Raw genomic sequence first — 72,089 nt, forward strand, 5'->3', positions numbered from 1 at the left:
TCAGTTGTTAAATAAACTCTCCCTTTTAAAATATGCAATGCATATGCACTACTCCCCAACTGCTATGAATGCTCAGTTGACAGGAACCACTTGACCTGGAAGTTGCCCCAGTGCCTACAGCCAATGTACAGTGTGTGGACAGATATGAGTGTTTAGAAAGCTGGTCTCCTCTGTGATCCACTTGTGTACCAGAGACTTACTGCGTGTGTCAGGCCAAGGGAGGACTTTAGCTAAGATTACATCCCTTCTGAGCTCTTTTCCCTTCTTTATCCTGCTTCCCTCTCCCTTAGAGGTTGCATCTGGGAGTATATCTTCACCATATCTCTTTTACAAGAATCCTCATCTCTGGCTTTGCTTTTAAAGAACCAAATTAAGTCAGTCAATGTAAAGACTTTGACTTTTAGTCTGTGAGTGAAATGGGGGCTATGACAGGATTTGGGAAATGACATTGTCTGGCTTATATTTAGAATCACTCTTTTCACACTTGTGTGGAGAAGAGACTCAGAGAGAAAGGGATGGGAACAGAGAATTGAAGACAAGAGGATGATCACAGTAATCCAGGTAAGAGAGGATGGTGGCTTGGTAGCAGTAAAGGTGGTAAGAAGCAATTAGTTTCTGGAGTTATTCTGAAGTAATATCATACGAGACATGTGATGAATCATATATGATATTGACATTAACTGTAAAGCATAATAGTGCACTCAGAAAGCTGGTTGATTAAGTGGTCTATTTCCTGAAAAGCAGTCTTTGTTCTTCATTCTCCATAGAAACAGGATTTAATTAGCCATATGTTTGATTTTGATTCATTGTTTCTTCACTATGAAGCTATGACAGTTTTAAAAGGAGTCCTATTGAGATCAGTTTACTTCTGTTGAGATCAGCTACAAAATATTTGTAATTATTAAAAACCTATGCTAAAACATCTAAAGACCTAAGTACAGTTCACTGAGAGGAAACATTAGGCCAAAACTTGCCAAAGAATCTATCTAAACCACTGATATTTTCTACACTTGTCTTGGAAATGGATCTGCACCTTATGCCTTCAGGGTTTTTCTACCTTTGTCTATATCCCATGCCTTCTAATATAAATTGAGGTTTACCTTGAGTCTGATAACCTCCAAACTATAAACAATTAGGAGAGCTGTGTAGGTTTAGATCTATCGGAGAGAACATTAATAATCTGAGTGTTTATCTTCTTCACCATATGAAGAAGGAAGTTATACACAAATCCTAACTTCATCTACAGGCATCCAACTCTATTCTTTCAAGGCCCAAAGTAGGCAACAAATCACTTGTTGAACAGTAAGTAGTAATTTTCTCATTCTGAGCTTGACTTCTTCCCCTACTCCTCATTCAACTCTCCACCACCCCCACTTAATGTGAATGTTAGAGTCAATGTGGTGTTAGAGTGAATTTTTATGTCCTAAAAGTACAACTTAATATCAGATCCCCATCTGCTAAATGGAGAAAATTACAGGGAATTAACTCAAAGAATATCACATAAAGAAAGGGCATGTATATTTTTCTTGCTCATATGTTTCCAGGTAAGTTGAGAGGGTGAAACCTTTGTAATTGAACCTTCAAAGTTTTTATTTCCTTAGGACTATGTTCCTCCTATTTTACAACTTGTCTCTCTCTCTCTCTCTCTCTCTCACACACACACACAAAATCAAGCTAAGTTCTAAGAAAGAATCTCATATCATTACATTTAACTTTTGCTATTTTCACATGATTAATGCAATTTAATTTCAGGAATTGAATTGCCATAGCTAAGTCAACAAAGTACATTTACTATTGAAATAATAAATCATATTGTACACCTTCAGAATTCTACTGAGATCTCTGAAGGAATTGTTAATCAACTATAAAAATTCACCGAATAGTGTGGTTCCAAATTAAATCTGTATCTCATTTATTAAGTGCCTACAGGAGAGTCACCACTTCATGACTCACAAGTAGATACTTAATAAAATTTGTTATTGGCGATACACATTTTGAGACAACTTTAGATCACCCTAATAACAGTTCTCTATTTTACCTCCTAGCTTGACCATTTCTTGAGAAAAATCTTATTACTATATCTTATTTGTAAGCTTAGTCTCTTCCCTTATTAATGTCATACTCAGCATGTGATGTGGTCCTATTTTGGGGATAGACAATAACAGATCTGTCTCTCCGCAGATACAAGCAGAGTTTATGGCTAATGTCCTTCTCTATACAATGCAGGGAATTAAGCACTGAAGTTAGCAATATTACATTAGAATCTAAACCTATACAGTTCCTCTGGAAATTTATAATCTTGATGCTATGAGATGCCTCTCTCCCTTATGATGTCTCCTTATTTATTTATTTTTTTTGATGTGCCTTTAAGAGTGCTAGAGTCTTATTAAGTTGTCTCTCTCCCTATACTTCTGTGATTCTTGGCTTAACAAGTTTGCCTGAGCATTATATTCCTCTTAGCCAGTGCTAATAGAAAAGCCACTGCTTTTCCAATGAAAGGTGAAAATATCACAAAACCTTCTTTGAACTCAGTATAGTAGAGAAGAAAGGTGGCTAATAGAATTATAGGAGTCAGACTACAATAAGTTCTATATATGAATATAAACAAAGAGCTCATGATGTTCCAATGGTGAGAACAATTAATTTTGATCAAGGGAATTAGGAAGACAATTCAGAAAACATGTTAATTGTCCAAAAAAAGAGAAGTAAGATTTCGACATGCAGATAAATGAAGAAAGACATTGTTAGGCAGAGAAGAACATGAGCAAAAATCAGAAAGAGCCATTCAGAACATGAAACAAGGAAGCTGTGGGGTCCAGACTGTGAAAGGCCTTAAGGTGGGGCTGTCTGAAATGTAGTCTGGAAAATTCTTAGCTATTATCTCTTGCTATTGCTTCTACTCTGTTCTCTGTCTCCTCCCTTTTTGGTGCTCCCCTTATATATACATCATACTTTTCACCTAATTTCCAATCTTTACTGTTCTTTGTTTTTGTATTCTGTATTTTGTATATCTCCACTTTTATCTCTATTCTTTTCGTTCTGCTAGATTTGGATTTAGTTTGTGCTTCTATTTTCCTTAAAGTTAGGTTTTGATAAAAAAATTATTTCCCAATTTGGTAACATTTTAAATTTATAATGGTAAGCCTTGAACGGCAGTAAATACATGTGCATACATACATCCACACACGTGTGCACATGCACACAGAGTTAGTTTATAAAAATCGAGTGTTAAAAGAGAATTTCACATAAGATCATTAAAATGTGTATGTATTTTTTAATTTATTAAATGTAAACTTTTCTAAAAAATATTATATTTTAATTTTCACTGATGTCTCTCTTCCTTTATGTCCCTTAAAGGATGCTTTCTCTTTTTAGAGACCTAATAATTTGCTAAACTCTAGATAATATTAATTAGAGGAATAAAAGCAAAAGAACAAAAGCAAAACAATGTTCAATTTGCTATATAATCTCCATATGAGCTCCATTTTGTATCCTTATCTGTATACTGATCCTAAAGCCAAAACTTAAATAAGATATGTAATAGAGTAAGGCTAAATCATTTTAAGACTAAGATTTGGAAATAGTGATATTTAAACCATGTTATGTCAATGTATCATATAGTAAAGTTAGTGAGAAAATAAATATGATATAGAGAAAAATGCTAATAACTCAGAAAAGGTAAAGAAGAAAAGGTAAATTAAAACCTATGCCCACAAGACAAGATTTTTAATGAAGTTAAATTTGAATTAGACATTAAAACCTGAGTGCTTTAATCAAATATACCATTATACTGTCTTTGTACTCTAACATTTTCCTAATTGCAATCATACTTCAAAATTTAAAATTGCTGAAGGAGGGCAAGATGGCAGAATAGCATGGAAGTATTTTTGTGTCTTGTGTCCATGAAATGTAGCCAGATCAACACTAAACCATCCTGCACACCTAGAAATCTGATCTGAGGATTAAGACAACAATCTGCACAATCTGAACCACAGACTCGGGAGGTACATGGAGAAGAGAGGTGAACTGGGGGAGAGAGAAGCTGTGGAGGGCAGGGAGCTGTTTTTGCTTGTGGAGAGAGAATGGAGACAGGGGGACAGTATGGGAAAAGCACCCCCCCCCAAAGCAGCTGGAGAGAAAGTGGAAAAGTGGAAAAGTGGAAAAAGCTGCAGGGAATGAACAAAAAAGGGAGAAAGGAAGAAGGAGAGGGTTTAAATTCCATTAAGACTCTATAAACAGGGGCAGCACAGAGTCTGAAACTCTGCAGCTCAATACCTGGAAGTGCTCTGGTGGGAAGGGCGAATCCCCAGGAGCAGAGTGAAATCCAAGGGATCCAAGGGCCATGCAGGGAAAAGTGTTTCCCCTGCTGGGAGGACATTTGGTAGATGCTCTGTGGCATCCCCACAGCCAAAGGTGCCAGCAGATCCCAGAGAACAACCACGTACACTGGTGCTGGAAAAAGGATGTTAAGGGTGAAGCCTGGTGCCAGATGTGTGTTGTGATATGGAATATCCCTGAAACACTACTACACTATCCATATCCCTGAAACACTACTACACGATCACATGAACTTTTTCTGGGGCGGGCTGGCACCCAGCCACAGTCTCAGGGCATCGGCAGCAGCACAGTCCTGCAAAGGTTCCTGGGTGCAGCAGGCACCCAGCCATTGCTTGGTGAGACCCTCCCCTGGAAGGTCTGAGTGGGTCAAAACCGCAGTCCCTCAGAAGTGAGGGGTTGGGAAACACAGCTACATCTGAGATAAAACTCAGGAGGGAGGTGCTGCCTGGCAACCTGATGCTTGTTCACGAACAGTGTAAAAGCAGGGAGTGGATAGAAGCTGGAGACAAAGGAGGAGTGCACGATTGCTGATGGGGAGAACAGAGTTCCAATACTAGAGATTGGGTAGCTGGGTGATGCCATTTTCACTCCTTGTGTGCATGCACATACACACCTACAAGTGCCACAACAATCCACCCCAGTAAGTTAAGAAGCGCCATCTAGTGGAGAATGGAGCCATTACACTAAACCCCGCCCTACTGGCCCAACCTCACTCTTCAGCAACATCACAAGTCTCTCTATTTGCTTAGTTTATGGACAATGAAGTCCTTCATAATTTGACTTCTAGGGGAAAAAGATACAATTTCAATCATATTTCAGTCTGTTTGCTGGTACATCTATTCAATTTCTTTCTTTTTCTTTCCTTTTCTTGAATACCAAAAGGGAAAAAATGTATTTTTATTTTCAATTTTTATTAAAAATAGGTTTTAAAATTTTTATACCATATTTTTTACTTTTTTGTAAAATTTTCAAATTCTGTTTTACTTCCATCATCTAATCTTATTCTATTTCATTGTCTTCATTTTTCAAATTTCCAAAAATTTTCCTTTTTCTCTTTTTCCTTTTTGTCCTTCCCTTTTTACTCTAATCCATAAAGCTCCTTTCAACAACCAGACCAAAATACACCTAAGATATACCATCATTTATTTCATTTTTTGTGTGTGTGTTATTTTTAATTTTTTAATTCTATTTTTTTACCTTATTTCTTTTCTTCCTTCAAAATGATGAAATGAAGGAATTCACCCCAAAAGAAAGAGTAGGAAGAAATGACAAGCAAGGACTTAATCAACACAATTACAAGCAAGATGTCTGAACCAGAATTTAGAATCATGATAATAACAATACTAGTTGGGGTCCAAAATAGATTAGAATCCTTTTCTGCAGAGATAAAATAAGTAAAAGGTAGTCAGGATGAAATAAAAAATGCTATAACTGGGCTGCAATCTCGAATGGATGCCACGGTGGGAAGGATGAATGAGGCAGGACACAAAATCAGTGATATAGAGGACAAACTTCTGGAGAATAATGAAGCAGAAAAAAAGAGGGAGACTAAGACAAAAGAGCATGATTTAAGAATTAGAGAAATCAGTAACTCATTAAAAAGGAACAACATCAGAACCATAGGGTCCCAGAAGATGAAGAGAGAGAAAAAGGCATAGAAGAGTTTTGTGGGCAAATCACAGCAGAAAACTTTCCTAACCTGGGGAAGGACAGAGACATCAAGATCCAAAAAGCATAGAGGACTCCCATTTTTTAACAAAAACCAACCATCAACAAGATATATCATAGTCAAATTCACAATACTCAGGCAAGGAAAGAATCATGAAAGCAGCAAGGGAAAAAAAGTTCTTAACCTACAAGGGAACACAGATCAGGTTTGCAGCAAACCTACCCAAAGAAACTTTGTAGGCCAGAAAGGAGTGGCAGGATATATTCAATGTGCTGAATTGTAAAAAAATATGCAGCCAAGAATCCTTTATCCAGCAAGGCTGTCATTCAAAATAGAAGGAGAGATGAAAAGTTTTCCAGACAAACAAAATTAAAAGAGTTCATGACTACAAAACCAGCCCTGCAAGAAATTTTAAGGGGGACTCTCTGAGGGGATAAAAGACCAAAGAAGAAAAGAAAAAAGAAAAAAGAAAAAAGAAAAAAGAAAGAAAGAAAGAAAGAAAGAAAAAGAAAAAGAAAAAAGACCAAAAGCAACAAAGACTAGAAAGGACCAGAGAACACTACCAGAAACTCCAACTCTACAAGGAACATAATGGCAATAAATTCTTTCAGTACTTGCTCTAATCGCCAATGGACTAAATGCTCCAATCAAAAGACATAGGGTGACAGAATGGATAAGAAAACAAGATCTATCTATATGCTGTTGACAAGAGACCCACTTTAGACCTAAAGACACCTTCAGACTGAAAGTAAGGGGATAGAGAATGATCTATCATGCTAATGCTTGACAAAAGAAAGCCATAGCAGTCATACTTATATCAGACAATCTAGATTTTAAAATAAAGACTGTAACAAGAGATGAAGATGGGCATTATATCATAATGAAAGGGTCTATCCACCAAGAAGACCTAACAATTGTAAACATTTATGCTCCAAATGTGGACGAAACCAAATAAATATATCAATTAATCACAAAGATAAAGAAACTCATTGATAATAATACCATAATAGCAGGGGACTTCAACACCCCACTTACAGCAATGTACATACCATCTAAACAGAAAATCAACAAGGAAACAATGGCTTTGAATAACAAACTGGAACAAATGGACTTAACAGATCTATTCCATGAATATACGGATGAACATTTCATCCTAAAGCAGCAGTGCACATGGAACGTTCTCCAGAATAGATCACATACTGGGACACAAACCAGCCCCCAACAAGTTCGAAAAGACTGAGATCATACCATGTATATTTTCAGACTACAACCCTATGAAACTCGAAATCAACCACAAGAAAAAATTTGGAAAGATAACAAATACTTGGAGACTAAAGAACATCCTACTAAAGAATGAATGGGCTAACCAAGACGTTAAAGAGGAAATTAAAAGGTACATGGAAGCCAATGAAAATGATAACACCATAGCCCAGAACCTCTGGGACACAGCAAAGGTGGTTATTAGAGGAAAGTATATAGCAATCTAGACCTTCCTAAAGAAGGAAGAAATGTCTCAGATACACAACCTAACCTTACACCTTAAAGAGCTAGAAAAATAACAGCAAATAAAACACCAAGCCAGCGCAAGACAGGAAATAATAAAGATTAAAGCAGAAATCAATGCTCCAAAATTAACAGTAGAACAGATCAATGAAACCAGAAGCTGGTTCTTTGAAACAATTAACAAAAGTGATAAACCACTGGCCAGTTTGATCAAAAAGAAAAAGGAAAGGACCCAAATGAATAAAGTCAAGAATGAAAGAGGAGAGATCACAACCAACACAGCAGAAACACAAACAATAATAAGAGAATATTACCAGCAATCATACGCCAAAGGAAAAAAAAGGGGTCTATCTGGAAGAAATCGACAAATTCCTAGAAACATAAACTACCAAAACTGAAACAGGAAGAAATAGAAAATTTGAACACACCCATAACCAGCAAAGAAATTGAGTTAATAACCAAAAATCTACCAAAAAACAAAGAGTCCAGGGCCAGATGGCTTTTCCAGGGGAATTATACCAAACATTTAATGAAGAGTTAACACCTATTCTCTTGAAGCTGTTCCAAAAAATAGAAATGGAAGGAAAACTTCCAAACTCTTTCTAGGAAGCTTGTATTACCTTGACTCCCAAGCCTGACAAAGACCCCACTAAAAAGGGAAACTATAGACCCATTTCCCTGATGAACATAGATGAAAAAATCCTCAACAAGATATTAGCCAACTGGATCCAACAATTACACTAAAAGAATTATTCATCACGCCCAAGTGGGATTTATTCCTGGGATGCAGGTTCAATATCTGCAAAACAATCAATGCGATTCATCACATCAATAAAAGAAAGGACAAAAACCACATGATCTTCTCAATAGGTGCAGAGAAAGCATTTGACAAAATTCAGCAACCTTTCTTGATAAAAACCGTAAAGAAAGTAGGGATAGAAGTATCATACCTCGAGATAAAAGAAACCATATATGAAAGACCCAATGGTAATATCATTCTCAATGGGGAAAAACTGAGTTTTCCCCCTAAGGTCAGGACTAAGACAGGGATGTCCATCCTCACCACTGTTATTCAACATAGTATTGGAAGTCTTAGCCTCAGCAATCAGACAACACAAAGAAATGAAAGGCGTCCAAATTTACCAGGAGGAGGTCAAAATTTCACTCTTCCCAGATGACATGATACTCTATATGGAAAACCCAAGAGATTCCACCAAAAAACTGCTAGAACTGATCCATGAATTGAGGAAAGTGGCAGGATATAAAACCAATGCACAGAAACCAGTCGCATTCCTATACACCAATAATGAAGCAACGGAAAGGGAAATCAAGGAATTGATTCCATTTACAATTGCACTAAAACACATAAAATACCTAGGAATAAATGTAACCAAAGAGGTGAAAAATCTATACACTGAAAACTACAGAAAGCTTATGAAAGACATTGAAGAAGACAAAACAAATGGAAAAATATTCCATGTTCCTGGATAGGAAGAAAAAATATTGTTAACATGTGAATACTACCCAAAGCAATCTACATATTCAATGCAATCCCTCTATCAAATATCCCCTATCAAAATAACACCAGCATTCTTCACAGAGCTAGAACAAACAGTCCTAAAATTTGTATGGAACCAGAAAAGACCCCAAATAGCCAAAGCAATCTTGAAAAAGAAAACCAAAGCAGGAGGCATCACAATCCCAGACTTCAAGCTGTATTATGTTGTAATCATCAAGAGAGATCAATGGAACAGAACAGAGAACCCAGAAATGGACCCACAAACGTATGACCAACTAATCTTTGACAAAGTGGGAAAGAATATCCAATGGAATAAAGACAGTCTCTTCAGCAAGTGGTGCTGGGAAAACAGGTCAGTGACATGTAAAAAAATGAACCTGGACCGCTTTCTTACACCATACACAAAAATAAACTCAAAATGGATGAAAGAACTAAATGTAAGACAGGAAGCCCTCAAAAACCTTGAGGAGAAAGCAGGAAAAACCTCTTTGACCTTGGCCGCAGCAACTTCTTACTCCACACGTCTCCAGAGGCAAGGGAAACAAAAGCAAAAATGCACTATTGTGACCTCATCAAGATTAAAACTTTCTGCACAGCTAAGGAAACAATCAGCAAAACTAAAAGGCAACCGACAGAATGAGAAAAGATATTTGAAAATGACATATCAGATAAGGGTTAGTATCCAAAATCTATAAAGAACTTATCAAACTCAATATCCAAACAACAAATAATCCAGTGAAGAAATGGGCAAAAGACATGAATAGACACGTCTCCAAAGAAGACATCCTGATGGCCAACAGACACATGAAAAAATGCTCAATATCACTCATCATCAGGGAATACAATTGAAAACCACAAAGAGATACCACCTCAGACCTGTCAGAATGGCTAACATTAACAACTTGGGCTACAACAGATGTTGGCGAGGATGCAGAGAAAGATGATATCTTTTGCACTGCTGCTGTGAATGGAAACTAGTGCACCACTCTGGAAAACAGAATGGAGTTTCCTCAAAAAATAAAAAATAGAACCACCCTATGACTCAGCAATTGCACTACGAGGTATTTATCCAAGGGATACAGGTAACCTGTTTTGAAGGGGAACATGCACACCAATGTTTGTAGCAGCACTATCGACAATAGCCAAAGTATGGAAAGAGCCCAAATGTCCATCGATGGATGAATGGACAAAGAAGATGTACTACATATATACAATAGAGTATTACTCGGCAATCAAAAAGAATGAAATCTTGCCATTCCCGACTACAAGGATGGAACTGGATGATGACTTGAAACAAAGCAAATGCTTGTAAGAGAAAACCTATATTTTAATTTTGTCTAAGTTGACTCTGTCAACAGTCCGGTAATATTTTCCTCCTAATACAATATTCCCTCTATATATGGCTGTTACTGGGAGCCACACAGTTTAGGTAATGAGGATGTAAGTTAGAGAGAACCTGATGCAGTTTAAATAGACAATAACTTTTGACTTCTCTCTCACTATGCTAATAGTTATATCTAAAAAATAGCAATTTTTAAAAAGATACCATTTCCAATTTCTTTATTACCTTTAACTTTTGGAAATGAATTCCATAAAACTACAAAATTAGCAAATGTCTTGAAATCTATCCATAAAACAAATTACCTCTCATTTGAACGTCTCATTTATTAGTGTACAACTCAATCTTAAAAAACAAAACAAACAAATAAAAAATCTGGCTCTCTTTCCAAAGATAATATTCTACTGGTCTTTAAAAAAGGAAACTTTATTTTAACTTTATACCCATCTCATACCCCAATTTCAAAACTCATCATTTATTTTACTGGTCATGGACATTTCCAAAATGAAATTTTATATTTTGTTCCCAAAGTTTCCATTTATCTGAAAACTGATGTGTTCCTTTATTGAAGAAGTTTGTCCTGCTAGTGTTGGTGTATTGGTCCAATATTCTTTATGCTCATCTTTACATCTGGAAGTATTTCTTGTGGTTCACTATCTTTATCTCCATTAAAAGCTGCTGCTACTAAAAGGACTTTTGGGGCAAGAGTTGGAACTATTTCTTTGGCTTACTTAATCTAGGTTTGATGGAATCTTTGTTGTCTGATTATGGTAAATTCAGACTTGCAGATTTTCATAAGCTTTGTTTGTTTGTCTGCAGCTTCTGGAGCTCACAGCTTCTCAGCATGGCAACTGGAACTTTCTCCTCCATTACTCTGGTGGCTCCAGACTTCTCTCCTGGCTGTCCATCCACCATTTTCCCTGCAGCCATACAATGACATAACCTCTTTATTTTATTTCAGTTTTTTTTCCATTCTATGAATACACCGATCCCCTTTTTGGTAAGAAACTTGGGTGTTTTCAATTTTTTTATTACAAACAATATGTCATTTTATACTGATGCAAATATATCTACATGATAATTCCCCAAAGTGGGATTGCTGGCCCCAAACTATAAATTACTGTATTTGTGATTTTGATGGTATCAGTTCTCCTCCATGGTCAATCCAATTGGCAATACATGAGAGTGCCCCTGAATACGTGATTCTGAAATACAGTTTTTCTAGCTTTTTTATTAACATATCCCAAAAACTGTTTTACTATAATAAGTACACATTAGTCTGCTTTGCATCCCTGATAATTGGACTTTGGTCCCTAATATTATTTTCCAGTTAAAAGAACTAGGATTCTACAGAAAGTAGGTAATACGCCATTTGGGGACATAAAAAAATCAAGATGGTCTGGAATATCTGGTTGCCAGGAAAACAAAGATGTTGTCTAAGTTTCTGGGACTCTATTAGATAGTAGAATTAGCTTAAATGGATTCCTACTTGCCAAGTTGTGATAACTGGATTACCAGAAGAAGAATAATATTATAGTTACTTAATGCAAGGCAAGTCTGTGGAAGATATGAATCAATCAATCATGATACTCAAAAAATTAGAATTTTTATTTTCTTCAAATAGTGAATATTGTCTTTAACTTGAGTCTATTCAGATGAAAACAATATATTTATTTGTGTGTTTATTTTCCTGATGGATAAAATCCACAATGCTAACATAGTAAGTCACTATTAATGAAGATTTTAAAGAAGTGCTTCCCCAAATTTGAAATATCCTTGCCCAAATGATAGGGGTAGACATGCCCTCTGTGAAACTTTACAAATGCTATAAAATTTGACTTTGCACATCACTGATAATTAGCAGAGGGTAGTAGGACATCAATACAGGTTTTTTAAAAATGTTAAACACCTTAATATTTCTGACAAATGAAAAACAAAAAACAAAGTAGACTCAATGACTGGATATTTTGCCATGATTTTCCTAAGTAGGAAAAAAAAAAAAACACCTAAAGAAATATGGGACTCTTATTCCAAAAATATCTATGAGACTTTCTGCTAAAATTCAGTGTTTTTCACCTACAAATCAAAGATGTATTATAAGTTACCTTGATAAATTATGATAAAACATTAAGGAAGTAGGTAAAGGCATTCTATGCACACATGAGAGGTTCCCAACAGCCTAACCAAGAAAGCTATGACATGATCTACAGCCAGAATATTGAGTCCTCAACAAGACTGACTGGAGAAAGATGTCTCTTTGATTTCAAGGAAGGGACAACAGAAGGGATGACAGCTACTCCCCACTATCACTGCCGTGTCAAATTCTAAGCCTGGATTCATATATCTCATTGTAAGAAGACATTTACCCAGACAGTGTAACAATACAATAGCAAGCAGTTTGAGTGTTTTGTTTCTTTAGATTTTTAGCTTCCATGTAATTTACATATAGATAAGTGTGCAAATCACGAATGTACACAAAATATTCATAAAGTGAACACACTACTTTAACCACATCCCAGGTCAAAAAGTAGATTATCATCAGCTGTCCCAAAAGCCCACCTGTGGCCCATCTTAACCAAAATCCCTTCTGTCCTATACAAAGATTACCACCACCCTCATTCCTCATGCCATAGATGATCAGCTTTATTAGAGAATATTCAAATATTGCATATATACAAAATAGCATACAAATCACATGTACAACTTTGAATTTTCACAAAGTGGAAACGCCCATATAATCAGCATCCAGTTAAGATACTAGAAAAAACAAGTCCAAAAAAAATTTTCCAACATCTTAAAAGTCTCCACCACTATAACTTGTAACATCCCTTTCTGGACTTCGTGTACATGGAATCACAATCGCAAGCATTTCTTTATGTCCACCTTCTCTGCTTCAACATTATGTTTGTAAGATTCATCCATATTTTTGTATGTAGCTGTAGTTTATTTTCATTGCTGTTTAGTACATGTTTTACTGATAATCTGCAATTTATTTATCCTTTTTGTCATTGATGGGCATTATGGTTATCTGTCATTTGAACTATGATGAATAGTGCTCCTCTGGGCATTCTTGCTTGTGAGTGTTTTTGACAGTCTTACAATGAGCCCACTAGAGTGCTCTTTGATGCTTACTCTGTTAGGGGACTGCAATTTCAGAAGTCAGACTGAATGCGGTAGTAACCTCTCCTCTAGCAAAACAAACCAAACAAACAACTTAAGAGAAGAAGAACTGCTTTTTGGTTCAAAGAAAAGTTTCCTAATGCAGTCACTGAAACCATGTTGTTAGCCAACAATCACCTTGGTTGTCCCATCATTGCTTCATTATTGCTTTTGGAATATTTGGGACAATCATCAGCTTTAACTGATTTTTTAAATGTTTGTTTGTTTGTTGATATATATTTAGACCATGGAAGGGGGTGGGAAGCAGAGAGAATCCCAAGTAGGCTCTGCACTTTAAGCTTTCAGTGCAGAGCCTGACACAGAGCTTGAGCCCATGAACCTTGAGATCATAACCTGAGCTGAAATAAAGAGTCAGACACTTAACACATTGAGCCACCCAGACACCCCTCATTGGCTATAACTTCTGAGATAAAGGACTTTAGGAATTCATAAGAAATGGATGTGGCTATGACAGATGAATACCATTGGGCATTTACAATATAAAGAGCTTTTTTTTCTTGTTACTGTTATTATCCTAATGGTTTACCATTATGGTGGAGATTTAAATGCTCCAACATGCTGGATCTGTGCTAAAATTCATTTTCAGAGAGGCAACCCCATAAGCCATTATCTTTTACATGGGATGGCATGTGTGACAATTGGAAACTCTGGATATGTACCACCTTATGATTTGTTTTCCCAAGTTATTTTTCTCTTCCTATTTCTTTACCTAGACTACTCACTGACTTTCATCTGCTTCTTTTTAGTCACAGTACAGGAAATGGTATACGAAACATGCCATCTCTACTTTAGAGACTAAAACCTCCACTCTTCCTTTGTTCCCACCCCTTTTAATTTTACTTTCAGGATGCTGACCTGAAAATTCTGTCACCCTTTGCTTTGCAGTTTCACCCTCTCATAATACTCAAGAGTTTTACTAACTCATAAACATGATCAAGTTTCTATCACTAAAAAAAAAAGAAAAAAGAAAAAAGAAAAAAGCCTCAATCCTGTGTTCCCTTTCAAAAAGAGCAGGGAGCTCTTCTTCAATCCTATGTCCCCTTTAAATACTTCCAGCCTGGGGCGCCTGGGTGGCGCAGTCGGTTGAGCGTCCGACTTCAGCCAGGTCACGATCTCACGCTCCGTGAGTTCGAGCCCCGCGTCGGGCTCTGGGCTGATGGCTCGGAGCCTGGAGCCTGTTTCCGATTCTGTGTCTCCCTCTCTCTCTGTCCCTCCCCCGTTCATGCTCTGTCTCTCTCTGTCCCAAAAATAAAATAAACGTTGAAAAAAAAAAATTAAAAAAAAAAATAAATAAATACTTCCAGCCTTCCCTACTCCACAGTCAGGCTCCTTGACTGATTGCGTTCACTATTTCCACCTTCCTTACCTCTGTGACTTGCCAATTCACAGCAATCTGGCTTTGGCTCCCACTGCTTCTATATAAATATACTTTGGCACATATCCCCAGTGGCATTCCACTTGTCAAATTCAGTGACCTTTTTTTATATTACATCTTACTTGACCTCATCAGCATTTGGCACTTCTGAGCACTTCCTTTGTGACGCTCTCATCTCTTTTCCTCTAGGACACCATTTCTCCCAGTTTTCTTCCTAAATTTTCTTCCTAGTTTATTGTTTTCTTTCCTTTATCTCTTCCCTTAAATGTATGTGTTTCTCCAAGGTTCTATCATTGGCCCTTTGCTATTCATTATCTATACATTATATGCCCACAATTATTCTCACTTCTATGGTTTCAACTATCGATCCTATCTCTAATGCAGATTCTTTTTTGGGTTCCAAATGCATCTGTGCAATGGCATGGTGGACATACTCACCAAAGGGCATCTCAAAATCAGTTTTTCAAAACTGGAGTCAATATTTCCTCAAGTATTCCATATGTGTCATTCATCCAACTGAACCAAAAACCTGTAAGTCATTCCAAACTTATCTTCTCTCTCCCCACTCCTCATTAAATTTGTGACAACAGCCAATCCTATTAATTCTATTGCTATACTTTTTTGGTAGTTTTGACATTCTCTCTATCAGTCATAAGCAGAGAGGGAAGTTCTAAATCTTCATTTTTCAGACACTTTCAATGCTGTTGTAAAAATCTCATAAAAGAGGTTTTTAATATTTAATATTACATATTTCTCATAGACTTTTCCACTGACAGAAAACATCTCCCATATCTTCTTTTGTTGGGAGTGAGTATACCCCCTCTTAGATGCTGTAGAGAAAATGCTAGGTAGAGCCAAGCAGCCACTATAGTCATTTCTTATTAACAACCACATTAATGTAAGTTCTTAAATATGGTTACCAGATAAAATACTATACACCTAGATAAATGACTTTCAGATTAACAAACAAACAAAAATTTATCATAAGTATGTATACCATTCAATATTGGGACATACTTATACTAAAAAAAATCATTGCTCATCTGAGATTCAAATTTAACTGGGCATTATTAAGTAAATCTGACAACCCTAGTTAAAGCTCTTTTTCTTCCAAACCCATACCTTCTAGGATGCAGGAAAAAAACTCTGGGGATCTAGAGCCACCAGATAGTCATCACTGTCACAACCAAAAAATTATTTAGAACATCTCCAATTTCCACTATGTTGGGGTTTAAATCACTTACCCTGGTGCCTGTGAAACACCCGGCCATTATTATGACCATATCACATTTCCTCTTTCCACTTAAGTCTCCTACCCAAACCTGACCTGGCCCTGGAATGTGTCCAGATCGAGGCAGTAAAGCCTGACTAATTTTTATGCCGAAGAATTGTCATCTTGTGGAGTTAACCCCTACCTCTCAAGATCGTAAGTTGCCTTAGGTATTCCCCTACACATTATTTTTTCCAGCCACTGGATACTGATTCCTCTTTCAGTCCTAATTGTATTTACAAACAACAAGAATTTGGGTTATTCCTTTGAACGATACAACTCCTCAAGAAATTTACTTAGATATTCTTTGTCTGCTTCTTTATACAGTTACCTGGTGGACAGCACACTGAGGTGATTCTCCTAGTCAGAAATCAAAGGGCATGCTTGGCATAATCCATCCTAAGGAGCTGTTCCATGAGTCATTATATACATTTCAGTCACTGTAAATACTTCCCTATCCGTATTCTGGGACATCAGGCAGACTTTCATGGAAACACTAGTTTAATTGGCTTTGAGTCTACATGCAGAATTCTTCCTGCAAGGCCACTTGAATTCTCTCTCATAAGTGAAGAATTTTGCTTCCTGAGGGTTCTCTACTTGTTTTGTCTCTAGGAACCATCCAAACCACCACTCAAAATTCCTTCCCCCATCTCTGGAAGAGATCTTGCTCTACATTATCCTATTTTTGGGTGCTAGTAAATACAAGTTCTATTGTCAGCCCCACAGAAAGAATGAAATACATACATGATTTGATCTTAACAAGTAGAACTAGACTAAAATTTATAACTAGTCTCAAAATATTCTCTGTCCTCCCACAATATTTTTTTCTCTTCTAGAAAGAACCCACATTTCTAAAACAAGTGGCATATTTATGAGCCAGGATTAAAAACAACTTTGGGGTCATAACTTACTAAGTTTTCATAACTTATTCATTGACCTAAGGGTGTCTAAGCCTGGTCTTCAACTGGACCATCTAGTGCAAAAATCAGTTCTTTCAAAAACTTTAATTCCAATTTAAGTATTGTTCACATTGCTCTCTGGACCAAAGGTACTCATGATTGATTGATTGACCGATTTCTAAATATACTTCAGGCAGCTTACTGAGAGATTGACAGATATTTTCTTATTTACTCATTACATCACTGTATGTATTTCTATTATGTACTAGGGCTCAGAGAAAATTAGTACCTTAAACTGGGCATCATAGCAAAAAAGTGGCAAAGCGGGGATTTGAACCTAGGTCTATCTGACTGAAAGTCCACCTCTAATGATTACACTATATCCCGCTACAATGGGGATAGTCAAAGGGAAAAAATACAAGAAAGGCCTAAATAAGGATATGGTGCCAAAACTTAACCTTGTCTATTTGGGAATATATGGTTTCATCCTTGCCCTGCCTCTGACACTTTCTTGTCTATTAGAATGGGAGGGTCAGGGGTAAAAGCCTAACTTACATATACTCTCTTATTTCCCCATCCTCGGAATGTCCAGTATGACATACATTTCCTTTTTTTCCATTGTGGGAAATATTTCTATGTCTTGGATCATGAAAAAATAAAAATGGTATAAATTTGAGGACAAAGTAAAGTTTATAAAAGACTGAGATATATATAAGTTGGAAGATACAACATAGAAGAGAAAAAAATGGGTAAAAGAATCTCTGAATAGTTGCTAATATTAATGTATTATATGGATGAAAGGGCATAAAAGATGATTCAATCAATTCATTCCTAATATTTAAAATAGTTTTGAAAACAGAAATAATGTAATGAAATGAACATCAGATATTGATCCATTCTGATTCCTTATTGAATAGGATTTAACAGACTGAAGAAAATCTCAGAAAAGTCTAGATACTAGAATCATAGAACATTCAAGTGGGCATATCTACATGATATTAACTCACTATAAAATAATATTAGATGTAATTTGGTAAGCAAGCCAGACACCAGGTGGGACACTTAACAAATATTGATTTTATCAGTTAATCAATACAGTAATTATGTTAAGGTGGGTATTATTATCCTCATTTTTCACATGAGAAAACTGAATCTCAAGTTACTTATCATATAGCTAAAAGTTGGCTGGGCTATTAAAGCTAGGGTTGCTGGACAAAGGTCCTTCTCCTTCTTCTTCACCTTATTCTTTCTGGACTATCCCTGTCATGGTGTAGAGGACATATGCTCAAGTATCTCTAGAGTGATTACTTATTATAAGTAGACTCCACAAATAGATCAATGCAAATTTTAAATTAATATGCAGCTGAGATGTATTAATCATCTTAACAATAAATTCAGAACAGTTCTAATTATCAACATATTAAGCCAAAGTTTGGGGAACTGCATTAAAATGTTGAGTAGTTAAAACATTAAAGTTGGAGAAACGTAAGTAGGCAAGTCATTAAAAACTATTTTTCGTGTTTCTTTTCCACACTGCAAGTTTCCTTTACAGGAACAGTTAGTAGCTCCTGACACCAAGTGGCCACTTTATGTACTGCTCTTAATATTCTTGAAGACTAACTGCCCTAGCAAGGGAAAAAAACAAGACAAAGAACAGTAAAATAAATGCATGTAATGAAATGCATTATTCCATTTGTTGCTATTTACCTATTTTAAGAACGGGAGAGTTTGGTTAGAGACACCAGTGTGTGATTATCAAATTCTTCATTATCTGGACTTAAACATGTATTTCCAGTTTTGTTGCTGGTACTGGCATGTGTGTCAGATTCTTGCCAGTGAACCAAGTGGTTTGATCCCTTTTGAGCAAGCTAACCAGCATTATAGCATGGTGATTAAGAAAAATTGGCCTCAGAATCAGATGAATTTGGGTCTTCCCACCTTCTTGTGACTTCCACCAACTGCACTCTTGAGACCTCTTCTAGCCACATGTTAGCATGCATCCCACAGCAGCATGTACAGGACATCATTAGTGCCATCTTGGCCACCAGCTGATGCTTCTACAGCTGTGTGTTGTCATCGCCTCCACAACCACAGCTAATGCCTTGAAACCTTAGCGCCAATGGACGCTCGGTTCTTGAACTACAGATTCAGTGAAAAGTTATGCTTTATTGTCCACAGAAGCTGAAAAGATGTCCTTCTCCTTTTTTATGCAACACTCTGTCTCATGAACACCAATGTTCTGCCTTGCACCCCCAAATGTCTAGCAGAACTCTAATGAAATGGGGTCTTGCAAGTCTGTCACCAGCCATACCTGAATTCTAATAGTAAATATCACCTAGTTGTAAGCTGATGTCTCTTTTGTATTCTTTTTTAAAATGAGGCATATGTTTGTTTATTTGTTTGTTTGTTTGTTTGTTTATTAAAGTAAGCTCTACACTCAATGTGGGGCTCGAACTCAACACTGAGATCAAGAGTCTAATGCTCTACCAACTGAACCTACCAGGCACACCCTCTCTTACATTCTTAACATGTACTCTAGGTTTCAAAAAATTAATTATATGCTATTGTGGCAATTACACAAATATTCTATGGATACAAGAAGACATGACTCTATTTTTTCCTGAGGAGCTTATCAAAATGTATGGTAAACCTCCCTACAATATTATTATGAGCCTAAAATTATAAATTACTCTTCCCAATTATTTGACCTTGTCTCTGACAGGTGTGAATCATGTTTGCAAACATCCCATTAAGCTCCAGCAGTTCAGGAGGTACACGGATAATACTCAGGTGGATATGCTTGACAGGCTTTGAGCTACACAACCATTATGGAGAAAGAATAAACATTTTAACTTTAAAAAATATGTCACAGATAATGTATTATTTCATATAAAATTTTTCACTGACAAGAGGAACTTTTAGGGTTATACATAATTTTAAATGAAAGTATACTTTTACATTAATATTTTCTTCTGAGGTAAATCAGAATTCATCATATATTTCAGATTTTTTTTGCTAGAACTTTTCAAAAACTTCACATAAATATATTATACATGCTTTTCTGTATAAAAGGGGGCTTTCTTGATTGATTCATTCCATAAAGACTATCCATATAAGTGAGCTTTTATAAGTTCTAGGAAACCTAGTCAATCAATGACAACAGTAGCTCAAATGCATTACAGCAATGAGTCATGATATTGATGTAAATGTTCTATATGAAACAGCACTAGGACGAGTTACATTTTAATATCTTAAAAATATTTGTTGAAAAGAAGACTTTGTTAGTTTCCAGGAAAAAAAAAAAACAAATAAGTTTGCTTTCTCTCTCTCTTTCTCTCTCTCTCTCTCTCTCTCTCTCTCTCTCTCTCTCTCTCTCTCTCTTTTTCCTGGAAGAAGATGCTATGTATCAGAGAATTAGAAAAAAGAAAGTAAGTAACCAAAAGTTTGTTACAAAACCTGAGTCTTTTAAAGAAAAAAATGCATTTATGATAGAGTGTGGAAAGGGGAAAATAGTATCTTTTCTGGTGGAGAATCCTGGCAGGATTAACCAAATGATGAAGGAACATCAATACCATATGGATATCATGTATCCCCTAGTAGAACATAAGAAAGTCACTTACTTCACCTGTGTGGCATTTTTCCAAAAACCAAAAGCCCCAGTGTAATCATGAGAAAAACAGCAGACAAGCCCTCAATTGAGGGACATTGTACAAATGCCTGACCAGTGATCTTCAACACTGTCAAGGTTGTGAAAGATAAGAAAAGGTTAAGAAACTGTCAGAGAATAGAAGAGACTATGGAGACATGATAACTATATGCAATATTGTACCTTGAAGTGGATCTTGGAAGAAAAAGAGGATGTTAATGGGAAAACCAGTGAAAATCAAATATTTATGCGATTTAGTTAAAGGTAAAAAAAAAAAGTATCTCTGAGCCACACAAAAAGGACAATATACTTGAAGTGAGCTTTTCCATTGTAATAGGTTATACTGGATTATTCAGTCTTTAGCAAACTATCAAAAGCCTGCAGAGAATTGTGACAGTATTGCTCAAGTCAAAGAAATTTCTTTTTTTAATATGTTTTTTCAAGTTTTATTTATTTATTTTGAGAGAGAGAGAGCACGTGCAAGTGAGCATGAGCAGGGAAGGGGCAGAAAGGGGGAGAAAGAGAGAATCCCAAGCAGGCTCTGCACTGTCAGTGCAGAGCCCAATGTGAGGCTCGAGCTCACACACCCTGAGATCATGACCTGAGCCCAAATCAGGAGACAGACACTTAACTGACTAAGCCACCCAGGTGCTCCCCAAAGAAGTTTCTTAAAATGGGTATTTAGATCTTCTCTACTGCAATCCTACTCCTCTGGACATTGGAGTACGGACATTGTCACATAATCAAGAATTTCTGGGAAGCAATAAGAGATTTTAGTTGTGCAACTATCTGAATAAATAGAGCATTAATTCAAGACATGAGGGCAGGAAGATATGATTTGTTATGGAAAATAATCAGTTTAGGTTTTTGACATGATGTATTTCAGGGACTTATGGCAGCAGTTCCATATTTGTGGCCTGGAGCTCAAGGGACAGAGCCACCAGGTGATATAGATAACAGAGACTTGGGAGTTACCAGCCTGGACTAGAGTGGGTTTCCCATGGCAAGTGACGATGGAGAGAAGAGAAGAAAACAGAGAGAATCCCTTTCAATTTTCCTGTTTCTGTCATCAGTGTCATGAGCACACAGTCATGAAACTCAACCAAATGAGGTAGCTGACATCACTTATCCAGCCTAGATGTCTATAATAATTTCAACTTCAAGGAAACTCTGTGCTATATTGTTACCTATAGTCACATGAAAAACTTAAGCAATCATTAGATTACTAACTTTTTCAGCAAGCTACAAATATTCCAGTCTATTATTTCACCCTTGTGCTGCAGTGCTCATTTTGACATCTGATGGTGCAGGTGTAGTAAAAAGGCAAAAAACTATCCACAGGTTCATGCAGGCCTTGAAGTCAATATGAGAGGGTCAAAATGAGAGAATTTTTTTCTGGTATCTACATCCAGAAGAAATCCTACTTTTTTTATTGCTTGGTAATTGTCAAATTACAAATTGTTATGATTATATGTAACATACACTCTTATGTTCCAATCCTAAAGAAGGAAGACATCCTTAAAGTCACAAGTGTTTGTCCATATAGATTTCCCAGGCTTTTAAAAAAAGATTTTCCTGTAAATCATTTTAGATTTTTATAGGGGCCTATAGACTTTGAACAAAACTTAATGGTGCATTTTTAAAAGTCGAGATACTGGTTTTGGTGTTTGCACTGAATTCCTTTCAATGATGTCATTTTGTTTACATCCACCAGCTTTCCTGTAAGAGCTCTTTGAGGTAGCTCTGCATTGTCCAGCTTGGAGTCCAGAGTGATCCATCAATTGCTAGCAAGCTGGACTTTTGCCAAAAATGTTTAGGTCGGGAATTGCTATAATTTCCCACAAGGCAGAATTTCCTGAAGGTGAATTTGACACTAGGAGATGGAAGAAGTATAGAGAATGATGTGAAAGAGGAGGTAGCATACCCCCCCCCAAAAAAAGAAAAGAAAAAAAAAGAAAAAGAAAAAAAAGACTTATCTTAAAGAATAAGAACTAAAAGAAGAATCGGCAGCAGATTAGTATTTGCCAAGTCCTTTGGGTTGAGCTCTCAAATCTAATTACGTTTTCTGAAAGGTTGAAAAGAGCATCTAGAATAATACCGCTTTGGACATTAGGTGAAGAGAGATCTAGAAAATAAAATATTTAGGAGTGATCTAATGTGATGAAACAAACCTACTTGGAAAATAATTCAGGCAGCAGTGTTTGGACTAAATGAAAGACAGAATGGACTTAAATGCCAAAGCTGGTCTCAGAAAACTTACTACTGTTCCTCGCTTTAGCCAGTCACTGTTCTACTCCTGCCTATGGCTCACAATCTACCATGGTGGGGGTCTCACTTCTCCCAAGCTCCATAGTAATGCTGCTTACTTTTTTCATTGCTTGTATTGCATGACCAGTATCTATTGTGTGGTTAGTTCCCATGTTAGACTATGAGCTCTCCTCTCATTCTGGCAACTTCCATTCCTGGAGAATTTATAAATCCTCACAATCACCCTGGGAGGTTGCTAAAACTATCTCTTTTATTTATTTGTTTACATGTTTACTTCTCTCCTCACCGAACTGTAGGCCCCAGTAGTGCCAGGATCACATCTCCCTCATTCAATGAAATATCCCTAGGGCCTAGAATAGTGTCTGAAATGCATTAGGTGCCTAGTAAACATTGATTCAATAAAGAATGATTATAGAATCATTAACCCCATTTCTTACAAGATCATATGGCACATAAGTGGCAAAGAAAGATCTGAACTCAGTTCTGTCTGACTTCAGAAATCAGCTGTGCTTAACTTCTGTATCAGTTAATGACTAAAACCTACTCACTGTCCCAGGCCATCAACCAATCAATCAAATAATCAATATCAATCTACCACACATAATACACAGGCAGAAAAGAGGTTGTAACTGGAATAGCACACTGGTGTAACTTCCGTATCTCTACCCTAACATGTCTCAAGAACTGAAATGCCGAGAGCATTTAGGGTCTTCTATTAGTAGCCAGAATTTTTGGAATACTCAATCTGAACCAGGATTATTTTAACAATTTGAGGCATTTTCTCATATAATGCTTATTGCACAATCTGAGGAAAATACTATTATTATTATAGATGATGCAACTGAACACAGAGAGTTCAAGTAATTGCACTACTTTACATACTGAGAGGGGCATAAGTAAGATCTGAACCCATGATGTCTTCTGACTATGCTCTTAACCATGATCATGCTCTTAATCTCTCTGTGAACCTGACATATTGGGCGGGGGGTGGGGGATTAGGGGGAGCAGTTAGCAAAGTAACCAGCTGTGTCTTTGTAAGGGCTAATTTTTCTTTCCAGTTCCTGAAACAATCTTAGAAATAGGAAGTACTCATTAAATATTTATAGAATTAATGTATGAGTGAATCTGATTAGCCATTGCCTTATAAAACTGTGAACCTAAGAGGATGGGGTTCAGTGGGAAAGTCGGAAGTCTTGAGCTTTGTATAATACTCCAGGATAGTGAGAATTAAAGAGAGGTATGTTAACAGAGGGGTAGCTCAGTGGGCATGGAGAGGATGAGGGAGGCTCTTAAAAAATAAATGGGCAAATAAATGAGGTCAGAGGACTACTACAACATATAGCTTTACTAATGGTGTCCCTGTCAATAAACTTTAATAAGTTCCTCTGAGACCAGCCTGGTGGCAAAAACATCACGAGTGAATGAAGCTTGCTTTCGTTCTCCACCTCTTGACAGATGTAACAAGTGAGGCATGTGGACCATGGATCTGTTCATACATCCCTTCATGACAATGTTCCATCCTTTCAAAAAGTATGGTGAACATATAATTTATTGTTTACACCTGCATATATGGTCACCCATTAATAAATATCCTTTGAGTGGCTGTGAGTCACCATTTTAGGTGTTTACCTATGAGTCACCATGTTAGGCCTATTATATAGGCCAGGCATGAGAAGATGCATACCTTCCATTTGGCTGTTAATTTGGGAAAAGAAAGGAAAGGATTGTCATAGGAGGTATCAGGACAAAAATCTCAATTGAACTTGATGACTGACAAAATATAAGGTGAGAGAAAACAGAGTCAATGAGTAAGGACTGACTCAAAATAAGCATTGGAAAAATCAAGAAAGGGATCTGGTTGAGGGAAAGGCATTGGTGAAAAAAGACAGTGATTTCAGTTTCAAACTATTGAATATTTGGAAATGGAATAACATCCAGATAGAAATATATATATAATTTAAAATATTATGGAGTTCTCTCTGTGGCAGTGATTGATGAAAACTTGAAAAAACTCATTCCTTATTTGTGGATTCCAGTGTTCCTTGCATTAGGCCAGAAACTGGGGTTACAGAGGATGATTAAATTTATACTCTCCTGAGGAAAATCCCTATGAACCCAACTAGTGGCAGAAAGACAGAAAAAAATTATGGTATAATAAAGAAATTAATATTCAGACCTCAATGGAAAAAGAAGAGGAAGCTTTAGAGAGGTAATTAATGAAATTATCATCAAGGAAATAAGTAATTATGTTAAGACAAATGTGCCAGAGTGGAGGTAAATTCAGAGAAAAGAATGAGGGCAAAAAGGAAATGGCCACCTCACCTAGGGAAAGCAGGACAGACTCTGATAATACTACACAGAAAATAAGATAATTAAAATTTTATCCACAGACCTTTTCTATTTTGTTCATTGCAGTATCCCCAGTGGTGAATATTAGGGGCAAATATAGGGGTTTAATCTTTATGTGTTGACCTGGAAATGTGACCACGGTTTTAAATGAGAAATGCAAAAGAAAGAGTATGTCATGAGCATTGCCAAATTATTTTAAAAAATGAATTAGGGGCTTTGTTGGGCATTTCCCACATTACAGTGTTTTTTTCAACTGTGAAGATATGGGCCTGTTAAACTGTTACTGAAGGAGCATGATATAGTATAGGCCATTCTACTTCCATATATATCATATAACAAAGGGAATGAAACAGAACTTGGGAGCTTCTCTAGCCTATATATCTATCTGTTTGGCGTGAAGTCATGAGACCCTCTTACATGCATGCTACTTAATACCAACCTCTCTTATAGATTAGATGGAAACCTATTGCTCAGTGTCTCCCGTGAGAAAGTTTGTGATTGGATAACATCACCAACAAATATCTGAGAATAGAGGGGAGACAATCACTTCAACAGAGAGAGGAAAAAGTTGGATCCATATGTTTAATTATAGCACACTTCTTTCTTCTTCTTTCCTAGACTTTGGGGGTTGGGAGTAAGGAATGATCCTTAAATCATTGATTATGGTTTTGAGATGCTGATCCTAAAACTTTTATGAAGGACAAGAAAAGTCCAAGAAAAGCCAAGGATTTCTTGAAGTAAAGGGCTGTTATAAAGGGGAATTTTCTCTATTAGATATTGAGTTTGTAGAAAGTTGTTATAACTAGGAGAGTGCAATATTGCTACAGAAATAAGCAAATTGACCGAATTAGAACAGGGAACTCAGAAACAGACTAACATCTGTGGAAACCTGATGTATGCAGAGGTAACAATGCAGACTCTGCGAAAAGGAGGACCTAGTCATAAAGAATACTGGAAAAACTTATTTTCAATGAAAAGAATTAATTTAAAATATTTAAAATTTACACACAATGTATGACTTAATGATTGCTCTAAAAAATAAAACAGATAAAACTAAAATTTCCTTTAATCACTATCCCCACGGCCAGCACTTATGCTCCCTTTCCTTGGGCAATAATAATAGCTAACATTTGTTTAGTTTGAAATGGAAATTTGGCCAAGGCACCATAAGACAAAAGGTACCACGTGTCAAAGAAGGTGCTGGGCCATATTTATAAATTTTTATAAATTTTACAAACAAGTTTATAAATATTTATAAACAAGTATCAAGAAACAAGCTACCAGCCTCTTATCCCTTCACTCACATCAATGAAATAAAAGTATTAAGAGTTAGAAATTAGAATGGGGAGGTTTATTTGGAGAATGATGCACACTGAGTCCTAGGGAAGAGACTGAAGAACATCGTCCCCTGAAGCCCAAGAAAAGGGATTTGAGAAACTCAGTATATGTCACATGCAATGCAAAGACCAGAGTGGATGGGGATCTGAGTCACACCTGGAAAATCCAATGGCAATGGATAACTAGCTGTTTTGACAATGTATGGAAAAGAGGTGACTGCTGTGGGACTAGACAGGACTTCCAGAATTTGCCAGGGTAAGAAATATGTGTTTCTCAAAGATCCAATGTGTAATAGAGAGCACTTTTGAAGCCATTGTCTTTGTTCCTATCAGGAGAAACACACCTTGTAGATGGAAGCAAGCGGTATCTTTGGGCTGAAAAAAGAGTAAGCAACTACCAAGAATAGGGATGTTTTTGTCCTCATCAGGGGAATTCCTTTGGGAGATTTCCAACAATGGTATTCTCCAGAGAACACACATAAGTACCAACAAGAGAAAGATTCAGCTTTGAACATCTACCAAGTCAGGCCTGCATTGATACTGGATTGCCATGACGGTACTGTCCAAGTAGGAACTTCTCTGTTCCTCATACAACTTTGTTTTTAGCAAGAAAAGATTCAGGTAGAAGGTTAAGTGAGGAAAGTAATAAAAAATTGACCAAGTTACTTCCTCGACTACACACTTCCTTCCTACTATAGAAAAGAACTAAGAGAGGGGAAGGGGGGAATATTTTGGGTTTAAAGCAAGACTGAAGTTTTGACTGTCACCTGGACTAAACATGTTGAATAGTAACCTGAGATTGTATTTTATGATTAGATAACTGTTTGTGTTACCTAGAAGTTACTGGAAAGATCATGATTTACATCCAAGGACAAGGGGATCAGACCCATCGAATAGATATAAAGGTATAGTGGGAGAAACAAACAGTAGAGCTGTATGATTACATCCCACAGGTGATGCTATTAAATGTAATGATTTGAACTCATTTAATCCTAAAAATAATCTTATAGGAGAGGTGCCATTATTATCCTCACTTAACAGCAAATGAGTCAGACTTATAGAGAGTTTAAATAACTTACCCAAGTAAACCTAAGAAGTAATAATGGAGAATTGCTTCTTTACTCTTACAACAGGACATGAAAGTAGCTTCAGGACAGACAGAGGGTAGAAAAAAAGTTTGGACAGTGTGTGATAAAGGTTTATTTCCTCTTTCCGGGGAAGGTGATGACTTGAGAGTGGAAAGTGGCAGAGTCACCTCAGCGTGGAAGAGCGGAACACTCCCACTTGTAGTTTCCTATAAAATCAAGTAAGGCACAAAGGATATTATTGTTTTCTTGGGGTCAGAATTAGCCCAAAACACAAGAAAGGTATATATGCATGGTCCTGTTTCCGGATCTTCTTATCCATCCATCAAATTAGTCACTTATTACCACATTATACTGTGCCTTTAGTTACTAAAGCTTTAGAATATATTTCCTTGGGGGGGGGGCAATTTCAGCCTCTTTGATCTCTTTTCTCTAAGTTGGTATGACTGTTGTTGTACATTTATACTTCCATATTAATTTTAGAATTAAGTTGTCATGGTCCATTAAAAATCCTGGTGGATTCTACCTACCCAGGAATAGATATTATTTCTATTAGTACTTCTTGACTGACCTTCAGTGTAGTCTTATAGTTTTTCCCATAAAGGCCTTGCAAATTTCTTGATGAGTTGATTACTAGATTTTTATAGTTTCAGTTGATATCTTCTTCTAATACACCTTCTAGTACATTATGTTGGAGATGGAAGAACTATTGATTTTAATTTTAATCTTATATAGTACTTTAGATCTTATTTAGTTATCTAAGTGACTATCTTATTAGTACTAATGGTCCATCATGACTCTCTCTATCTGTAGAGATAGGTGTTCATTGGTGTAAAGAAGAGAAATGTGAAAATAGTTTTTTATCCATGGCAAAGATGTGGAAAGTCTCCTTTTGTTTTCAATTTAGTAAATTCTAAACATTGAATCAGTATTTTAATATTATTAATATTTTTCCTATCGTATTTATTCAGATATATGTGGGAAATGTGAAATAGATATTTGCTAGGTTTCTGGCATTATCCACTTACTGGGCTGGACACATTGTATACATGAGATGAAAATCCTCATACTAATCCCATAAATTAAGTATCACTCACCACATTTTACAACTGTAGAAAGTGATTTTGAAATAATTTAATAAGACCTATTGACTTGGTATAGCTGAGTTGATGTTCCTTACTTTTACTGAAATAAAGGGAAAAAATGAAGTAGAAAAGATTTATGTTAAAAAACAATGTAGCCTAAGAAGTGGGTTCTTCAAAAGAATCTCTCATGAGATTTGATTTTTTAGTTTTCTTCATATATTTAAATGAGTTGTTTAACCCAAAAGAATGTATTTAGACACAGAGACCATGCTAACTGAATAAAATAAGTAGTACTCTAGTTCAAGGGGGAAAAATAATGTCATGGTAAGGGACCTGCACCAACATTCCTTAGAAAGCTGCCTTTTAGACCAATAATGGAATCAATTTGGTCCCAAGATTAATTCAGCTAGCACATTAAGCACATGTCTACCCTGGTTCTAGAGAAGAGCTGAAAACATGCACGCTGTGACAGACTGTCAAATGCCTGCTCAAGAGTCATTTTCTCCTTCCGTACAGAGCCCTGGTGCAAGTGTCCTGCTGGTAAAGGACACTTCCCAGCCTGCTTGCAAACATGAGAGTTAAATGAAAGTCACTGGGTGGGGCTGCCAGGCAGCTTTCATGACCTTTCCTCTTTCTTCTGCTTCTAGTCTGGAGCTCTTCTGGAGTGGCTCAAACTCAAGCAGAAATCTAGGTCAGTCTCAGTAAAATTGAAAATGGAAACGCATACTAAGATTGCTAGAGCAGAAAGGCAGATGAAATATGGGGTCCTGGTGACTATGGAGCTGCCATGTCAGCCCTAGAACACCTGCCTCTGGACTTTACAAGAGAAAAATGAACTTCTATGATGTGCATGCCCCTGTCATTCTGGGTTTCTGATATAGCAGCTGAAAGCATATCCTGGTACAATATTTTCTAAGAAAAAGATACTTTGCGGCGAATTTCATATAAATGTGTATATATACAGTCTGTATCTCACATATACACATACGTGCACACACATGTATATATTGTATGTGTGTGCATGTATGTGTATTTCAGTACATATATCTTATGTGCACACACACACATATCCAATTTTATATGGTCCTTGAAGTTGTTACCTTGGACAAACTTGACATAGTTACTCTATTATAATTGCTATGGGATATTTGCTGTACCATTTGACAAGAGCTAGCCCAAGTTGTTGGTCAATCCATCAGCACTGCTCACAGAAGAAGCAGGGGGATGTGGAGAAGAAACAAACAAAGTAATTTTATTTTCCATGTGTGCACCCTTGAGGGGGTGTTGGTGGGGTGGGGAATCACTAGCATTTGTTCAGTAGAAAACCAAAGATGGCTGATTCTTTTTTTTTGATTAAGTGAGTTAGAGATTTCATATTATAAGTTTGACAGAAGTGTAAACTAAGGGGGGAAATTGGTTTTTAAATAAGGACTAATGTTGAACTGAATCTTTGGCTGGTTACACTTTATTTTGTATGAGTGGTATTAAAACTACCTTCCATCCTTCTTCCATCTGTCAGGCTACATTTTACTTGGATTATATCAGTACAATTATATCTTTAATAAAAAGCTCCTTCAAAGAAAATTGCATCTAATTAGAAAAGAAGTGAAGGAGGCATGTCACACTTGATGATATGTGGCCACTTCACTCAGAGAGTGTGAAAATCGTTTCTCCAGATGGCAGCTTCCTGCTTAGCTGAGCTTATGATCCCCAACAGTAGGATTTTTTCCTTTCTGAAGACCATTTACTTTCCTGTACATGTGTATAATTAATTTTTAATTATATGACTTGGCAAAAACCAAGTCAAACACCAATAAATTATATACAAAAATGAAAAAGGCATCAGTGATCTCCTTTGAGAAGCATTTCAAAAACAGAATATCATGTTGCTGACCTTCACCTGTTTTTAGGGTGATAAGTGATGATTAGCTACATTAAAAACAGTTCCATATAATAAAATTTGCAAATTTAGCAGGGCTTAAAGGTGGATGGAAATGATATATCAAGTCTGCTAAATCTTAATAAGCAATTTTCTTAGGTTAACAGGCAGCACATGCCTTCTTCCATGCATGTAAGAGAAATAAATAAGAACATAGCTGGTAGTTTTAAAAGTATTGTTTTGTTATTAGATTTTTAAAATAACCACTAAGTGGCAGGAATTATGCTGTGTTCTAGGATAACAATATTGAGCAAAACAGAGATTTCTGTCCTCAAATGGACAAGATAGACAATCATATGATCATATATTTATAGTCCTACTATCCTTTGAAACAAAGTACAGGCAGTTATTAAAGCATGTCTTAGAAAGAACTGATACATTGACAGCGGTCAGAAAAGACTTCACTTTAGGAGTAATAATGAAATGAGATCCCAAGAATGACTGGAAGTTAACTAGGTAAAAGTGAGGAAGAACTAACAGGAGGCCAATGTGTCTGAATGTCAGAGAGCAAAGGGGAGAAAGGTCCAGGATAAGTCTAGAGAGACCATTAGGGCCTTTTAGATCATGTTTAGGATTCTGGTTTTTATTCTAGGAACACAGGAAAGGCTTTAATATTTTAATCAGGAAAGTGACACAATGAAATTTATATTTTAAATGATTGCCATAAACTATCATATCGACACTGCACTATACAGAAATGAATGGAAGAGGTTAAACGTGGACCTAGTGAAAACATTGAGGACCTTGATATAGTCCCTGTGCGTTAAAGGAAATTAATCTTCAATATTACATTTTATTCAGACAGACTTCCTGTCTCTTCAGACATAAAACAAAGCCGTGTATATGTGGGCACACTATGGTGTAGACAGCAAGAATATAATGAAAGGAACTACAGGCAGACAGTACAGTATCTGCAAAGAATAATGATTAGACCTCATAGCAGATTTCTCATCAGCAACACAGAGGTGTGAAGATAATGGAATATTTTTAAATTGTGGAACCAAAATATTTATTAATTTAGAGTTCTATCAGATTATGAATTCTAATTGAAGAATGTGTAAACTAAAGATATTTCCAGACATACAATGATTTTATTACTCACATGCACTTACTAAATGAAATAGTAAACAGTGTATATTACAAGGAGAAAGAGTGAGCCAAAAATAAAGGAGTTGGATGCTAAATGCAAGGGCAAATAAATAAATTGAGACAGATATGAGTAAATATGAATAACACAAAAAATAATAGTTTTCATTTTAAAAACAAGATAAGGGCACCTGGGTGGCTCAGTTGGTTAAGCATCCAACTTCAGCTCAGGTCATGATCTCACAGTTCATGGGTTCGAGTCCCACGTCAGGCTCTGTGCTGACAGCTCAGAGCCTGGAGCCTGCTTCAGATTCTGTGTCTGCTCTCTCTCTGTCCCTCCCCTGCTCGTTCTTTGTCTCTCTGTCTCTCAAAAATAAATAAACATTAAAAAAACACAAATTTTTGTAGGACAGAGAGGGGTGATCATATTTACAGAATTTTAAGGTCCTTCTTATAAAAGAGGAAGATAACTATAGACAAAGTTAAGAGAATTAAGTGAAGTTTATAGGTTATAAATTTAAGGATAACCACTAAAATAGCAGAAATAACATGGATAATTTCTCAAATGGTTTTAAAGCAAAGGGAGGAGAAAGAAACCTTGACAAATCCAACAAAAAGTAGAAAAGATTAAAAAACCCAACCTTAGCATATAGGAACACAAGTAAGAAATCAATTTAAATATATCATCACAAAATATATAAATAGTAGATGATACACACATCATTAAACATCTTATTTCACTATCTCCTTCCACGAAAAGTCACATGATAAATTTAGCATTGGAATGGGTGGCTTTAGTGGGAACCCAGGCTCAGCTTGGTAGAGCTAGCATTTCATTTTTTAGAGAACCAATCTAGAAAGATTTAGATATGCCTCTGGTTAAAAGGCTTCAATACTTCATTGGCAAAGAGTAAAATGTATATATTTTTTCCTTATAGCTTAGATTTAAATGGGATTACATCAATTTCCTATAGAGTAAGTCATACTTTAAAACATATGGGCATAATTTCGCAATTGCTTATCCTTAGTGAAACCTCTTTGCAGAACAGATACAACTGACCTGATCTGACAGATAATCTTTCTAAATATACCACAGTGGAGGCAGCAGGCAAGACTTTTTACATCCCCTGAGGATCTACATCTGCTACAAGTGGCTCCTGTAGCAGATGGATGAGCGTGCAGATATCCTTATAGGCTTCCTAGTACCTTTGTTTACAAATTGTACTTCCTATTCATATGCAATCTAATCAGTTAGAAAGTTCATAAAGCCCCAGAGAACCTGTTCATTTACACTGTGCCATTTTTTTTTTTTTTTTTTTTGAAGTCAGAGATCCCAGTTCTCTTCTGGCTCAGTTGATATGACTGTGCCTTTAGGTCAAATGAAACCAATGTTGCTGCCCAGGCTGTAGCTGATTTGGCCGGATTTTGGACCTTATCTGAACACAAGAGAGGTCAGGTACCTCAGAGATTCAAGTTAGGTGGTAAAAACTGGTACAATCATGTAATCCCTTCTTGTTAGTGTAAACTTAATAAAAAAAGGAGGTGGAGGGGAGGAAAAAGAGTAGCTGTTTTTCTGAACAATGCCTAGTTATTGTTCTGGTAGTCATGTGGCTGTTGTACATCTAAGTCTTGCATGCCCTGGGTACGATGTAACATTGCTTTCCACGTTACTCTGTACAGAGAATTCCTACCATAAAACTATTACCCTTGAAGGTAATCTGTGCATTAATTTCTCTTTGTGACCCTAAGGATACTGGAAATTAAAGTAAAAAAGAATATACAGGACAGGGATATCAGTCAGGGAAATTCCAGGGATGGGGATTGAAGAGTGTAAACCCAGATTAAAGCAGATTTTATGCCAGGTGTTGGAACAGATGTTGCTAGGTGACCAATGTCAGAACAAGTCTTGCAGCAAGATGTTCTTAAGGTTGAACTAAAGACCTAACATCTCCCACTGCCTCCAACCAAGGCAGGACTAAGGAAGCCTTATAATGGGATTGTTTCAGGGACAAAGGAATTTGGGAATAAAGAGCTAATATAGAATATGTCCAGAATATTATTTTAGATGTGGTTTTCTCTAATGCTCTACAGAGGGAATTTCAATATTTTCTATAATACTTGCCTTTTTTCATAGCACTGACGCATTTACTAGATGAATTTTTTCCCAAGTAGTTAGAAATGAGTCATAAAATAAATGACATGTGTTTAACTTTCAAGTATTTCTAGCACCAAGCATTAGCAGAGTGAAAGCCTTCTAATATCTTCAATGGGTGAAATGTGTCAGATGCTTACGGCTTTTAGATTAACTAGAATCAATTTAAATTTAGTATGTTTCATCACATATAAAGCAAGTTTACTCAGAAACTACCAAGCATGTGTCAAGATGTTATCTGAAAGTCAGAAAATCTACTCTGCTTTAGAAATAAATACAGGTGAGGAGCACCTGTTTGGCTCAGTCAGTAGAGCATGTGACTCTTGATCTCAGGGTTATGAATTCAAGTCCCACTTTGGGTGTGGAGCCTACTTGAAAAAAAGAAAGGAAGGAAGGAAGGAAGGAAGGAAGGAAGGAAGGAAGGAAGGGAGGGAGGGAGGAAGGGAGAATCACTTCTATCCTGTATCTATCTCTTTAAAATAAATTTATTTTGTTGAGCATCTTAGGATTCAACCTAGAGTGAGAGAACACAGAATGTCTTAATGGAAAAGAAAAAAAAACAAAACTAAAGAGATCAGCTAAGATAACCTTTAGTTTTACAGAGGAGGAAATGAAGATCAGAAGATATATTTTTCTTTAAGCACACACAAAAACCAAGTTGCAAAATACTGGTCTTATGGCAACAACTCCAGTGGTCTTTTGGCCATAAAATGACCCTCCTGGTGTTGAACTTGCCTCTCCACCCATGCTGAGGGTGTAAATTCTCCACAAAAAGGAAACTGCTGTGATCTTTTCTTTGCTTCAGAAATGTGCTCCAGGTTTCTTGTCTCACTTACCCATTCATCTCACATTCCTTTCTACAGATTTCTAGGAATCTGTCTGGTGCCTGACCACTAGATGCAGTTTATCTTCCCAGTCCCTGTGGGAAGATGACTCAGTTGGGTGGCCTGCCCTGCCTTTGCATTAGGTCTTTCTCTAAAAGCTACATACCCCTCACCCCTTGGACTCCTCCATCTCAGCCTCATCCACTTCAGCACTGACATAAGTGACACGGCACCCTGCACCAGGTCCTGCCCATTCTCAAGACCCTGAATTTTGAGCCTGTTCCTAGACTCAGAACAGCCTAAAGTCCTGGAATAGTTTGGGAAGTTTTAGCCGTCTTTATGTTAGTAATTGCTGGGCCATCTAAAGTATGTATTCTTTCCTTAGTTGAATAGTAATATAAGTTCTCTGTAGATAATTTAGAATATGAAGAATTTCCAAAAGGAGAAAAAAATATCCATATTTTTATCACCCAATCATAAATATTTTGGGTTCATGCATTTGTTAAGTCATGTTTCCAGTTTTTTATTGTTATGAACTACATTGCTATGATCATTGGACTTCTTTTTTGTATCAAAATACAGTACCCTTTTATTTCTCTTGGATAAATATATAGGAGTGTAACTTCTCATTGTAGGGCAAGTGTATATTTAACTGCATAAAAATATACAAAACTGTTTCCATAAGTGGCTACACCATTTTGTATTCCTACTGTCAAAATTTAAGAGTTCCAATTACTGTACATCCTCACCAACAGTTGGTCTTTGCCCACAAAGACTAACTTGCCTGTACCTTGTTGTTATCTGGTGTCTTCAATTATTTTTTAAAGTTTAGTTATTTATTTTAAGAGAGAGAGAAAGAGAGCAGGGACAAGGCAGAGAGAGAGAGGGAGAGAGAAAGAATCCCAAGCAGGTTCTGTGCTGTCAGTGTAGAGCCTGATGCATGATTCATGAACCTTGAGGTCGTGACCTGAGCCGAAATCAGGAGTTGGACACTTAACCAACGGAGCCACCCAGGTGCCCCGTGGTGTCCTCACTTTTAAGCTCAAATTAAGCATAAATATTTCAAACAGACTTGTAGTAACAATACTACTCAAGAAATACCAACACCAAAGTTTTATACTAGAGTCACATTATTCCCTTACTTTCTATTAAGACCATTCTCCAAGATATGCCACCATAGCATCAGTACAGAACAGAGTTATCAAAGGAACTTGAAGAAGTTCTGACATATGTGAAGGAGTAAGTCCCACTAGATGAGTGATTAGAATTAGCTCTTTGGACTGTCCACTTAGGTGATGGGGGTCTGGGTTCAAATATGTCAGCACATTTTTCTCCATGATACTCCATCCTATAATTTCTTAATTATTAAATAGGATCAACTAGTGATAATCTGTACATTCTCTTGTCTTACAACATTATAGCATCTTACCTTCTCCCTTTATCAAGTTAATGTGTAGGATTTGTATAATCATATTTTTCTGATCTACTGCCACTAGACATAGAAGAGGATATAAGCTGGGATGTCAAGCAGAGTACAATCTATTTGAAAATATGTTCCCATTTATGGACAGATGCTGTACATCATAAGATACCAAGAGCTCTCCAAAAGTCAAGACGAAATATGCAGTCAAATTATTTAAACTGGGGATAAAGGTTGTACTGGAAGTCTCTAAGTTCATCTTCTTGGGCCATGGTTTGCTATGACAATGAGAGGGGATGCTTACATGTAAGAACATTACTCAATAGTTCAATGAGAAAACTGTTTGTGTGTGTATGTGTGTACACATGTGCATGTTTAAATAAGCCTTTGTCAGGGCACCTGGGTGGCTCAGTTGGTTCAGCGTCCAACACTTGATTTCAGCTCAGGTCATGATCTCATAGTTCGGGGAATCAAGCCCCATGTCAGACTCTGTACTGACAGGGTGGGGTCTGCTTGGGATTCTCTATCTCCCTTTCTCTCTCTCTCTGTCTGTCTTCCACTCATGTGCATGTTCTCTCTCTCTCAAAATAAATAAATAAACATTAAAAAATACTTTAAATAAGGCTTTGTCAAGATATGTATTCTTTGGAGCTAGGTTTGAGAGAGCTATGGCTTTGCTCTTATTATCTAGGTAGGAATGAGCATAATAAAGTCTTCCAAAGTTCTTAAGCCAAACTGATCACTCTGCCCTTATATGACTCTCGGGACTTTCAAGAGGGTAGGACTATAAAATAAAGAGTCTTAACACCAGTGAAATTTTTTCTTCCAAGTTGCTGTATTCTTGCCAAGTTTGATTCCTAGAAAGATTTAAAATCATTTATAGTTTTTCATTCATTTTGATATTTTAAAAACTGGAGATGTAGAAGTATTTTATCTATCAAGGTTAATCTAAGAGTAAATGAATCTTTGGAAATCATTAGAACCTGAAAGCAGTGTGGGAGTGAGATGGGAGTCCGGTACCATCATGCCTCACAACACAGATATCGCTACCCCTACTCCTAACTGTTGGAGTAAAGCTGTGACACCAGCTGCCTAGTTTGGGACGTGAGAAAGGAGGATTTTGAATTCACTGTGGTGAAACTTAAAGCTTTTATGTGAAAATTCTCCTCTCCTCCTGCTCCTTTCCCTTTTGAGGAAGATTGTGGCTGACCACCTGGTGTTCTGAATCATTAATTCATGGAAGACATTCTGTCAAGAATAACATGAAACAGGCAGCCTGGCAATGGCCATCGAAACCCTTCCAGCTCCCCATTCACTTTAATTCACTTCAGTAATTATTTATTGTACACCTACTATCATGCCCAGCCTGGTGCTAGGCAATGAGTCTTTCAAGGGAAGAGAGCACAAAATTCTTTCCCTGAAGATTTAAAACATTTATTTAATGTTGTATTTATTTTAGGAAGAGCAAATGAAATATTTCATGAAAAAGAAAAAATTCTTAAATTTAGGTGTCAAAGCAATATAGAAGTAATAAAATGAAAAACATATTAGCATCAGTGCTTGAGTTCTTACTGAGAGGTGCTACACATGTATATAGACATTAGGTGCTTCTCATCTGTCATCTCATTTAATTCTTAAAGCTACTTTAGGAGAAAGATACGAAAATTTCCAGGTTAAACATAGGGAAATAGACGTCTGGAATAAGACTGGTTAATTACTCTTTCTCAATAGCTGATTCTTTGCTCAAAGAATTGTGGGTCTCATGTCTATTAGAATCAAGTATATACACTTCTATATGACCACAATAGGTAAGGGAATTGAGTGAGCTAGAGAAACCACAAAAGCTCCCAGGTAGAACAGATTGTCAGGCATCTTGAGTTCGAAGCATGTGTAAGAGTGACAAGAAGGATCAAGAATATCAAAAGGCAGATGAGGTGGGTACAGAAAACCAACAAGGTAGCTGACACACAGTCTGAAATCCAGATTAAATGAGCAAAAAGATCCTGTAGGAACTGAGGAAACAGGGTCACAAAGAACATAAAGCAAATCACCAGTAAGGAGACTTTACTAGTGAGGTAGTTCTAGAACATGGTTCTGGTTTTTCATGGTTCTCAGGTGGCAGAAACACATCCTCTAGGAAGGAATGAGGCAACTGGGAGCAGATAAGTCAGAGTTGGAACTTTGATCAACGAATTTTTTTCCAACTTGAAATGTCTGTAATTAGAAAAATTTTCTTTAGTCTATATTTTCTTCATGAAGCCATGAAATAAATAATTTTCCTTAAGTTTCTCAATGCTAACACTTTGTTAACTGGCTATGCTTAACTGACGTTCTCCTTAGGTTACTCTATCTAAATATTTTGTGTTTTCCTTTTGTGTAGACATCCTGGGTCTAAGAACTGGTTTTTACAATATACTGGTCACCAAACAGGAAAATTAGTAGCATAGTTGCTCAGCTCCACAGAGAACAGCATGACTAGGAATTTCCTCTTTGGTTAAATCCTCTAGGTGATGATTTTGAAATTTGATGGTTATGCTCCTAATACAATTTTCCTTGTGCTCTTTCATACATTTAGAACATAAGCTTCAATCTGGCAAAGATCTCTCCATCAAAAAGAGATGTCTCGGGGCACCTGGATGGCTCAGTCGGTTAAGCATCTGACTTCGGCTCAGGTCATGATCTCATGGTCTGTGGGTTTCAGCCCCACATCAGGCTCTGTACTGACAGCTCAGAGCCTGGTGCCTGCTTCAGATTCTGTGTCTCCCTCTCCTCTGCCCCTCCCCTGCTCACTCTCTGTCTCTCTTTCAAAACTAAATAAACATTAAAAAAAATGAAAAGAAAACAAAGAAATGTCTCCCCAGTTAAGGTCATTATAGTCTACTTAGAATTTGGGACCAGAGGCGCAGGGTTCCTGAGTGAATGCAAGCACTATGAAATGTTATAGTGTCTGCTGGGTCACTAGAGGGCTGAATACTAGGTTCTTGTGTAGGAAAACAGCAAGGATTCAACTGCCTTGCTACCTGACTGCAGAATGTGGCTGTTTGGTAAACATGCAGCAATTAGCTGGGCATGAAAATAATCATGGACAACTTTAATATATACTTGAAAATGTTGTGTTGTTAGATAATTGCATTGATTTTTTTCTGGAAAGAAGTGAACATTTATGCTTTTTGTTAGTTTGAGATTCCTTTTTATATGAAAATAATCAGAACATGTTATTTAATTCTAGGAAGGTGATTATGTAAGGCAACAATATTGACAACATGGGTAGGAATTTGAACTACCTTTAATTCCATATTTTACATAAACTTTGCATATTTCTGTATTTTAATATGACTTTCTACTCACTATACCCTAGTTGCAGTAAAACTGGCTCTTTCTCCTAAAACCATATTCACCCTGATGACTGAGGAAATCTCTAAATCAGTGATTCTCAAACCACAGAGTAAACAAAAATCACCTAGAAAACTAGTTTAAATGCAAATTCTCCTAGCTATTCTGATGCAAGTAGGCCACAGAATACACAGTGAAGGTTAAATAAATGCCAGTGTAGGCTTTTATTAATTAATATAAATATATTTGTGTTTTGCTAAAAGCAATGTCAAAATTATAGTCCCCTTCATAGGTTGTATTATGATGTGGTAGAAATAGCACTCTCTTTAGATCCAACCTAGGTTCCATCTGCTTCATCGTCTGCCAGTTAAATGATTCAGGAGACATTTATTTCACCTTTAAAATGAAGTTGCCTTATCTGTAAAATGAAAAAATAAAGCAACAATCTATGTTGTGAGAGTAAATGAAATAAAAGCTGTAAATCTCCTAAAGCCTGTCACACAAAAGGTACTCAATAAATGCTTGACTTCTCTTTTTTCTTGATTTAGTGTTTTGACAAAATCATTTTGCTTCTTCTTGTTTTAAATCATAGCTGTTATAGGAAGTTCTCACATGAAGAATGCTAAAGGTGATACCAAGGGACTGACATCTTTCCAAACATTCTGTACAGCTGTCATTGCCTCCAGGGAGAGCCAGGACATCTCAGCACAAAATGTAACCAGGTTGTCTCTTGCCAACTCAGTACCAACATTGCTCCCGTTCAAGGCTGGGAACATTTCCCCCAAATCCCTCTCCTTCCTGGCTCTGGCTTCAGAGGCTGCTGAGAGGAGCTGTGAGACCTGGAAGGCAAAAGTGAAGAGGAAGCCATATTCTCAGAAACCATGGCGGCAAGGCATGATGGCTTTTTTATAGAGATCTCTGTGGTTGCCCTCTTCTGGGTCCTGGTGACCAGAAGCAGTGGTGTCTTAGACTCTAGCTCCTCTACTCACTCCAGTACTTCAGGCTGAAGTCATTACTGACTGTTTCACAATCCTCCATCCTGCCAGCCCTTCATTTTTCTAGTTCCTTCCATATGTGTACAAACCTTCATTCCTCTATTAATTTCCTGATTCCAGTGACACTTATAGTGGTTCTACTTTTCTACCCAAACTCCAACTTATATAACAGAGTACCCTGGAACTTACTCTGATATTATACTTCCTGGCTAATGTGTTTTCTAGCAAATATTTATTTGGTATAGGATATCTCCTAACCCACATTCCAATTCTCTTAAAGTACCCCCATGGAAATATATCTGCCATAGAGTAGCCTGGTTGTATTTCATCTTTAATATGTAGGTCTCTGCTAGTATGCAGGGTTAGGTATGCCAGGTTAATGACTTCTGGGCTGCAGCAAAGCACAGTCTAGGCTAGAAGAAGTCTAGGGTATATTCTGTCCTACAGTTTTAAGTGGAGGTGTTCAAAGAACAATTAACACTAGCATTTAAACTAGCTACTGGAGAGATGTCTGGGTGGCTTAATCGGCTGAGTGTCCAACTCTTGATTTCGGCTCAGGTCATGATTCCAGGGTCATGGGATCCACCTGAATTGGGCTCTGTGCTAAGCATGGAGCATGGAGCCTGCTTAAGGTTCTCTCTCTCTCCCTCTTCTCCTCTCTCCTCTTGTGCATACTCTCTCTCTCTCAAAACAAAATAAAACAAAACAAAACTAGCTACTAGATGTTTGATTTTAATCGTATTTTATAATATCATCCATCAGTTTATTATTTCATTTGCCAAATAGTACAAGGCTTTGTTTTCAAGACAGGATTTAAAACAAAACCTAAAATAAACCCAAACTTTAGTTCCCAGATGTGAATGTTCTGTCTTACAAACACTCCCTACAGGTAGATGAAATAAGGCTCCTGACACCAACTGGAGCAATTAGTTCTACTGTTGTCAGTGCAAGATCTGACTGTCAGCGGCATGGCTCACTTCAAGCCATAAAAACGCTACACTTTGTCAGATATGGCTTATGATCAAATTAGATAAAAGAATTTTACTGTGGAGTAACAACCATCATAGACATAAGATTGATAGTTCCTGCTAGCGCTATTTTGCTTTTGGTATTTGCTTATTTGCTTTGTTTTCATTTTAGCCTAGAAGACACCTAAATTATAGAATACCTCTTGTGAGAGAGAAACATGATGATATTCACATATTGATCATTTGAGTCAGATATTCTTATCCTCATATTATAGATGAGCAAATTGGAGCTGAGAAAGTTAATAAACTGATTCAAGGTAATTAGATAGGAAGTGACAGACCTAGTATCCAGTCCCTGGTCTGTTTGATTCGATAATGAGTGTACTTCCCACTCTTCCAGTTTGCTTCACATTATCAGTCTTATTATTTTATAAGAAAAAATAATCCAGAAAGAAGCGTTTCTTGTGACCCACTAAACCGAATAAAGAATAAAATTTAGTGTTCAGTTGCTGCCCTCTTGTAACTCCTTAGGGGATTTTATTGAAAATGAAGCCCTACGTGACCAGGATCTTTGTTTCTATGCACATCTTGCACAGTAGAGTCACAATAATTATTTTTTCTGCCAATCTATAGGAAGTCTGAACATTGCATGCCAGCAGGCATTTTTTGTAAGTGAGGCATTAGGTAATTCCTGATGTGAGTGGGACATTCTTCTGTATTTTAGCTAGACCATACTCGTTTTACAGAATTCCTCCCCATGCCTTAGTTTTAGGTACCTTTTTAAAATAAGTTATTAATTAAATAAAGTATCATTAGGAGCTCTCTTGCAAAGTTTACATTGTTCTGTGGTTAGAATAGTACCATACAAATAGTTATAATCCAGTATCTATGAATGGGTACATTTGTAGTAACAGTCTAACGACCAACAGGAGACATGAAAATCTCCCTATCCCATCAAACTCTACTCTCTCCCAGCAGAGAAATGGAATAATGAGGGGGTGGTTGTGGTATGGGTCAAGATCAAGGATCACAACACTTTGGAGTAGAGATTCAATATGAGACACCCCCTCCCCCTTTTTTGTTCAGAGATCATAGTTTCTTGGCTCCACTAGTGAAAGGTTTCCTACCATGTTTCATACAGTAACATAGGTCAGGGACTGCCTCTTACTGGTAGGTCTGAAAAGCCTTAGTGGACAACTGAGTTTGGTTATACTGTGTCTCTTGCCTCCTGAGTGGCACAATCTCAAGGACTAAGATAGGGGTAAGCTTTGGGTAAAATGTGCTGAGAATCCAGAGGAAAAAAGTTCCCATCTGTGTTCCATAGAATGTTTTACTTAGATATTAATGTTTAAAATGAAAGAGAGCATAATATACTGGTTTTAAATATTTACAATGTAGAATAACATCTTAATGTCTTTGGAAAATCTTAAGGAAGTCTCCTTACTTTTATTTAATAGTTTCTCAAACTTATTTGAGCACTGAACATAATTAATGTTTTTCTTGCTAAGTAGTGTTCCATGGGACACCAAGTTTGGGAAACTCTGGTCTAGATGCTAGAATAAAAGAGCAACAGGAGACCTTAAGACACATGCCAGAGCCTGAAACCCCACATAAAGATCTGGGGCCAAAAACCTGCTATGAACACACACACACACACACACACACACACACACACACACCAGTAAATCAGTTTATACTTTTTCCTTTCTAACAATACTGATCATAGCCACAGATCTTTCATTATAAAATAGCAAATTCTTTTTATTTGTATTGGTGAATTGGGCATCCTGTGTTATAGAGGCTTGCCTAAGTGCTAGAGGAATATAACAAAAGTGGTACTACATCTATCTTTTAGCTGCTGATTCTATTTTGAAGATAAATCAATTCTAATTGGATTGAATGTATTTTATGCTTTCAATCCTGTTCATTTGCTGCCTTTTGTTACATTCAGTCACATCTTGGCAAAACATTGATTCCTTTTGTCTAGCTTTCTTGTCTCCTGCAATCTTAGTCTAGAAAATTTTTTGAGGGGGCAGGGACTACAGCGTATTTTCTCTTGGAATAGTCACCCATCTCAAGCATGCAATGTTTGGCCAATTGCTCTTCATTGTATGAATTGTTCATCCAGAAAACAACTGATTGATCTTTTCTGACAATGGTGACATAGTTTGGTGACATAGCTTCCTTAGACTGAGAATGTTCTATTATGGGTAAAGATAAATAGATGATTAAAAATCCTACACTGATATTAGATGCTTGGGAAAGCTCTTAGAAAATGTCTTTTAAAAAAAAAAAAAGGAAATTAAACAATATAGATTTAAATACAAATGTTATTTGCAAATATGTAACTATAGTTATTTAAATAAATAAACTGGTTTTCTTTGTTTCATGAAGAGCAAATAATATGTCAAGGTTCTGATAAGAATGCAAGTCAAATTATACCCATCATATTAGAATACACAATAAAATGCATGTTCTTGCATTATTACAGGAAAAAATAGCAAGGGAATACTGGGTTTCCTGTAGCGAAACACTTTTAAATCTGAGAGAAAAATGTGTCCTCTGAAAGTTTAACTAGTAAGGTACTTGCACAATCCAAGAGATATGATGCGTTAAAGATTGAGGAAATGGACAATACTAGAGTTCCCTGGTACCAGACATATATATCTGGATTGGTAGCCAAAGGAAACTGCAATCTATCAGATACAAGAAACATGTGCTGGACTAATCACAATGAGTTGTTATTTTTAGACTGAAGCAACATCAATTGTATGCTGTTTTATATATTAATAGATGCTATATATTGCTATTCAGGGAAGATGGAGTCTTGAAAAGGAGAAACAAAAACTATTCTCCCTGCAAGGAAAGAATCTTGACTGATGAACTGAAGCACTATATTTCCTTGACAGGTTGCCCCAACAGAGGGAAGGAGTGCTCTGTTATCTCAGCTCTGAGATACTTTTTAATATCACCTAAATCCTTTTGTTCTGTATCTATATTGACCAGGCAAAACTTGGATTTTACACTGGCTACCCACATAGCTTACCTACAGTGGCAGTGCACATATTCACAGACAGGAACATTCCTATCCATTTAGACTGAGCTTTCTTGTGCCAAATCATCCTTAGGTCATGAAAAAAAAAAAATCTAGTTCCTACATTTGCAAAACAGAGGTCCCCTGTTCTTCAGATGTTGTGAATCCAGTTTAGTATTGTTCCTAAAACCATTTACTGAATAGGAGTTTGAACTTTATGGAGCTACCATGTGGTTTGCAAAATTATCTTTCCCAACCTACTGACCATTGTACAGTTCACCTTCCAAATAAGTAGACAACAATGATTTTCATTGTAAAATAGCTATTTTTTAACAATTAATATATTAATCATTGTCATCAAGTCTGATCGTTTCTAGGAGTGCTGACAGTACTGACTCCATCTTTGGCCTTCCATCTTGTTCACGTCTGTGCAATGACTTCCCTCAGGGCTATGTGTTCCAGACCCCTTGGAGATTTATGTATGCACTGACCATGAAAGAAAGTTTATTCTGATCCCCCTAAAGTTGTTTAGATAACTAGCAGAGATAACATAATTGCTTCCCCTTTCTCCCCTCTGGTGCATAGATGGTGCCATGATGTCTGTTAAATATTAAAAACCTTTGGCCTCACCACAATGACCTCTGCACATCCCCTTGCTCTATAAAAGCTGAGGATTAAGGTATGGAATTTGAAGAGAATAGCTGTGTAGCACCTGGATCATTGTCTGCCATATCCCCCTGTTAGTAAATTGCCCTGAATAAAACTGTAAATGGTACGGAGAAGCTCGCTTCAAATTTTGGGTTCAAAGTGCCTTCTCAGTCTAGAGGATACTTTACTGTCCCTTCACCTTCTAATATCATCCAACAAAATTCTTTTTCCACAGACAATACTACTCTATAGTAGTAAAATTCTTCACCCTCACAATAATCCCCTGTACCAAAAATTAGTTATAAATCAAATTCCCCCAAATTATTTATTCCCAACAGTTCCCATGTGTTATGATTTTTAATTTCCATAAGTAGTTAAAATTAATATATAGTCACTCCAAATAATTATACATATATGTGTATAGATGAATATGTTTTTCTAATTCTTTCACTATTAAAGAAGTAAAATAAACAGGAGTTTTATTACTTGCAATGAGAAATGGAGAAAATACCACTCCCTCATTTGGCTTAAAATGCATCAGTAAATAAAAAAGAACAACATAAATACAGAAGGAGGGAGAGAGAAAGAAAGAGAGAGAGAAAGAGAGACAGAAAGAGAAAGAGAAAGAAAGAAAGAAAGAAAGAAAGAAAGAAAGAAAGAAAGAAAAGAAAAGAAAAGAAAGATCAAAAGCAGGGAAGAGGTATAGAGATGTGAATAGAACCCTGTCATTATTATCCCTGTCTAAAACATTTCAAGTAAAACAGCAAAAGAAAAAAAATACTGGAATTTAAGTAAATGCATCCCTCAAATAATTCCTCCCTTCACTCACCACCAATTCCAATACCATTCCCTTCACACTCAACTCTTAGGACAGGGATGCATATCAAGAGAAATCATACTTAAGAGACCATGAACTGAGTGCATGATAGTGGGATGAAGAGAATAGGACAGGTCAGAACGATTTTAGGAAGTAGACTAGACAAGAATTGGTGAAGAACTGGCCACTGGGGTAAAGGTAAAGAGAGAAGTCTAGTATAACTTCTAGGATAATTGCTGCTTTAGATGGTTAAGAGAATAACTTGGAGAAAGACAAGACAATAACTTGGGGAAATTACTAAATCATTTTTTTAAAGTTTGTTTATTTGTTTGTTTATTTATTTTGAGAGAGACAGAGTAAGACAAAGTGAGAGTGGGGGAGGGACAGAGAGAGCAGAGAGAGAATCGCAAGCAGGCTCCTGCTGACAATGTGGGGCTCGAACTCATGAACCAACTGTAAGATCATGACCTGAGCTGAAATCAAGAGTTGGCCACTTAACTGACTAAGCCACCTAGGCGCTCCTGATTGATTCATTTTTTTTTTAATATAATTTATTGTCAAGTTGACTAATATACAGTGCATACAGTGTGCTCTTGGTTTTGGGGGTAGATTCCCATGATTCATTGATTGATTCATTTTTTAAAAACAGATTTATTGAGATATAATTCACATACTATATAATTCATCCATTTAAAGTGTGAAATTCAATGGTATACTCAAATATATGACCATTATTGTGGTCAATTTTAGAATATTTTTGTCAAAAAGAAAAAGAAACCCCATACCCTTTAACTGTCATCCCCCTATATACCTATCCTTCCCCTTATAGTCCTAAGCAACAAATAATTTACTTTCTTTCTCTAAAGATTCTAGATTTTCATATGAATGGAATCATATAACGTGTGGTCTTTTGTGAGTAGCTTCTTTCACTTAGGATAATTTTTTCAAGGTTCATCCAAATTGTAGCATGTGTCAGTATTCCATTCTTTTTTTTTATAGCTGAATAATAATAGTCCATTATATGTATATACAAAATTTTGTTTATACATTAATTCAGTAGCGGGCGTTTAGTTTTTTTCCAACTTTTGGCTATTATTGCTTTGTGGATATATATTTTAATTTCCCTTGGGCATATACCTAGGACTACAGAGGCTTTAAGTGGTTGTCTTAAAAATAATTTTTTAATTATCCTAGCTTCATTGGAGAGCAGATTAGAACTCCTCATGCTGTCATGATGGAATGATTGATTTTGAATAAGCAGAGTTTGGGATGCTTATCATTTATGTAGGTGGAGAGTTTGAATAGGCAGAAAGATATATGGAATGGGTAGCAGGAACAGACATATGCTAGATATGTGGATTTGAGAGTCAACTTGGTGGTAGAAGTAATGGTAGAAGAGTAACAGAATTAGAAAAAGGTCAAGATCAGAACCTATAAGAATGTTAACATTGAAGGTATTTAGTGAAGGAATCTGGGAAGAAGTAGTTAGAGAAGTAAAAGTAATCTTGAAGTGTTTTCTATAGAAGAAAAGACTCAGGAATTTCAAAGAAAAAATGGTCAGAAGTACAAGAACAAGGGAGAGTAAAGGAAAAGCTAAAATAATTCAAGATTTCAAGATGTAAAAAGCTTTATATTTTACTTTTTAAAAATTCAAGATTTTCAAGATATTAAAAAATTACAAGATTGACACATGTTATTGAATTTGACAGTTAGAAAGATATCAGTGAGATTTTGCCAGAATGGTTGGGTGTCCTGTGGGCGGGGAAACCAGATTGTAGTGGGTGGATGTGAAAGAAGATGGGGTTGAGGGTTGTGTAAACTATTAGGAGTTTGGAGTAAGGCTGGGGCCTAATCCTACCACTTAACTCTGACTCTCCATTGTGGCCAATGCTGTCTACACATAAAGAACAGACAAGCAAGATGGAGATCACAGCTTTATTCAGGGAGCACAGGAAATGTCTGGATTGGAAAAACGTGGTGGGTCTCTGACCACATACAACCAGGTCCTCAAGCACTCATCTGACCTGATTTACCCCATCTATGGTAAGTTGAGGAGCTAGCACAGTAAGGGAATAGACCTGCCAGGCCTCCTAGAGGTAGATCATACCCAATCTGCTTACATTTTAAGAGAGGGACTGAGAAGAGTCTTAGACCTTTTTTTTTTTTAATGTTTATTTATTTTTGACAGAGACCGCACGCACATGAGTGGGGGAGGGGCAGAGAAAGAGGGAAACACAGAATCCAAAGCAGGCTCCAGGTTCCGAGCTGTCAGCACAGAGCCCAACGCAGGGCTTAAACTCACGGACTGTGAGATCATGGCCTGAGCCGAAGTCCAATATTCAACCGACTGAGCCACTCGGTGCCCCGAGTCTTAGGCCTTCTTAAGAATCCATGAGAACTTCCGTGAGAAATGCAAGGAAACTGATTGCTTTTGGGCGGGCGGGCTATGTCAATTATATGCACAATTAATATGGATCAAGATAAATCAGATTTATCACTTTACTAGGGATAAGTGAGTAAGGAGAAGGTGAAGGCTAAAGCAAAGATGTGAGTGATGAGGTAGAATTTGAAAATTCAAACAAATGGAAATAATAGAAAGTCTAAAATCTTAAAAAAATATATGGGTAGGATTTAGATAACTTGCATATATGAACTCAAGAAACTTGCCTCGTTTTCTCAAGAGAGAGGAAGTGAAGCTGTATGTGCAGAGGGAGAGGGAGGGAGAGTGCAGAGATGGGTGGAGGTACCTATGAAAATGCACTATTTTTCAAAAGTAAGTAGGCTGTTTTAGAACAGATGTATTTAAGCCACCAAGGTGGCTCTGCTCTCCTCTCTAAAACTTGTAAATAATGAAGTCACATAGGTGGGTGGAGGAGAGTGGAGGAGGTTAATGTTCTGTGAGGTTCAACACATACATTGGAGATTAGCATGGTGAGCTAAGCCTTGCTCCACGTTCCCTGGTGCCCCCAACAGGATAGAATTTTAGGCTCTAGAGACCACTGGCCTCATCTAGAATAAAGCTTCACATATTTTGTATTCACTTTTGTGTTCCTAGTGTCCCCTTGGGAAGAGGTTTCCAAATATGTCTTTGTGGAACAATCAGTGTACGTCCATGATAAAATGTCCAACAGTCCAATAATATGAATAAAGAAAATGTGATTCATATGGTATATGCTTCTTCAAATTAAAAAAAAAAAACATGTCTCTTCTTTTAAAATTGTCCTTACTGCTTTGAGGGGACAAAATGTCCATTCTTTATAAAACAAGGAAAATGGGTGATTATTTTTTAATTTTTGTCTTTACTTAGTAATAATAAAAGTGAACAAGCATATATTTGTTCTTCTAATGTTTAATGAGTTCTTCTAGTCTGTAAAATCCCAAAGTCTGATCATCAGTGCTCTTGAGGGTATTTTCTAACTTTCTGTACTGTGAGCATAATTAAAGCAAATGGAGGAGGATAAAATAATTATTTACCAACTGGAATATGAGGCCCTGAATAATAAAAGAAATCAACATAAACTTCATTCTCACAGGTACATGCACATCAAAGTTCAAACCAGGGGGTGGTTAAGGATTCATAAGCTCATTACACTCATTGTGGAATTCTGCAGGCTAATTCTCAAATAGCTGCCATGGCAGAGACCATAGCTTATAATGTCATAGTCTCTGTTGCCAAGGCAACAACGCAGCCAGCAACAGAGGCTGACATTTGGAAACACACATGTGATTTCATTATTTACAAGTTATAGAGAGGAGAGCAGAGCCACCGTGGTGGCTTAAAAACATCTGTTCTAATGCAGCCTGCTTACGTTTGAAAAATAGTGCATTATCAAAGGTACGTACATTCAGAAAGAGGCATATGTAGACTCAATTCTTTCATCCGTCCATTCATTCATTCACTTACTGAAGCAACAAGCATTTACCTACTGAGCACCTCCTATGTGTCTAACATTGGAAATACAAGAGTGGACCACAGGCAGTCTTTGCTATTTTTGCTATATGCCTCATATACGGTGTGAATCTACAGTGGAGATCAAGGTACAGGGTCCTATCTCAGGGGAAAGGTAGTGCTCAAACAGGGGAAGACTGTGCTTCTTTCTCCTCCATACTCATCATGAACATTTGGATGGTGATAACCTATGCTACTATTTGTTTTTACTCTCGAATGGCGATTCTAATGGGGTATTTATCCTTCAAGATACTTTTGAGAGGGAAATTTCTAATGAAATAATTTTGATAATGCAACAGAGCATATTTTGTTCCTACAGATTCACAAAAACATTTCCCAGTAGGGTGTCTCCACAGAACCCTATTATGCAGTATTAGTCTTCCGACGAATGTACTTTGGGAAAAGCTATCTTAATGTCTATTGTAAAGTAAGGTGGTGGGGATGGCACTGCCAGTACAGGCATTAGTCATGGGCAACAGAAGGACTGTAAGCAACATAACATACCACACGGCATCAACAGAAGACTGCATTCTTAATTTATGAATCCCAAAGACATTATTCAACCTTTTATTACATCTTCTTGTCAGAAATAAGCGGCAGGATTTCTACAACTTAAAACGTTTTTCAGAACATGTTTCATTTATGTGTCATTTATGTACCTGCCCGATGAGTTTGAATTCAGTAATCTGAAAACCAGCCCTACTGGCTATGCTTAGGAATATTTAAATAAGTGAATGCAACACCTCATCTTAAAGCAGTTTTTTTTTTATTATAACATAGGTGCAAATCCAAATATGCAGATTTGCTGTACAGATTTGCAATGGGACAAAAGAGGGCATGGCTTGGTTGCTGATGGATACACCTTAAGCTAAGTTGGCTGTTAGGAAGTGATGCCTGTTGTGTGCCACTGGCTTTAGATTTAGTGAGCAACACCACGGTGCTTGCATGGCACAAGGGCTCACGCCTTGCTGAGTTGGTATTGCTTTTGAAATAAAATCTCTCTCCCTCAAACACAGCTGGGGACATTGGAATTCTCCTGTCTGCTTTTATCATCAATTTTATTCAGCTGGCACTGTCCCATTACTACCTGGTAATACAATTTAATTTGTGAGGGGAAGCGAAATGATAGTGCTTATTTCCTACAGAGGGCGAGGAGATTAAAAGAGCCACGTAGAGCCCCTGCTGGGGAGGGACTGCAAAGGTGTTATTAGATGGAGACAGTGCATAATTCGGATGCTCCTTGCAGCACCAGTGAGCAAATGTATTCGTGGGCAGGTGCTTCTGAATAGCAACACCGCCACCACTACGTGCGGAGGATGAGGTCTGCATGATGGTTTGGCTCGAAGCCGTTCTCTGAGACAGCTTGGTGCAGGCACAGATGTCCCAAGTAGTAATGCGACAGAGCAGCCCTCATGCTGAGAAACACTGTATTGTCTGACTCTTTTCTACACCCTCTGCATATGTTCTGGTATTTTTATATCCATTTAGCTCTCACACTTCACTGATCTTTTACATTTGTAAATTAACAAGAAAGATGATTCTGTTTCAAATGAACCTAAACTGAATTACCTACTAAAAGAAGACTGCCATTTAAAGGTGCGTATGTGGGAAGAAGACCACCCGTTTACCCACACCTCAGATAAATGTCAGTTGGGGACTTCTAAAGTGCAGATGAGTAAGAATGAGGTCTTGTCATTTGCAACAACATGGATGGACCTACAGTGTATGATATTATGTAGAATAAGACAGAGAAAGACAAATACCATAATGATTTCACTCATATGTGGAATTTAAGAAAACAATCAAAACAAAGAAAAAAAGAGACAAAACAACAGACTTGTAAATAGGAGGACAAACTGCTAGTTACCAGAGGGGAGGTGGATGGAGGGATGGGTGAAATAGATAAAGGGGATTAAGACCACAATTATAGTGATCACACTGAATAATGTATAGAATTGTTGCGTTATGTTGCATACCCGAAACTAATATAACACTGTGTGTTAATTATTCTTTTTTAAATGTACTCAATAGTTGAGATTTAATACAAATAATAATTAAAAAAATAAAATGCAGAGGCACCTGGGTGGCTCAGTCAGTTAAGCGTCCGACTCTTGACTTTGGTGCAGGTCACGATGTCATTGTTTATGGGGCTGAACCCTGCATCGGGCTTTGTGCTGGTAGCTTGGAGCTTGCTTGAGATTCTCTCTCTCCCTCGTTGTCTGCCCCTGCCCTATCTATCTCTCAAAATAAATAAAAATAAAATAAAGAAAATGCACATCAATATTATTTTGTAGGATGTAAGGAAGTCACAGAAATCTAGTAGTTAGGAGAAATCAAAAGCAAAGGCTTTGGGGCTTGTAGCTCTCTTTGCAATGAGACATTTCCAATTTGGGTCATGCCAGTTTCATTCATTCCTTCTTTGCTACTCTGGACCAGACTATCTAATACATGCTGGTTGATACATAAAAATGAATGAGACTAGATTATGGTATATGGCATCAGATATAACTAGATTTGAAACCAAGCTTTTCAATGTAAGAGCAATATGTAACTTCTTAACATTTCTAAATAATTTCCTCAACTATGTAACAGGGATAACATTGGAACTTATTTTATAAAAAAATATTGTGAAGATCAGGCAATGCATATGAATGTTTTATGTAGTGTTTGGCATAGAACATGCTTATTAAATAATATCTACTATTTTTCTCTAAAAATGAATAATCTGTCAAGAACTTAAAAAGATGAAGTACAGGCCTTATTCGGATATAGGTGTATGCATACTTGTGTGCTTGTATCAGTATGTTTTCTTTTTCAGTTGAAGGTGAAAAAGCTTAAGGAAAGTCACCCCATACTTGTTTGAGCTCGAGTTCTACCCCTCTGTGCCATTAGAGATGATTTCGACTAAAAGTGAACTTGGTTTTCAAGGGTGTTTGGAAGTCACCAAAATGCTATGGAGAGCAGTGAGGAAGCACTCTGGATTTATAATTCTACTTTTGCCACCAAGTTACTTTGAAGTGAGAATATTCTGAACAACACAGACTTTTAGAGAGAAACAAGAAAGTACAAGTAACCCAGAAGCACGGTGTGTAACATCACTCCTATTTATGCATCCATGCATTCTTTCACTAAATAAATATTAATAGCACATCTACCATGTGTCTATGAGAGTTATGAGGTGTAAAAAACAGATGAATAAGGAGTAAGGTCCTTAAGGAACTTGCAGCCTCAGAGGAGAGACAAACAAGTGAAGAAATGACATCGATGTACTATGAAAGGAATTATAATAAACAGAAATTACGCTGTTTGATTTGCAAAGCAAGTTTAGCCTCTCTCCTGTACTCAAAGAAACTGGAAGTCTTTTTTTTTTTTTTTTAGTAGGCTCTATGCCCAAATTTAGGTCTTAAACTCACAATCCCTAGATCAAGAGTTGCATGCTCTACTAACTGAGCCAGCCAGGCACTCTAGGAACTGGAAGTCTTAATTCATAAATAAATAGCAACAGCCCTTGAAATTCTTGGATAATTTTATTTCAACTTATTTTTTTCTACTTTTGCTCTAGGTATATCCTCTCTGCCCAACCTGGGATATTTTTTTGAGTTTATAGTACCTTTTCAGATTTTTTTTCTTTTAGAACAACTTGTCATTCAGTGTATTAAATGCCATCATACGCCTAGGTGAGGATACACAGAATTTAAAAATAAGAGTTACAATGCATTTTTAAGCAGTTCATCCAGGAAGAATTTCATCCTGTTGTTACTTTTGTTGCAATTTCAGATGGGAGTTTGTTGTTTCAACAGTAGCATTTCTAAGAAAAATACCACACCAATCTGTAGTTGAGGTCATGAGAAGGGTTGAGAATAGGGGAGATGAGATTTGGGGAAGTGTTCCCCAGAATGGAAGTTACACTGTGTTATACCTACCTTCTTTTTATTAAAGAAATGATAGCTATTATATTGCTTGGTGGACATTTACACCTATTGTTGTGGGTCTTATCTTTCTGGCAAAGTGATTCCTTAGGGTACAGAATCTTCCTTTACCCCTAATTTGTCTCACACTTTCATACGTCAACACTTTCTATACCATGCGATAAAACTTTCCTCTCTGTGATTCTTAAGTGTCTTAGTCATATTGGAAATCTCACTCCACTTTCATACATTATTTGTTCTCAGTATTGAACACAGTGAACACATTTTACCATGTGTCCCAAGAGTAGCCCTCACGAAGCTGTGAAATCTGTGGTTCATTTTGTGTGAATAAGAAGAGCTTAACAGTTATTATTCTCCACCAAAAGTCATTTTTTTTAAGCAGAAATGTCCAGATGATTCTCATCCAGGTGACATTTTGGCAGATATGTCTTCTCATCCAGGATGTACATGTTACATGTACAAATGATAACTACTAAGATTAAACTCGTCTGTAGTTTCTGATTCTTTTTAGTGTTCAGAGTATCATGTTAAGAAACTGAGAGGCTGCACCCAAGATCAAGAGGAAAGAATGCCATAATCAGTAAGACTGTCTGCCATAGGTACAGAGGTAAGTGGTACTATCTGCAATAAATAGGTTATATTTGCATGATTAAAAAACGTTTAACATATTTGTTTAGTTGTCTGAGAGAGCAGTATTGAACCACCTTGCTCGAAGCTCATCAGGATGCAGTTCTGCTCACATTTTACCATTCTTGGTATCATATTCTGGTTCTATTACATACGGTACATGAAGCTCCATGGGATATCTCTATAATTTCTATCATAACTCTGTTATTAAGAATACCCTTCATTACATTATTCAATATTCCATCTATAAAAACACAGCGAACAATTTCTTTTGGAGTCCAGCATGTGGAATGTATTTACGTGTACTAACTAATTGGTTTGCTCCCAACCAATAAACACTAAGAGCCACATCTCTCCATTTTTGCCCTGACTGCTGGAAAACCTAGATACAAATATTCCATTCAATTATTGGGATGTTATCCAACTTGGGAACTTGATGTAAATATCTCCTTATTTACAATGCACTTTTGCATTTTTTATTGTGTTCATTGGTTTTGGTTTATTATATCTATTCCATTATCATAACTGTCTCAAATACTATTTTGAATACGTTTTAAGATAAGGCGGGGATGCCTGGGTGGCTCAGTCGCTTAAGTGTTGGACTCTTGATTTCAGCTCAGGTCATGATCTCATGGTTTGTGAGATCAAGCCCTGCATTTGGCTCCCTGCTGTGAGTGCAGAGCCTGCTTGGAATTCTCTGTCTTCCTCTCTGTCTGCCCCTTCCCTGCTCGCACTCTCTCTCTCACTCAAAATAAATAATAAACTTAAAAAATAAGGTAAATATCTATACCTTGTTTATCTTATTCACACCCTTTCTTTTCTCCGGCTTTTCATTTTTTTCTAGGTATGATTTTGTGTTAGCCCAAGATTCCCTTGAAAGCAGAAACCGAGACAAGAGTTTTCATGCAGATAGTCTACTAGGAAAGGGAATGACAAAGTAGAGAGTGAAACAGTAAAGGATGGAGAGCCATCCCTTGGTAAATGCCACACTGATTTCGGGAGTGGACAACTGAAGCTTCATCCAGCCAAGACCTTTTGAGGTGTCAGAGAGAATATGCCCCAGACTGTCTACGTCACTGAGAGAAAGGAACAGATTCTTTCTACTACCAGTCAAAATGTGCCTCATAGAGTGTCAGTAAGTGCTCATATCCGTCCCATGCTGCTGTATCCAAGAATCCCAAGCCAAAACGACAGATATACTGTGCTGTCAAGTTATACCTAAGAAAATCTAATGCTGCAGCAGTGCTTAAAAAAAGTGAGTCAGTAGGATATAAGGCAGGATACAAGAGATGCCCTATATATGTTTCAACTGGTAGGACACCCCCAGGGATGTTACCTGAGTTTTCCTTCTCATCAAGACCTGAAATCTCTGTCTGTTGCAATCCACACTAGGTCGGCATAGTACTGCACCCATTCCTTAGTGGGGAAAGACTAGTGCCGAATCATCTAATTTATTGGGCAAATCTTTTTTTGGAAAAACTTGATGTAACGGCAGATAATAGGGATATAATCAAGGAGTCCAAAAGAATGTACCAGATGAGGATAGTTGAGGTTTTCTGAAATGTCTAAGGTGGTGGAGATTATTCCTTCTCCAACTACAAATTTGTCAGACACACATGGGGTCAGAGTAAATAGAAATTATAGTTGGTAATAGATTTTGAACTATAGGAGTTGCCAATTAAACAGAATGGAGATGCTGTTATAGCAAGGGCAGTACAAAACAGATACTTCTACACACACTTGCCACGGCAAATTAAATTTCTCTCTAGGAGCACAGAAGAAATGGTTTATCAGAGTGGACAAACTAAGACGAGGAAAGATATTACATTGATCTCTGTAATTAAAAGCCATTAGGTCAATACTCATTGACCAGAGCTTTTCACTTCATCCACCTTAGAACTGATACACAATGATTTGTTTGGTAACCTTTGTCTCTGAATCCATAAAAATGCATCATTTTTAACATAGAAAGCTATTTAAAAAGATTGTTTTGGAACAGCATGTGAGGTTTTTTTGCATCTCGCATCCATGAAATACAGCCAAATCAACACTAAACCATCCTGCACACCTACAAAATTGATCTGAGGATTAACACAACAATCAGCACAACCTGAATCACAGAACTCAGCAGGTATGCAGGACGGAGAGGTGAACTGGGGGAGAGAGAAGTTGCAGAAAGCAGGGTGCTGTTTTCGTTTGCAGAGAGAGGATGGAGATGGTGGGGTGGGGAGGAGTACGGGAAAAGCACCCCCCACAAAAAAAAAGCAGCTGAAGAGAAAGTGGAAAAGTGGAAACAGCCGCAGGGACTGAACTGAAAAGGGAGAAAAGAGAAAGGAGAGGATTTAAATTCCATTGAGACTCTATAAACAGGGGAAGTGCAGAGTCTGAAACTCTGCAGCTCTGTACCTGGTGGTGCTCTGGTGGGAAGGGAGAATCGCCAGGAGCACAGTAAAGTCCAGGGGGTTCTCTGGCCACATGGAGAGAAGCGGTTCTACTGCTGGTAGAGGCTGTGCAGCCACTCAGTCCCAGAAGACCCCAGAGAACAACCACATTCACTGGTGCTGGAACAAGGTCGTTAAGGGTAAAGCCTGGTCCCAGATGTGTGTTGTGATTTTCCATAATCCCTGAAACGGGCTGCTACACAATCACGTGAACTTTTTCTGGGGTGGGCTGGCACCTAGCCGCAGTGTCTGGGCATCGGCAGCAGCATGGTCCTATGAATGTTCCTGGGTGCGGTAGGCACCTGGCCATTGCTCTGCTCCCCCAGAGGGGCAGAAAGAGTCAAAGCCGCAGTCCCTCAAAGGTGAAGGGTCGGGAAACACAGCTGCCTCTGAGATAAAACTCAGGAGGGCAGTGCCGCGTGGCATCCTGATGGCTTGCTCACAGACAGTGTAAACGCCGGGAATGGATGGAAGCTGGAGCCAAAGGACGGGTGCACGATTGCTAATCAGAGAGAACATATTAGAGACTGGAGAGAAGGTGGGTGACGCCATGTCACCCCTCCCGGGCATGCGCATACACACCTACAAGCTCCACACAATCCACCCCAATAACCTAAGCAGCGCCATCTAGTGGAGGACAGAGCCATTACACTAAGCCCCCCTCACTGGGCCAACCTCGCTCTTCAGGAACACCACAGGTCTCTCCACCTGCTTAGTTTATGGACTATAAAGTGCTTCATAGTTTGACTTCTAGGGGAAAATTATGTAATTTCAATCGTACTTCAGTCTGTTCACTAGTCCACCTATTCAATTTTTTTCTTCTTTTTCGTTTCTTATCTTTTTCTTGAATACAGAAAGGGAAAAATTTATTTTTATTTTCAATTTTTATTAAAAATATTTTTCTTTAATTTTTTCTACTATATTTTTTTACTTTTGTGTATATCTTTCAAATTATATTTTGCTTCCAGCATTTCATTTTCTTCTATTTCATTGAATTCATTTTTTCAAAATTTCAAACGTTTCCCATTTTTTTTCTTGTTTTTTCTTTTTCTTTTTTTTCTCTCTCCCCCACCCCTTTCCTCTAATCTATAAAGCTCCTTTCAACAACCAGACCAAAACACACCTAGGATCTGACAGAATTTATTTGATTTTTACTTGTGTGTGTTTTTAATTTTTTAATTTTAATTTTTTTACCTTATTAATTCCTTTTCTTCCTTCAAAATGATGAAACAAAGGAATTCACCCCCCCAAAAAAGAGCAGGAAGAAACAACAGTCAGGGACTTAACACAGATACAAGCAAGATGTCTGAACCAGAATTTAGAATCACAATAATAAGAATACTAGCTGGGTTCAAAAATAGATTAGAAACCCCTTTTGCAGAGATAAAAGAGGTAAAAGCTAGTCAGGATGAAATAATAAATGCTACAACTGAGTTGGAATTTGGAATTTATGCCATGGGGGTAAGAATGGATAAGGCAGAGCAGAGAATCAGTGATATAGAGGACAAAATGATTCAGAATAATTAAGCAGAAAAAAACAGGGAGACTAAGGCAAAACAGCATGATTTAGGAATTAGAGAAATCCATGACTCATTAAAAAGGAACAACATCAGAATCATAGGGGTAGAGAAAAAGGGGTAGAAAGCTTATGTGAGCAAATCATAGTGGAAAATTTCTAACCTGGGGAAAGACACAGACATCAAAATCCAGGAAGCACAGGGAACTCCCATTAGATTCAATAAAAACCAATCATCGACAAGACATATCATAGTCAAATTCAGAATACTCAGGCAAGGAAAGAATCATGAAAGCAGCAAGGGAAAAAGTCCTTAACCTACAGGGGAAGACAGATCAGGTTTGCAGCAGACCTATGCAGAGAAATTTGGCAGGCCAGAAAGGAGTGGCAATGTGCTGAATCAGAAAAATATGCAGCCAAGAACTCTTTATCCAGCAAGGCTGTCATTCAAAATAGGAGGAGAGATAAAAAGTTTCCCAGCAGACAAAAATTGAAGGAGTTTGTGTCCACTAAACCAACCCTGCAAGAAATTTTAAGGGGAACTCTCTGAGGGAAGAAAAAAATGAAAATAAATAAATAAATAAATAAATAAATAAATAATACCAAAAGGAACAAAGACAGGAAAGGATCAGGTAACACCACCAGAAACTCCAACTCTACAGGCAACATAATGGCAAGAAATTCATATCTTTTAGTACTTCTCTAAACGTCAAGGGACTAAAAGCTCCAATCAAAAGACATAGGGTAACAGAATGGATAAGAAAACAAGATCCATCTATATACTGTTGACAAGAGACCCACTTTATACCTAAAGACACCTTCAGATTGAAAATAAGGGGATGGAGAACCATCTCTCACGCTAATGGTTGACAAAAGAAAGTTGGAGTAGCCATACTTATATCAGACAATCTAGACTTTAAAATAAAGACTGTAACAAGAGATGAAGGAGGACATTACACCATAATTAAGGGTCTATCCACCAAGAAGACCTAACATTTGTAAACATTTATGTTCCAGATGCGGAAACACCCAAATAAATATATCAGTTAATCACAAACATAAAGAAACTCATTGAAAATAATACTATAATAGTAGGGGACTTCAACACCCACCTACAACAATGAACAGATCATCTAATCAGAAAATCAACAAGGAAACAATGACTTTGAATTTTTTAATTTTAATTTTTTAAAATATATTTTTAAAATATATTTTTAAAAATATATCTGTTAAGATGGACTTAACAGATATATTCAGAACATTTCATACTAAAGCAGCAGAATACACATTCTTCTCCAGTGCACATGGAATGTTCTCCAGAATAGATCACACATGGGGACAAATCAGCCCTCAACAAGCACAAAAAGATCAAGATCATACCGTGCATATTTTCAGACCACAATGCTATGAAACTTGAATCAACCACAAGAAAAAATTTGGAAAGATAACAAATACTTGGAGACTAAAGAACATCCTACTAAAGAATGAATGGGCTAACCAAGACGTTAAAGAGGAAATTAAAAGGTACATGGAAGCCAATGAAAATGATAACACCATAGCCCAGAACCTCTGGGACACAGCAAAGGCGGTTATTAGAGGAAAGTATATAGCAATCTAGACCTTCCTAAAGAAGGAAGAAATATGTCAGATACACAACCTAACCTTACACCTTAAAGAGCTAGAAAAAGAACAGCAAACAAAACCCCAAACCAGAAGACAGGAAATAATAAAGATTAGAGCAGAAATCAATGCTCCCAAATAAACAGTAGAACAGATCAATGAAACCAGAAGCTGGTTCTTTGAAACAATTAACAAAATTGATAAACCACTGGCCAGTTTGATCAAAAAGAAAAAGGAAAGGACCCAAATGAATAAAGTCAAGAATGAAAGAGGAGAGATCACAACCAACACAGCAGAAACACAAACAATAATAAGAGAATATTACCAGCAATCATACACCAAAGGAAAAAAAAAGGGGGGCTATCTGGAAGGAATCGACAAATTCCTAGAAACATATAAACTACCAAAACTGAAACAGGAAGAAATAGAAAATTTGAACACACCCATAACCAGCAAAGAAATTGAGTTAATAACCAAAAATCTACCAAAAAACAAAGAGTCCAGGGCCAGATGGCTTTTCCAGGGGAATTATACCAAACATTTAATGAAGAGTTAACACCTATTCTCTTGAAGCTGTTCCAAAAAATAGAAATGGAAGGAAAATTTCCAAAATCTTTCTAGGAAGCCTGTATTACCTTGACTCCCAAGCCTGACAAAGACCCCACTAAAAAGGGAAACTATAGACCCATTTCCCTGATGAACATAGATGAAAAAATCCTCAACAAGATATTAGCCAACTGGATCCAACAATTACACTAAAAGAATTATTCATCACGACCAAGTGGGATTTATTCCTGGGATGCAGGTTCAATATCTGCAAAACAATCAATGTGATTCATCACATCAATAAAAGAAAGGACAAGAACCACATGATCCTCTCAATAGGTGCAGAGAAAGCATTTGACAAAATTCAGCAACGTTTCTTGATAAAAACCGTAAAGAAAGTAGGGATAGAAGTATCATACCTCGAGATCAAAGAAACCATATATGAAAGACCCAATGCTAATATCATCCTCAAAGGGGAAAAACTGAGTTTTCCCCCTAAGGTCAGGACTAAGACAGGGATGCCCACCCTCACCACTGTTATTCAACATAGTATTGGAAGTCTTAGCCTCAGCAATCAGACAACACAAAGAAATGAAAGGCGTCCAAATTTACCAGGAGGAGGTCAAAATTTCACTCTTCCCAGATGACATGATACTCTATATGGAAAACCCAAGAGATTCCACCAAAAAACTGCTAGAACTGATCCATGAATTGAGGAAAGTGGCAGGATATAAAACCAATGCACAGAAACCAGTCTCATTCCTATACACCAATAATGAAGCAACAGAAAGGGAAATCAAGGGATCGATTCCATTTACAATTGCACTAAAACACATAAAATACCTAGGAATAAATGTAACCAAAGAGGTAAAAAATCTATACACTGAAAACTACAGAAAGCTTATGAAAGACATTGAAGAAGACAAAACAAATGGAAAAATATTCCATGTTCCTGGATAGGAAGAAAAAATATTGTTAACATGTGAATACTACCCAAAGCAATCTACATATTCAATGTAATCCCTATCAAAATAACACCAGCATTCTTCACAGAGCTAGAACAAACAATCCTAAAATGTGTATGGAACCAGAAAAGACCCCGAATAGCCAAAGCAATCTTGAAAAAAGAAACCAAAGCAGGAGGCATCACAATCCTGGACGTCAAGCTATACTACAAAGCTGTAATCATCAGTATGGTACTAGCACAAAAACAGACACTTAGATCAGTGGAACAGAACAGAGAACCTAGAAATGGACCCACAAACATAAGGCCAACTAATCTTTGACAAAGTAGGAAAGAATATCCATGGAATAAAGACAGTCTCTTCAGCAAGTGGTGCTGGGAAAATTGGACAGTGACATGCAGAAGAATGAACCTGGTCCACTTTCTTACACCGTACACAAAAATAAACTCAAAATGGATGAAAGAACTAAATGTAAGACAGGAAGCCCTCAAAAGCCTTGAGGAGAAAGCAGGAAAAAACCTCTCTGGCCTTGGCTGCGGCAACTTCTTACTCAACATGTCTCCAGAGGCAAGCGAAACAAAGCAAAAAGGAACTATTGGGACCTCATCAAAATAAAAAGCTTCTGCACAGTGAAGGAAACAATCAGAAAAACTAAAAGGCAACCGACAGAATGGGAGAAGATATTTGCAAATGACATATCAGATAAAGGGTTAGTATCCAAAATCTATAAAGGGCTTATCAAACTCAACACCCCCCCCCAAAAAAAACCCCCAAATAATCCAGTGAAGAAATAGGCAAAAGACACGAATAGACACTTCTCCAAAGAAGACATCCAGATGGCCAAATGACACATGAAAAAATGCGCAACATCACTCAACATCAGGGAAATACAAATCAAAACCACACTGAGATACCACCTCACACCTGTCAGAATGGCTAACATTAACAACTCAGGCAACAACAGATGTTAGCTAGGATGCAGAGAAAGAGGATCTCTTTTGCACTGCTGGTGGGAATGCAAACTGGTGCAGCCACTCTGGAAAACAGTGTGGAGGTTCCTCAAAAAATTAAAAATAGATCTGCCCTATGACCCAGCAACAGCACTGCTAGGAATTTACCCAAAGGCATACAGGAGTGCTGATGCATAGGGGCAATTGTACCTCAATGTTTATAGCAGCACTTACAACAATAGCCAAATAATGGAAAGAGCCTAAATGTCCATCAACTGATGAACGGATAAAGAAATTGTGGTTTATATACACAATGGAATACTACTTGGCAATGAGAAAGAATGACATATGGCCTTTTGTAGCAACGTGGATGGAACTGGAGAGTGTTATGCTAAGTGAAATAAGTCATACAGAGAAAGACAGATACCATATGTTTTCACTCTTATGTGGAGCCTGAGAAACTGAACAGAAGACCATGAGGGAGGGGGAGGAAAAAAAAAAGGTTAGAGAGGGAGGGAGCCAAATCATAAGAGACTCTTAAAAACTGAGAACCAACTGATGGTTGATAGGGGGTGGGAGGGTGGGTGATGGGTATTGAGGAGGGCACCTGTTGGGATGAGCACTGGGTGTTGTATGGAAACCAATTTGACAATAAATTTCATATTAAAAAAAATTAAAAATAGAACTACCCTACGATCCAGCAATTGCACCATTAGGTATTTACCCAAGGGATACAGGCGTGCTGTTTCAAAGGGGCACATGAACTCCAATGTTTATAGAAGCACTACCGACAATAGCCAAAGTATGGAAAGAGCCCAAATGTCCATTGATGGATGAATGGACAAAGAAGATGTGGTATATATATATACAATGGAGTATTACTCGGCAATCAAAATAATGAAATCTTGCTTTTTGCAACTACATGGATGGAACTAGAGGGTATTATACTAAGTGAAAATAGTGAGAGAAAGACAATTATCATATGACTTCACTCATATGAGGACTTTGAGAGACAAAACAGATGAACATAAGGGAAGGGAAAAAATAATATAAAAACAGGGAGGTGACAAAGCAGAGTCTTAAATATGGAGAACAAACAGAGGATTACTGGAGGGGTTGTGGGAGGGCTAAATGGTTAAGGGGCATTAAGGAATCTACTCCTAAAAGCATTGTTGCACTATATGCTAACAAACTTAGATGTAAATTTAAATAAATAAATAAATAATAAAAAATAAAAATATTGTTTTGTATTATTATTGAAACCAAACTCAAAGTTAATGAGGTCATCTTCTATGCAAATATCAGTGTTTGAGAAGACTTGATAAACACATGGAAAGTTATGCATTTGTAGAAGATGGGGTCCTAAACTAGTACTAATCTCTGCTTATTTTATTTTACTTTATTTTATTTTACTTTTAAAATTTATTTATTTTGAGGAGGAGAGGGGGCGAGAGAGAGAGAGAGAGAGAGAGAGAGCAAGCAGGGGAGGGGCAGAGAGAGAGAGAGAGGGAAAGGGAGGATCTCAAGTAGGCTCCGTGCTGTCAGTGCAGAGTGTGATGATGGGCTGGAACCTATAAACTATGAGATCATGACCTGAGTTGAAACCAAGAGTTGGATGCTTAACCAACTGAGCCATCCAGGCACCTCAATCTCTGCTTATTTTAATATTTCATTTTTTAGTTATTTCTCTTTTCAATCTAGTTCTCTGATCTGTGAGTTAGGATCCATATTATCATAAATGTTATGGAGCAATGGAAATTGATATTACTCTAGACCTTTATCATATTCTTTGATTAGATATTGATATATTTTATCATTGATCCAAAGACACTCCTTTTAGTAGTTATTGACTAACTACCAAGCATACAGAACAACAGACAATCTCTCTGAAAATGTGGGAGAATGCCTTATATTCTCCAGATAAAGAGTCATTCTCTTTCCACATGGGATTAATCTGTAGGGCGAGCTATAATCAAACTTTAGAACTCCTCAAGTACTCAGGTAACCATTGAATTGAATATTCCATAAATCAACATTATTTAGCCAGTTTTAAGATCAAGTGGACATAAATGAATCTCATAGGAAAAGAAAAAGAACATTGCTGGTTAGGAGGGGAGCCTCATTGTGATGAGTCTGTCAGGGTGATTAAGATGTCAACAGTCTCTTCAAAGTAGCTAAATTATTTATCAATTGAAGTGTTTCCCACATTGACAAATGTGTGTCACAGGTAGTCCATAGAATGAGCATGAAAACACATGGACTCGTTTAAAAACAAAGTTATGCATTTTTCAATTTTTAAAAAATTATTCTGTTTCTGTTAGTGAGATAACCTCAGTTTGGTGCTGTCTTGTCTTTCTAACATTTACTAACTTCCTTTTTCAATACATGAGTATCAGAACTTAGGCTTGTTGCTTTTTGTAGGCAAGAACATCAATAACAACACAATTAAAAATAGATGATCTTTAGATCTTACTACATACCAGGTGCACTACTAAGAACTTCACGTATGTAATCCATTTTTAAAACTTTTCAGAGAAGTTTAATGTATCATACTGAAAGGCACATAAATCATGTTTATAGTGATAATTTTTAAAAAAATTGAACCCAGCCTTTTATTTAGTACCTATATCAAGAAACAATATTAGAAGCATCACTCTGTGACTCCTTCCAATTCCTACCTGCTCAAGGATAATTGTATCCTGATTTCTAAAAGCACAGATTAATTTTCCCTATTAAAGTAATTACAGATATATCTCTTTTGCTCAACACCATGTTTGTGAGACTTATCCATATTATTGTGTATAATTACAGATCACTCATTTTCATTGCTGAATAGTATTCCATTTTATAACAGTATCACCATTTATTTATTCATGTCATTACCATCCATTACATTATTGCCCATTTGTATAGTTTCCAATTTGGGGCTATTAGAAGAGTGCCACTATGAATATTCTAGTACATGTCTTTTGATAAATACATTTCTATTGTGTAAGCTTATGAGTGGAATTGTTGAGTCATAAGTATGCATATAATCAGCTTTAATAGAAGAGTTTTTTGAAATGGTTATAGCAATTTACATTTGCACTCATAGTTTATGAGCATTACAATTACTCCACATGCTCCTTGATAGTTGGTACTTTTTAGCTTTTTCATTTTAGTCATTCCAGAAGAGCTGAAGAAACATACAACACACTCTGGACTGTGCTCCTAGGAATGTAGACGCACTGAAGAACTGGATTGCCTGTGTCTTTACTCTGATCCATACCAGCAAAATGGATATTCTTTCCCTATTTATTTTTTATTTCAACTTTTTAGAAATTGTGAAATAGAGCATAGCATATATACAGAAAAGGGATACAGTTTAAATAAATAACTACAAAATGAAGATTATTCAACAGCATCTGAGTTAAGAAAGAGAACACTACCACCAGCTCCCAGAAGACCCTGTGGGTCCCTTCTTACTCAAAATTCTACCTTTAATGAGTAATCGCCATCCTGATATTTCATGCTAATACTTCTGTAACAATTTCCTTACTTTTTTAATAGGTCCTCCACATTTTCCTGTCCATAGGTTGTTTTCAGACACCACTATCAGTGTCTTAATGAACAGAATTCTAATATATATATATATACATATATATATATATACACATACACACATACACACATATACACACACATATATATGGTGCGAGGTAGGGGTCAAGATACATATTTTTTGCACATACATATCCAATTGATGCAGCTCTATTTAATAATATCACCCTTTCCCACTGCATTTCACTGCCATCTTTACTGTATTTCAGGTGATTGAATATATGTGGATCTGTTTCTGGCACTCTATTTTATCCCAGTGATCAGTTTTTCTAACATTGCCGCACTATACCAATGTTTTGATTAATACAACTTTATGGTAGTCAATGAAAACTTCCAAATTTTTTCTGTTACTTCAAAATTGCATTGACTAGTTTTCATATAAACTGCATTGTATTTTCATATAAACTTTAAAATCAGACTGTCAGTTTATTCAAAATAAAAATATCTACAGAGATTTTGTCAGAAAAAAATATAATCTATAGATCAATTTATGGAGAATTGACATCTTTATCTCATTTAATTTTCACTACAATTCTTTGAGATAAGGATTATTATTATCTACATTTTATCAGTGATGTAACTGGTGAAAAGATCAGTTAAAAAACTTGTCTTACACCACCCAGCTAGGTAGTACTTGAGTCTAGATTTGTAACCAGAGTGCTGAACTCAGAATAGGGCTAAAATCTAATAACCTTTGGTTTTCATAATATTGAATTTTATGAGTACTTTGTATTTATGACCTACAATACAGGTTTCTAAATAAATGGCAAAATAAAACTATTTAATAAGTCTTAAACAAATAGTTTGGGTGCTAGGCAGGCAGTTGTAAATGAGAAATTGTGTGTAGGAAAGGCTGACTGTGTTTCCAGGAAACTTTGACCAATTGAAAGTGCTTTCTTGGCGGCTACTCAATTAATGTAAACTTGTTTGGGACAATAACTAGTCAAAGATATCTAGTTTATGTCATTGGCATTGATGCAGGTAGTTTCCTGGATTTTACTCCTGCTCGCTGGATGATATGTAATTCCAAAATCATTAGCTATACCAAAAAAAATTAGGAACTAAGAATGGAAACTAGGACCCAACCCTATTCCAAGCTGTTTAGAATTGACATCTCATCCATCAAACAGTGATTTTCAAAAACTCTCATTCTGATATTACTAACTTTTGAAAAGCAAGACTAACTTGAGATTTACAATAAAATTATTTTGCTTGGGAAATAGAGACATCCGGTTATGAGGGAACTGAGAATACAATCCTGAAATTTGCCCCAAAGTATAAAATTCTATTATTTTATGAAATCAAAGAGATGAAATAGGTTATTGAATAGTGCAGAAATTTTTTTTTGTTATCCTATACCATTTTCTTGGTGAAAATGAAACAGAGGTCATTTTGTGCTGGCTATGACTAACATGAGCAGTCAATAAATGCATAAATGCCCACTAAGCTCCAGGCACAGAGTTAGGTATTGTGGATATAACATTGAACCAAACATGAAGCTTACAGTCTAAGAAATTAGTCTCCATGGAACATTACAATGAAAAGAAAGTCTTAAAATTTATTAAGACATTGAGAAAATTACTTAACTCCATCAGGCCTCATGTCCTAGTTTTTTAAATGGGCAATATAAAAAACCAGTTTATTTTGTTTTTGCTACAATCAAATATAGTTTGTATTGGGAATTAATATTAAATTTTACAGTGAAGGTGAGTAGATTAATAGGCTTATAATTTGAGTATATAAGGGGTTTTTCTGTTTTGAAGATGGAGTAGACTTTATACCTATCTGGATAGAACTGTACTAAATGTATTAATTAAGATACAATAGTGAGTCTTTTAATTTACCACTAAGGATAAATCTCCAACTATTCTTAATGTGATAAATATACTAGTGACTCTTTTAAACTTTTAAGTAACTGATATTATCTTGAACAATAAATTGTTACTTAATACCTAATATATAAAACATTACCATGTATGAATTGACAAATAAAAGGTATAAATATCTTATATGGTCATCAAAAGAGATTTGTGATTTTACAATATTTTCACAGAAGTTATACATGGGTAACCCTATTGCCTAATCTTTAATTTATATTGACCTTTATATTAGAGCCAAATTGTCTTTTGACTTCTAGTGAAGTCGTTCATTAAACAACAAAATATTAATTTTAATTTTATATGAGATTATTACTTAGGTCTAATTTCAAAAATTCACTATTATTTTTTTTTTCTGTTCTTTTTGTTACTTTGACCCTTTCATTTCCTTTATTGTGCTATTCAGTAGGCTGTACATATTGATACGTATTTAGAAGAAAAGATCTGACTCAGAAGATCCATAAACAGAATACTGGGCATCTTATTAACTTCTTAAGGTCACCCATGAAATTCTTAAGAGCCTCATTTTGCTTTCACTATTCCAGTTATACGCTTTATCAGATCAGGTGCAAGATTCAAGGTCAGAGTAAAGTTAAGGGGAAAATGATGATTCTGACCTGCATCCAAAATGTCTTCTTTAGGGAAGGAGAGGAAAAAAAGTGTTGATCATCACATAATTAAGTCTATTTCTCCCTTAATCAGAAATTTAAGTCAAATTTCCCTTGGGCTTAATTATAAGCCTATTTAGTAACTGAAGATTATACTCACATAAAGTGTAATCAAGAATATCCATCTTTCATTAATATAACTACTCCATTATAATAGCCAGTAAGAGGCAGTTTTTCCAAACGAGATTTTCAATGTAAGACTTCTTTTCAGAATTATTGCCAGGTCTATCTTGCCTGGCAATATATATATCTCCCAATATAACGTGAATTAAGAGACTATATCTAGTTCAGAAAATCTGTGCACACATTAGCATCAGTAGTTCTCCAGGTTAAAATATACCAGGCCAGCTTGTCAGGAAGCTTGATATCAAGTGAAACACATTTTTGTTTTGAGAATGAACTATCTCAAAATCTAATACTTGGGAATTACCAAGATAAATGTGGTTGGCCCAATCTTGTTCCTGTCAAAATTACTTTGTTTGAAGGCAGGGTAAGAAAAGACTCTGAGATCTCATTCCCTAAAAGTCAGGTCTCTTGTATTTATAAGAGTTAACTGAAGCCCAACACAGACAGTCAGGGGAAATAAAAATCACCAGGAAAAAGGGAATGTTCAGTTATTCAACTCTTATTTGTTTTTGTTTTCTTTGTCTTGATTGTGTTCTAGATGTCCAGAAGAAAGAGCCTCAGATCACAAAAAGCTGTATCTAATGCTGATGAAAAGAGAACTGAATCTCAAGATAAGTGAGTTGTTTGCAATAGTATATAATCTCAAAATGAGTTTTTCTCCTGACATAGGCAAATTATAACCTAGGGTACCAAGAAAAACTGCAAATTAGATTATTTATTCTCAGTTAGTAGTCTTTGGGTAACAACAGGAAATGAAATTTCAGCTGGGGGTACTGAAGGTAATGTGAATGTCTTGAAAGAATATTTGAGGGATGAAGAGTGAGATTTACTTACCTAATTCCAGAAAAGGAATGGGCTACAAATTATTAGATTAGCAACTGATGATCCTAAGAGCAAACATAATTGTTCTTCTTCTAGATATGTTCACTAATATAGCAGAAAGGGAATAAATATTTGAAATGTTTCAATAAATATACTGTAGATACTCTTCAACTAATTTTCAATATAGCCATTTGACCCAGGCAGAAAGAAACTCTCATTGTTCAATACATAGCAGTATATTTGTACAGTGGGTTTTACAGTTTCCAATAAATATTTTACTTAGCAAACTTAATGCTAATATATACTTTGATAACCTACTCTCAATGAATATAACTAAAGAATTATTCTGAACAATATTTTTACTTTGATTTTCAGAGTAAGATATGAATAAATTATCAAATTATTCAATTCTCAGCTAGAATCTTTTTTAGTATTTCTGCTAACTTCACTGATGTTCCCTATGAGACATAAAGGATTTTATTGACCAGATTTTGCAGATGGGACATCCTTAGTTTCTCTCTGTTTCTACATCTCTAGGATTGGGAAAGCATCTCAGTTTGCCCTAAAATTAAACTCTTTGACAATCACAGTTTGAGCTTTTCATTTAGCTAATTAGTACTTATTCTTCCAATTGCACTGTTGTCACCCATATGGGAAAGAAGCAGCAGATTGCCTGTCTATTCCTTTTGATTTTCCTGCTAAATTGTAAAACATGGTGTTTCCTTTCTGGTTTCTTGCCACTATTCTCTACAATCAAGAGCATTGAGTTGGAATAACTCAATCTCTTATGACAAAGTCTTGATGCACCTGCCTAGACATGTTTGGGCATGTAGGGCTCACCTGTATAAAACAATGTGTATGTCAATTAAAAATTTTAGGACAGTCAAAGCTAGCAAATTGTTGTCTAGAAATCACTGATGGCCAATGCCCTTTACATACATCCCTAGATATGGGTATATAAACATGAATTATAACAATAGATAAATAGTTTCACTTCATGATGTTCAGTGGTAAAGATGTCTATTTTGAAATATTAAACTGTTTTAGGTGATTTTTTGTTCATTGTTAGTAACAAATAAATTCTTATCTCAGCTAGACAGGTGTAGTTATTTATCTATTCATTGAAGTCCAGGTAGCAAAGAAAAGGCTCTCACAGATGGGATTTTGAAGAAAATGTAATAAAAGGACTGTCTACAAAGAGGTGGACAGAGATGAGAAAGCCAGGAAAGGGTATAGAGGCACTCATGTACTGCTGAAAAATGAAAGGCATTACTGTCTCTAAGCCTGAAGGCGCAAGGAGAGGAAATAGTACTTCTTGAGCCAGGTGAGAGAAGAAAGGGACATGTAGAGGGTAAACAAGATGGTGAGGAGAAATTCTCTGGCCTCTCTACTCCTGCCCTCCAATCATTTTCCAATCTTCGGCAGAGGTTGGATGGGGCAAGAAGACAGTGATTGTGGTACAGTGTGAGAATAAGCTTGCTAAATAAAAAAATCACTAATGGAGTGTAACCTGAGACAATTATAAAATTCCATTTGAATTCATTAGCCTTTTGTTGTTGTTATTCAGTCCAATTCTATGGCCCATTGTTGGAGATGAAGACAATGTAAATTTCAAGCACCTAGGACATAGTAAGCACTAAATAAATATCTGCTGAATGAACTAATGAGTGAGTGAATGGGAAATTTGATTGAATCATATATTTGGAATTTTTCAAATTTAGATTAATAAATGCCTTAGTTCTACTTTATAATAAGGTAATTTTAATATTTCCAAAACTATCCTTCATAAATTCATTCTTCTTCTTTTTATCCCTATTGCCCCATTTTAATCCTGAAGTTTATCAGTCCCTTTCTCTAAGCTCCCTGAGCTAGATAAACTTCTTATTTTCCATTATCAAACTGGAGTGCATAATTCAAATCATCCAAGTGATTTTAATAGAGGCTGGATAATTCAGCATCCCAAAGCAGGGTGATTAAATAGTATTAATAGAGTTTCATGATACCAAAATCAAGCATTGTACATTATGTTTTTTCTCTGTTTTGTTCCAATAAGGCATCAAATATTTTAAGTTAGAAAATGGCCCTGTTCAAGGTACAGATAGTCCTTTCCTATGCTGAAATATAGTTCAGTATAAGAGTGAGAGAGAATTTCAGTGCAGTGAGGATGAAAGAGACCTTACTGAATAGATATTTTTAATGTTTATTTATTTTTGAAAGAGAGAGAGAGCACAAACGGGGGAAGGGCAGAGACAGAGGGATACACAGAATCTGAAGCAGGCTCCAGGTGCTGAGCTGTCAGCACAAAGCCTGATATAGGGCTCAAACCCATGAACCCCGAGATCCTGCTCTGAACCAAAGTCCAACACTTAACCAAC

The sequence above is a fragment of the Panthera uncia genome, chromosome F2, assembly GCF_023721935.1.
Source record: "Panthera uncia isolate 11264 chromosome F2, Puncia_PCG_1.0, whole genome shotgun sequence".
Classification (NCBI taxonomy): Eukaryota; Metazoa; Chordata; class Mammalia; order Carnivora; family Felidae; genus Panthera; species Panthera uncia.